The sequence below is a fragment of the Fringilla coelebs genome, assembly GCF_963513975.1.
Source record: "Fringilla coelebs genome assembly, chromosome: 2".
Classification (NCBI taxonomy): Eukaryota; Metazoa; Chordata; class Aves; order Passeriformes; family Fringillidae; genus Fringilla; species Fringilla coelebs.
In genome coordinates, this window is record NC_140029.1 from 35,540,182 (window position 1) to 35,611,466 (window position 71,285).

At 39.4% G+C, this 71,285-nt stretch overlaps 4 protein-coding genes across 9 annotated transcripts; 1 reads left to right on the plus strand and 3 right to left on the minus strand.

The window, feature by feature from the left end:
* Window positions 1–1,173: 1,173 nt before the first annotated feature.
* Window positions 1,174–16,210, minus strand: LOC311151084 (arylsulfatase D-like). Of its 3 annotated transcripts, none has more exons than XM_084201245.1 (12): window positions 16,109–16,210; window positions 15,664–16,038; window positions 13,759–13,808; window positions 13,250–13,399; window positions 11,236–11,357; window positions 9,674–9,796; window positions 6,193–6,616; window positions 5,329–5,465; window positions 3,974–4,108; window positions 3,430–3,592; window positions 3,017–3,138; window positions 1,174–2,299 (listed from the first exon to the last, which is right to left on the minus strand). In XM_084201245.1, exons 3-12 carry the CDS (start codon window positions 13,782–13,784, stop codon window positions 1,929–1,931), a joined length of 1,773 nt encoding a protein of 590 aa, XP_084057371.1. In that variant the 5' UTR covers window positions 13,785–13,808; window positions 15,664–16,038; window positions 16,109–16,210; the 3' UTR covers window positions 1,174–1,928. The 3 variants fall into 3 exon arrangements, with proteins under 3 accessions (XP_084057371.1, XP_084057372.1, XP_084057373.1); XM_084201246.1 differs by having other exon boundaries at window positions 13,759–13,856; XM_084201247.1 differs by lacking the exon at window positions 15,664–16,038 and having other exon boundaries at window positions 16,109–16,179.
* A 12,583-nt stretch (window positions 16,211–28,793) lies between these two features.
* TNFSF13B (TNF superfamily member 13b) lies at window positions 28,794–39,965 on the minus strand. Its single transcript, XM_084227123.1, has 6 exons — window positions 39,624–39,965; window positions 39,435–39,540; window positions 31,570–31,626; window positions 31,041–31,153; window positions 30,804–30,954; window positions 28,794–29,108 (listed from the first exon to the last, which is right to left on the minus strand). The coding sequence occupies exons 1-6, from the start codon at window positions 39,948–39,950 to the stop codon at window positions 28,996–28,998; spliced, it is 867 nt and encodes a 288-aa protein (XP_084083249.1). The 5' UTR covers window positions 39,951–39,965; the 3' UTR covers window positions 28,794–28,995.
* Window positions 39,966–49,808: 9,843 nt separating this feature from the next.
* On the minus strand, window positions 49,809–59,547 carry ABHD13 (abhydrolase domain containing 13). Of its 3 annotated transcripts, none has more exons than XM_084226706.1 (3): window positions 59,436–59,538; window positions 57,749–57,784; window positions 49,809–53,677 (listed from the first exon to the last, which is right to left on the minus strand). In XM_084226706.1, exon 3 carries the CDS (start codon window positions 53,640–53,642, stop codon window positions 52,629–52,631), a length of 1,014 nt encoding a protein of 337 aa, XP_084082832.1. In that variant the 5' UTR covers window positions 53,643–53,677; window positions 57,749–57,784; window positions 59,436–59,538; the 3' UTR covers window positions 49,809–52,628. The 3 variants fall into 3 exon arrangements, with proteins under 3 accessions (XP_084082832.1, XP_084082831.1, XP_084082830.1); XM_084226705.1 differs by having other exon boundaries at window positions 57,749–57,780; window positions 59,436–59,516; XM_084226704.1 differs by lacking the exon at window positions 57,749–57,784 and having other exon boundaries at window positions 59,436–59,547.
* A 140-nt stretch (window positions 59,548–59,687) lies between these two features.
* LIG4 (DNA ligase 4) lies at window positions 59,688–63,832 on the plus strand. 2 transcript variants are annotated; one of them, XM_084226164.1, is made up of 2 exons: window positions 59,688–59,716; window positions 60,276–63,832. In XM_084226164.1, the coding sequence occupies exon 2, from the start codon at window positions 60,288–60,290 to the stop codon at window positions 63,024–63,026; it is 2,739 nt and encodes a 912-aa protein (XP_084082290.1). In that variant the 5' UTR covers window positions 59,688–59,716; window positions 60,276–60,287; the 3' UTR covers window positions 63,027–63,832. The 2 variants fall into 2 exon arrangements, with proteins under 2 accessions (XP_084082290.1, XP_084082291.1); XM_084226165.1 differs by having other exon boundaries at window positions 59,694–59,732.
* The last annotated feature ends 7,453 nt before the right edge of the window (window positions 63,833–71,285 follow it).

Consider the following 71,285-nt stretch of genomic DNA (forward strand, 5'->3'; position numbering starts at 1 on the left):
TGCATATCCTACAGTGCTATGAATTATTTCAGCACAAGAAAAAATGGTTTGCTCGTATTCACAGATATTACACCTGTACATTCCTAAAGGTGTTGAAGAACTGAGAGGACATAAAATCCCACAAACTGAACTGGTTTGAGAATGGAAATGATATCTTGGGAAATGACTGAGAAAATTAAAAAATTCCAGTCTGATTACAGTAATTTCAGCTAAAGAAAACACTTCATTTTGAATATGAAAAGACTTTTAAATCTCTCCAAGAAAGAACCAGTTAAACAGAATACACACAAATGAGGAAAAACCCCAAACATTTCTAACAATAGAGGAAGTAGCAGCAATCAGAACATGTGAAAATGATTTAGTGATGGATTTAGTGAAATGGATTTGGTGAATGTCTTAAATTTTTCACAGTAAGACTAAGCACCTTACTCATCAATAGCACTGATGGAGCGTCTGGTTGAATTATAACATGTGAAATGCATGAGGTCACAGCATAAAATAAAATTTTTCTTTTAAGTTGCAGGGCTTTGTTTACCTGTAGATTTCCAGGTGACTGAATTGTGGGAAACAAGAGAGGAAATAAAACCAAAATAAACCAAATGTTTACCAAGTAAGATGAATAAGATAAATTGGTCCTAGCATAGAAGTTAAAGAATAATTAAAAACAGTGAGGTAAAACAAATGGGCAAATTATGTTCTCAGATGTGTAACTATTCTGATATACCAGTGTAAACATGTCTATGTGAACAGATGTATTTACAGCCCTACAAAGAAAAGCATTACCTGCAAGGCCACTGAATTAGGAATAGCTATTTTAGCACAAAGAAGGAAAGAACTTCAGCAAAAGAAAGCACAAAAGCAAAGAGAGAGACCTAAGTAATTCTAGCTCTTTGGAGGGAAAATGTAAGTTGTGAAGCAAAAAAATACCTTAATTCTCCATTTCTTTTTTTCCATAGCAAATTATTGCTTGTTTTCATAGTTACTGTTTGCCATCTTTCTCAACATACTACTTGTCAGCAGGAAACACTTATGACTGAGATCTGGGCAGCAGGGCAACTTGTGCAGTCCTGTGCCCAAATCACTGAACTGGTGGTTATCAGTGTGGCACTGCTGTGGCCATCAATGTCAAAAGGCCCTTGCCAGTGCTGTTTAGGGAGCTGGAGGCAAAAGCACCTTTGGAAAAGGACAATCCTTTCCTTTATTTCCTTTCCATGAAAAGAGGCTGACTCCAACCAGAGTCCCACCCTTCTCAGAGAACTCAGACAGCCACTGCCCAGGTCGTCACACTTCCAAGCTCTACACCTTGCCCAGGACAATCAGCTGTCATCATCACTGCTGCTGGAGTCACTAACTACAAGGGAAGAAAAAGCCTCTCCTAAGAAAGATTTTTTTTTTTTTGAGGAACTGCAGGCAAGACTATTTTCTAATGATTTTGGAAGCAGTAGTCTGCAAAAATTTATTATGGGGTCACCTTATGCATTGCCAGGATAACAAAAGGAGAGATACGGATAACAAAACGCACTGCCAGGATAACAAAAGGGAGATAAGGATAACAAAATTAAGGGAGACCTCAGTCCAGGAATCACTTATAAATTTAGTGCAAAAACCCAAAGGAAAGCTTCTGAATATACATCCAGAATCATTACTTGTACAGCTCTAATCTTGGCCTGCTTCAGTGCATTTGAACTATTCATTCACTTGTCAGCAGATGCTAGTTAAAACATGGTCTTCAGATCATCTGTCTTGATCCCTCTCTGAGAGTGTCCAGCTTAAAGCTACCTCTACTAAATACTATGCCATTCACTTGAACAATTATTTTATAAAGGCTTAATTTAGCCTTCATAAAACAAATGACCCGTGGGTCAGCACTCCCAAAGGAAACACTCTTAATGTAAATACATTTTTGAGAAAGGATATGGTTCTCTCCTTCATAGGTCAGCAAGTTTATTGTCACCTTCCTTATCACACCAACAGAATGGGAACGTCCCACAGCAGGGCTGCAGCCACGGCTTCCACACCACGTTGGACACAGAGAGCTGCTCTGGCACTGGGGTCAGGGTCCTGCGATGCTCCTCTATGGCTCTGCCAATCCTCCTTATGACAGTGTCAAAGAGGGGCTCCGTGTCAGCCGAGAGAGGTTTGGCTTCAGAAGGGTCTCGTGAGAGCTCAAACAGCAATGGAGGCTCGTGATGGCTCACTCCTTCCCCAAAGCATTGGCAAAATCCTCTGTCATAACAAGCCCCAGCTCCAGGAGGACTGAAAATGGGAGTCATGTAATGCGCCTTCCAAACAGCTCCAGCTGGCAGGAAAGAAAGAGTCACAGAAGGCTGGTTATAGCAATGCCAGTTATCACAAGGGAGAGTGAACATTTTTCTAGAGTTCATCCCTGGATGCACTTCAGCTCTACACTTATTAGCTAATGCATTAATTTCTCCTGGTGCTGTACAACACAGGCAATGCCAATAAGTTCTTTGCCACGTTACACCCAAAGTACTTGGGAAGACGGAATCCCAGAACAATAATGTGTTAGAACAATGTGCCCTCCTGTAGAGTAAACATAATTCTTTGGGAGGAGCCGTGTGGTGGTGTTGGCAGGGGTTCCAGGTCGAGGGAAGAGATGAGAATCTTGACTCCATGTTTCAGAAAGCTGATTTATAATTTTATGATATATATTATAGTAAAAGAAAATGATATATTAAAAGAATAGATGATATTAAATTAATAGAATGATATTAAAAGAATAGAAGAAAATATTTCATCAGAAGGCTAGCAAGGAAAGGAATGGAATGATAATAAAATCCTGTGACTGAGCAGAGTCTGAGACAGCTGCACTGAGATTGGCCATTAATTAGAAACAACCACATGAGACCAATCACAGATCCACCTGCTGCATTCCACAGCAGCAGATAGTTATTGTTTACATTTCGTTTCTGAGGCCTCTCAGCTTCTCAGGAGAAAAAGATCCTAGCAAAAGGATTTTTGACGAACTATGTCTGTGACAAAGCTGTGCACTCACTGTCCTTCTGGTGCCAGCGCACGGCGTGTAGGTGCGTGCCGCAGTAATGGAACAGGAACTCGTGCTCCGAGTGCGCCGCCGCTCCGCGCAGCAGAGGCAGCAGGTCCCGGCCGTCCATCACCCTGGCACGAGAAACACACCACAGGGCTGAGGGGAGCTGCACAGGACTCTGCTTCCTCTGCACACCTCTCGCTGGAATTGGCAGCTCTGGACAGGAAAGGGGATTGCAGAAGATAGCAGGTAGGGGCTGAATCTCTGGGGTAGAGAAGTGGTGACTGAACTCATAGACACTGATGTGTCTAAAAAAGCAACAGGACTGCAAAAGAAAACATCAAGCTCTTAGAATGTGTTTCCAAGCTAGATTTTCCATTGTTTTGGGAAAGAAGGAGGAATAAAGATGCTTTTGTTTGTACCTGTCCTGAGGCACTTCCCCTCCAGCCAAATGAACTACTGTAGGATAAATATCCATAAGGCTTGTAGGTTCATCGATAACTGTGCCTGCAGGTAACACTCCTGGCCATCTAAATATTCCTGGGACACGGATTCCTCCTTCCCAGCCTCCCATAGCTTTTCCACCTTTCATTAAATAAAAATAAAACATTTAAAAAAAAAGTTTGATTTAAAATGAAGAGAATTTTTGCACAATTCTGATTGTATTATCATGTTACCTTGATGAGCCTTCTTTAATCTCTTGTTTTTGCTGCTAAGCTCCGACTGAGCAGTAGTGAAAATGTGTTCAGTAGACTAGAACCCCACAATTGGAGAACTCATGCTTACAGAGGACACCTGTCCAGGTTAGAATTTACTACATTGTTACATGCCTAATTAGAATGAGACATATTTGCTTCTTGGTAATAAACCAGTGTTACTCCTTGAGAGTATAATCTTAAGCCTTAGGGGTGTCCTAAGTTCTTTGCTAGGTGTTGCTGGGTTTTCAGTGTCCCTAACAGCCCTTACCTTTGTATATTCCATTCCAGCCACCCAACTGCCTTTCACCTTCTTGTCTTTCCAGCCATCCACCATGATCAGAGGCAAAGTAAACGAGTGTAGTTTCTTTCAAGCCTTCCTTGTCAATAGCATCTAGAACCTGGCCTGTAAAAGCAAGAATATGTGGATATTTAAAAGCAAAATTATCCCTCATACTACATAAATTTAAACCTCTGACTTGTAAACACTTACCAGTGTAATTTCTTACCTACGTAAGGTTGCTCATTGTTTAATATTTTTAAGATTGATATTTGTTATGATTTGTTATGTTTTCATTCTCTCTAAAAGCACAGAAAATTTGTGATGTGTTGTAACCACTTGATTATTGGTATTTTAACAGGGAGTGCAAGAACCACAGTCACAGACAAAAAGCCTGTATTGTCAAGGGCAAAAAAAAATACCATTTACTGTAAAAATGTGGAAAGAAATTATGATGTAAAAGTTACTGTCTGCATCTGTGGTGGCCACCATGAAAAATATGTAAAAACAGAAAGTTACCCTTATTTTATATTGTCCAGACCACAGTTAGGATTTGCATTACATTACTGCATGGATATAATATGCATTAATATTGAAGTGCCTTTAAATCTAAAAGTAATTTTTGAGCTGTTTTTGACATCCTTAATTATATTTGCAGCGTGTAAATGTTTGACAGGTTTGAAACCAAATTCTTCCTGTATGTGTACCTGACTTTTCTATCTTTTGCAAATGTGGGTACTTTTTGTCCATCATGACTGAATGATGAATAATTCTCCTTCCCCTCCAGAAAAACAGCCTGAAAAATAGCATGAATCTTATTGTGGGGGGCATACTGGAGAACACTGATGAACATTTCTGGATTTATGATCATGGCCGAAAAATATCCAGTATTCTGCTTAGTGCAGCTGTCACAAATAAATAACTTTTTTCATCTTAAATTAATTTGCTGATTGATTTTATCACCTACTGACATGTTCCGCTTAGAAATAAGACCATAAGAGGCTGAAATGACCTGGTCCTTACTAATCATAGAAAACAAAATAATTATCACATATTTTGTAAGAAGAACAGGAGAGCTTCTTGGCAGGAGCTAAGGGAACATGGTTGAAAGTGGCAAACACTTGATCAAAAAAAAAACCAGTAAATAGTTGGCCCAAGACTGAAGAAGTAAAAAACCAACACTATAAATCATCAGTGCTCACACTAGATTGACAGATGTTCATTGGATGCTTATGTTTTTTTGTACACGCTTTTAATCATCTTCCTTGTTCTTTTAATAAAAATCTGTTTATTTAGACCTAGGTATTTGATTGCTGGAGACTTTGTTATATGCTTTGTTGACTTACCCACCATCCAGTCCATCTCCTCTACATTGTCTCCATATAAACCGTGTCTGCTCCTCCCAAGAAACTTCTCTGTGGTGAGGAGAGGGGTGTGGGAATGCAAAAAGGAAAGAAAGAGGAGGAATGGCTTGTGCTTATTTCTACAAAACAAAAGTCAACACTGTGTTATTAAGGAGGAAGGCTCTCAATGCAGATCAGTTGCAGTGAAAAATGGTATTTTTGTATAGATATTTCAACAGTCCCTTCAGAAACACCTTACTTTGTAAGATACTATAACCTAGTGATTAGGATCCCTTAGAATAATTTTGGGTCTATATAAAATATCCTTTTTCTACCCTGAATCACAGATAGAAAACTTCCAGATTGAAGATCCACTTTCTGCTATTGCAAAGCACCACTGTGCTACTGAGGGCAGCAGGTTCATCCCCTGCCAGCTGTTGCCCACTCATCAGTCCATATGATAAGGCTACATCACAGCCCTGCTTCTCCTTCCCTGGTCCACACACACATTTCTGACATCATCTGCTATTCCTTAATGCTGCTCTCATTGATAGGTATACATATTTCTTAAATATAGCCTAGAAATATTCAATATAACCCATGGAAGTTGGGAAGTATTATCAGACTTACTGAAACTAGGAATAAGGGGCATCCTTAAGCAGCAGCTAAAGCTTTTTTTTTCTTTTTAAATACATGATATACCTATTGATATTATTTAAAAATAATAAAAAAACCAGTACTTATCATCCTACATGATGCTGTAAAAATTATAAGAACTTATGAAGACATGGAAGAGGAAAGTGCTGTTTACAAGTTGCAAAATGTGCAAGAACCAGAAAATTTGTGGTCAAAGCAAGTCCACTTCACCTTTCAATAAATGAAATGGACTCCCTCAAGATAAGGGATGTAGTTCTGTCTGTCACCATTGGCTGCTCAGTGATCCCATGGTTCCTCATCATAATGCAGTTCCAGTACCGTACAAATCCATAGCTTGAGAACCAGGATATGAAGAACAGGAGACTGAACCCAGCAAGGCAGGTCAGTGTTCTCCAGCCGACTGAAATCAGCCCAGTCAGCCTCCCAAGGACAGCAGTGAGTGTAATGAGGCCAATCATTTGAGTGGAGAGCCAGAGCTTCCTTCTGAAGGCTCTGTCCATCTCTGGTGTTTCTGTTGGCTGACAGTCACTTATTAGGGTAAAAGGCATCCCATAGAAGTAGTCAAATCCATGTTTTAAAGGGTGATGGCAGTGGTCATTGCGGGATTCACAGTTAACACCTTGATGCCACTTCCCTGAAAATAGAGGTTATTAAAATATAAAGGGATAATATTTTAAAGGAATGGACTTTTCCTTACACAAAACATTTCTAAAAAAGTCGTTGGTTGTTTTCTCCTTGTGACAACTGCTTCATCCTACACAGAAATATACCAAGTATGTAGTTACATAATGGGATTGACTAAAGTCAACAATTTATAAATTTTCAACACATTTATTGGTGATCTGTATATATATGCATTTCCTGTAGCTTCGATCTAGCATTCAAAAAAACCAAACATATAAAGACAACTAGAAATTGAGAAAAATTTAAAACTGAGCAAAAATGTATGGCCTTTCTGGAGACCTATCAAGTGTCAAACACAAAGAAGCTGTCCTTTGTTAAGCATGGGGGAAAATAACCTTCTTTTTTTGTCCCTTTACCTTCAAAGTGCTATGCAGACTTGTTCCTGGGAGGTTTTGAAGTGCTTGGTGTCAGGGCTATGTCAAGACTCTGTGTCAGTGCCAGATTGATAAGGGGAGATACGGATAGAGTAGTTAAACCAGCAGCTCATCTAACTGTTTGCCAGACAAACCACTGGATCCAGAAAAACTTGAGCTCAGGAGATCAGGATTTCTCATGAAACTGTAAATTTGTAAGTAACTTTGATGATCATTATATCTCCACATACTGACTGAGAATAAAAGATTTTTTTTAATAAATATTTTTGCCATTTATTTGGATTTAATCAAATTTTAAAAAGTGAAAGCCTACTTCATTTATCAGAAGGAACATCTCTTGACCTTTGAGAACACAATTTGTTCTTCATTATGAACATACCAACTACTTTCATGAATGGCACATCCAAACCTTGCTTTTGCCTCCCCTCCAGCTTATTCAAACTGCCTGGTTAGGCACTTATGTGGTGACATAGTAAGTTGGCTTGTTTGATTCAAACGCTGAGGTTTGAGAATGTCTGAATTGAGTGAATAAAATCTACTGCTCATCAGAGGCTTAATGGCATTTTTTGCAGATCTTGGATGCCAGAGCATAATGGACGTTAAGAACTTTACTCGAAAACTAATTTGAAATTAATTCTTATTGTAGAGAGAGGAACTGTGCACATCTAGGATGATGTTATCTTCAAGAAATTGTCAGTATGTTATCAGTACATGTAATAGCAGCCAACCCTGAGTGGGTTTCAATAGAATTGCAGTGCATTACAATAGAGCAGAAAAACTGCCCCAGAGGAGAAATAATTGCTGTTTCTCAGCTGTAAATATAAAGGAAGAATGGAAGTTCTAGAGTAGGTGGATGAATTGCTTTCAGCTAAAATCTCTACTCAGTTTACCTCCTGACATATTTAGAGCCAGCTGTAGAATGAAACAGGTTTGTAATCAATACATAAATGCACTGATCATAAATACAGGTGCAGCTAAAGTATTCTTGGAATTCAGATGCACTCCAACATCTAAATCTCCAGCTGAGGTCAATAAAGGTTTCTGACATGCTAGAAAAGAATCAAATCTCCAGAAGCTAAACTATGTGTATAATTAAGATAAATTAATCTCTGAGGGCATTACTTATACAGCATTGGTTTTCTGACTGCAAAGAACCTTCAAAGCATTTCCCAACAAAAAGTCTCATTATCACCTCAGGCTGCAGGTTATTAATAGGATTTAACTTTGCAATTAAACTGGTTGTGCTCAGGGCAAAACAATCACAAACAATTCAGGTGAGACTACTTAGTGCCTATTCAGCTGTGGTGACATGAGTAGATGTTGTGTTAAGATTTTTTGCTTCATGACTTGAATGCAAAATTCTTGTGGTATTCTGTGTGTCACCTATCACTGGTGCTTCCCATCATCCCCCATGGTGCAATTAATCAGCTTCTGTCAATCTGGTTAATCTAAGCGATGCTTTTGGCACCTGAGGTGTGATTTCAGCTGAGATGCCCACAGGGAAAATGCCTCCCCGTTTTGGCTTCTGAGAGGCAAGCAGCATGACTCTGCTGCAGGGCAGTTCCCTGGGGAGAGTGGAAACAAATCTGGCTGTTTTGCTAGTGATAACATGCTGAAACCAAGATGAAGCATGCACAGTCTGTTTTACAAGCTGATTTAAACAACTAAAGTAATATTGCTACAAAACTGACGGGAAATGGAACTTCAGTAATGTAGAGTTTGAATTGCTCTGAAGGCTTCTTTTAGTTTTGTCCAGTGTGGTTTAGATTTATTCTGTTGAATGAATACAAATCTATTTCTGCAGGAAGTTTTATTAATCAATTCAGTTGGTTTATGCAGCTAATACTTTTATGTGCCAGATATAGATTTTGGATTTTGACATTTTACATGCTCCGTTGAGGTAGGGCAAATAGCTGAAAAATCAGCCAGGAATGTTTGTGCTTTGTCAGTCTGTGGAACTATGTGACACATCTCAGATAAATAATTATTTGGAACAAGATCATGACCAAAAGTTCCAACTGTACTAAAAAAAAAAGCACTATAAAATAGAAAGTAAAATGAAATTCACATTGATGCTGAAGGAGGCAGTGTTTTTGGGTTGTACTGAAATCTTGGTAAGCTACAGTGGCATGCTGTGACTGAAGAAAAAAAATAATTGCTCTGTTTTTGTTTCTGAAAGGCCCAATCTTGTGACACTATTAACTGTCTCTATTGTTTTAAGTAGCAGTTGTTCCCTTTTGTGTGAATCTGCTCTGAACTGTATAAAACATCATCATGCATATTTAAATGACACTCATACTTTTACTTTTTAAAAATGAAATAGTATTGGAATAAGTAGTTTATACCTGGCATAATAATATTCATGAATTAATAAAATTTTCTGTTGTGTTTTTTAACAACCACAGCTGTGCTTGAAAGTGGCTCAATGGTAAAATTGCCCTCTTCATCATATGCTTGTTCTTTTAAGAGAGGTATTTTTTGGTCAGAGTTTCTATTTACATATTATTCTTAATCAGAAAATAAAAATCCTACAACTGAAGTATGAGCAGTTTCTAACTAAAACAAAAGGTTTGAGTGAGATGTGCAGGTGAAACACATGCAAGAGCATCTTTAGGAGAGGAGTGCTCCCATACCTATCAGTCCTGTGCTGTAGCCTTGCTGCTGCAGTATTTTGGCAAAAGTGGTTTCGTTTGGAGGAAGCCCTCCTGAGCCAGCATTCCAGAATATAACACGGTAATCGTTTACAGCATCCATCCCTGAAAATGCAATAAACACCAGCCTGAGTCAGTATAAAGGGTTGAGTACTTTTATCTAACACATTTGTTTGTTTCCTGATTTCATTGAAATGGTAGTGTCAAACATTTGTCGTAATGCTGTTTGTTTGGAAAATGAACCTAACGCCCTGGACAACATTAAGAAAGAGCTAAGACCCACCCATAGTGCCTACTCTTTCATCTTTGTACCTCATATTGACCCTTTTTTTTTTAAAATTTAATTTCATTTTGAATTACATGGCTGTATAGGAGGTTTTATATGTCACAGTGTCATCTAGGCTGTATGAAATGCCCTTCCTAAGCGTGTGTGAGGGCAGGGAGGAGCACAAGGAGACTTCAGCCCCCTGTCAGTCTCAGACTCCAGCTCATTGAGGGCTGCCAGGAAGCTCAGGATTTCCTTGCACAGTGGCATGGCTGGTATCTGATCTCTGAGCCCCACAGGGTAGCTGTCTTCTCTTCACCTGCAGGTTTACACCCCACCTTTTAGTATTTTATCCTGGTGTAACCCCATCATACACGGCCATGCAAAGTTCAATCTGTCATTGTAGCACTGAACATCTCTGGCCCTGCTGTTTCAGTGGGAAAAGGTCTGTACAAGCCCTTTCAAACTACTAGTGTTTTCAAGCTACCAGTCTCTCAGTGGGAGCTCTCCTGATAAAAGTAGGATGACATATCAGCTTCAAAATGCCTCAGGAATGAAAGCTCCAAAGATAATTTGCAATAGAGCAAGCATTTGAGGGTTGCTGTTAGGAACATGTAGAGCTATTTGTTTATCATACCTCTTCATCTCAGGGATGCAGTTTGACAGGATAGTGTTTTTTCTTCAAAAACACAATTGGGAAAAATAATATTGCTGTCAAACTGTTATCTCCTAGGACAGATTAATTTTGACAGGTAGGTAAAGAAGCTTTCCCATGAATGACTCGTTCTGCACCTTGACTGGAGGGAATGGACACACATCTGCACAGGTCTACTCTTCTCCCTGCAGGGCTGGGCTGCTTCTGACATCTGATGAGGAGTCACCTCTGACAGAAAATAATTTAACTAGTGCTTTGTGAGTGCGTTGTTGCTATTCTTCCTCTTTTGCATAATGACTTTTTTGAATGTAACAGTTTGCTCTAACTCCATTCTGGCTGCAATCTGTACCACAGAGCACCAAAAGGTAGCCAAAATTGTGCTTTGGGGGAGACCAAGATGCTCTGCAGAGCTGGTTCTTCTCTGCTCTGCTTCCCCCTAGATGAGTTCACAGATACCCTACAAACAGAGAATCCTCCAAGCCTGTCTGACACCTCGTGTGTCTCAGTGAGGATGGAGCAAAACCCCTGTGTGCACACCCTCATTTCTCCTGTGCCCACTGCCTGACACTGTTCTCTCCAGCCAGAGAGCAATGTTTCAAGGGTGTGAGGCTTTGCAAGACAAACCTGATCGCAGGGGATATCTGCCAGTGAGGAAAGCTGCTCTGCTGGGCGTGCAGAGCGGGGCTGCAGCGATGTGCTGGGTCAGCTTCACTCCTTCCTTTGCCAGGCCATCAATGTTCGGGGTCCTAAAAAAGCAACCAACGCCACCAGGTATCATCCAGAGAGTCTTTCAGGGCAATAAGAAATTATATACTTAGCTTTATTTTCAGGAGGTTGTTCTATTTGAAGATAGCCAGGAAATATTTTTGTAATTTATTTGAATTTTCTCAAGTGATGGGGAAATATTTCTCTTTTTCTTTCTTCGTTAAAAATCAGTATCTGGATTAATTTTGAGAAAAAAACCTTTTTTTTTTTTTTTCCCTTGCCCTATGAAGAATCTTGCAGAAACCATAGCATTGGAGAATGGTTCGGGCTGGAAGGGACCTTAAAAATCACAAAATTCCAACCCCCCTGCCATGAGCAGGAGCACTTTCCACTAGATGAGGTTGCTCAGAGCCCCATCCAACCTGGCTTGGAACACTTCCGAGGATGGGGTATCCACAGCTTCTCTGGACAACATGTTCTAGTGCCTCACCACCCTCCCAGCAAAGAGCTTTCATTTCCCCAGAGCTGCCTTTCCTGCCCTAGATTCTCAAAGAGCTGTGTATCAGCCTCAGTGTATCAGTGTAATGGTAATTTAGTTTTCACAGAGTGACCGTGCTTGACTAGACAAGATGCTACATGACTTACAGTACCGATAAGGAAGCTAACAAGGTGCTTCTCATGACATTTGTAGTGAAGGGAAAAGGAGGAAAAGGGAAATAAATCCTGCATGTTTTCACACTGTAGCGGCAATCTCTAAGGCAACATGAATTTAGCCTCACATCAGTAAGTAGGTGAGAAGAGGGTATTTTGCAAACCACTCCAACCAACAAAAACAAGCTTGCCTAGCACACTAGTTACAGACAAGGCAATATCTCACATTTCAGAATACAATATCCCCCTCTTCCCATTCAAAGTGTGCCTACTTCTATTTTAGATTAGATTGAGCTTCAGTTTTACAATTTTGTTTTTGCAATTGTCAGCTGAATGGTGTTCGCAAGAAAGCAAAACCTTCAGTAGGATTTTGAAAGGTCCTGGACGTTTTGTTGCTGTCTACTGGTATTGTTATGGATTCCTCCCTCAAAAACACACTGCCAGGAAAAAACATCTGTAACATTTCCTATTTTCTACAGCCTTTTGCCAGAGGTGCAGTCCGGGGTAACTTGGCAAAGCAGTTGTAGTTCCCTTCAGCACAATTGCCATCTCAGTTAGCTGATGAACATTCCTCCTCAAAGGAGCACTAGGTGTCCCAAACTGCTGTTTCCAAATCCTGCCATTCTTTGCACTGCCAAGAAGCAGTTGCTAAGAGAGCCCAGATGCTTTCACCCTGCTAGTACGCCCTGGATGTAAAAAGCAAATCCCTGCCTTGGGGGTGATGCTGGGGAGGCCTGGCTTTGCAGAACCCTGTCAGCTACCTGTGATCATCAGGCTCTGTCAGGCTGACTGAAGCCTTTCAGGATGAGATTCCAAGAACTTTGCTGGATGAGGGGAGGGATCCTAGCAAATTTCATTTTGTACATGCATGCTACAAGCCAGCAGGCAGTACTGTGGCTCAATTTTCAAAGAGAAGGCAAATTCTATGTCCTTGAAGCTGAAAAGAGAAATATTTCCTGGTAACATTGCTCATTGCAGTCATTGAACTGTATTTTGAGGTGAGACTGGGAAAAAATGGTAACAGAATTAAAATGAGTTAATGAGGCATGTGTGTTGGTAGAGGGGACAGTGTTTCTACCTTTGGGAATAGCTGTTTCTAAAGTGTTAGGCAATTAAGGAATACACAAGAATGATTGTCATATTCCCACAGTAAGGCAGCACCACACAGCAGAGCTGGCCCTGGGAATGCCCTCCAGGCAGTGAGATAATGCTGGGCAGAGGGTTTCAGGTGCACATTAAATATCACACCAGCTCTGCTCAGCCTTGGGGTCAGTTTCCTTACCTGATAGTATCATTCCCGTAGCAACCTACATCCCCTATGCCGAGATCATCAGCCAGCAGCAGGACAAAGTTTGGCTGTGTGAGGGTGGAAGGCTGTGTGAACGGTGCTTGCAGAAGCAGACCAAAAATCAGGGGTGTAACCAGGGCTGACCTGAAACACAGAAGAGTAAAAATCTCCTTTCCTGATTGTTTCCGAGTTTCCTGTGAGCAGTCTCACATGGGAATTTACATGCAGCAGATGGAATACAAGTGATTTTGCTTCATGGCTTTGGATGTTTATAAAGGGCTGTTCTGGGAAGCTGACAATGGGATCAACATCCTCTGACATGGTTTTTGCCTGAACTGGGATCTTTGGGGTTGTGAAAAAGTTAATTACAAGAAAAACAAACAAAAATCATATTGTGAGATAAACAAAACTACTCTTTTATAACACGCTATTATGTCATTCTTAAGCTTCACTCACTTTAGATCTAAGTATGATACAACAGTAACTCATGATTTTTTTCTTACCAATGAGATGTTAGTTGCCAAATCATTTCTGCATTTGGAGTGTTCAAATCCTGCAAAACCAAGAGTACTCTGTCATAGTTACATCTTCCTAGTGGCAACTGCAATAAAAATAGATTAAAAGCTTACTCAAAGCCTGTTAACATTCTGTTTTATTTACCCCAGTGCACCTCAGATCAGACCCCAAATGAAGAACAGTAAAGGAATTAATGTTATTTTTATTGCTAGCCCTTCCCTTATTAGAGGGATTTTTCTTTTTGAGTAAAGAAGTTTATCTCAAAATAGTGAAATAATTCAATTTTCTTACATGAATCATCTATATAAAAAATACTTACTGTTCAGAAAGGAAAAATTGTGCTTTAAAATCCAGTCCTCAATATCATTTACATTTCTATAACCATAGACAGTAGCAGCATTGTGCTTTTTCACATAATGTGCTAAATTTCTTTTCAGGCTTGTAAGAGGAATTTTTAGTTGTAGAAATTCTAGTAATTTTTTTCCAACAATCATTATTTCTTGGAAGAATTCATGGCCTCTTGTTACTTAACTCTGAGAATGAAGAGATTTCTCTGGGGGTTTTCCTTTCACTGTCAGGACAGTGAGATAAACTATTTGAAGACTTTGAAGTAGGGGCTGAGTGAGCTTTATTCTAAAGCTTTGAAATAGACGTCTTTGAAATTTATCCCATGCCTGGCTCAACTGTCCCAAGCACCTCAATTTTATGAATTCTGTTTGTTTCATATTAATTTTTGTTTTCCATAATTGATGTATTAAGCAGTTTAGTTAATATTCATAGTTCTTGCATTTTATCCATCAATACTACAAGCTTCAGTGGGAAAAGTTAAATTTCTGTGCTTAGAAAACTGGCATCCAAACACTTGCTTACAGAGCTGAGACAGCCTTGCTACCTAGAGATACTCAGTTCTCTGCATGTGAGTTTGTGCCTTTGCTGCATCCTAAGCAGTTATAGGAAAAGTGCAAGAGAACCCCTGGGCTATCTCTAACATTTACATCCTACGAGCCTCCAAAACAGTTGAAGTAAAAGGGAGTTGGACATGATCAGATTTAATTGTGCAAGTTGGTTGCCACACAGAAGAGAGACACAGATTTAAAGCACAGCTGGAGCTCAAGGCTGAACCTCCCCAGAAGCTGCCTTCTGCAGGCAATATACAGAAAACAGCTATTGATTTATTGTGCTGACTGGCATTATCCCTGTCAAGCCATTTCCTCTGTGAAAGGTGATGGGAGCCTAGGCAGAGAAATCACAAGCAAACATTCCCCTCTGCTCTCTGAACTGGGTTTGGCTTATAGAAAAACTTCTTCCTCCCTCTCCATTGTTAATCCCTCCCCCAAAAGTAATTTAGTTTTTTGTCCCTTTCTTCATCTATTTTAATAATCCTGGGGGGAATAGCTTGCATATCTTTCACATTTTATCAATTGTTTTCCTGTGTTGATTCAAAGTTTATAATCAGTTTTACCCTTCTAACAAAACGCTTACAAGATACTAAAATCTCAGAAGAGGAAATATTCATTGTTTTAGACATACTCATATGCACTTTTCTTAAAAACAGTTCACATTTGTGGCATCAGTTTGTCAACACTCAGTGAAAAGTCACACAGTTAATGCCACTTAATTCAGTACTGTTCAGCCTGTGAAAAGTTCTTTTAAAAATTCCTATTTTGTAGACTTGATACAGATAAAAGCAAACCCAGACTTGTAAACACATAGCCTGCAGCTCTCACTTTGTACATAGCCTTGTATGAGAAGGATGTTGTTCTAAAGGGAAAAGTATTTTAAACACTCCCTTGAGATATTTTTATCTACAGAAGGGGAAACAAAAAAAATTCCAAATAGCCATTAACATTTTGCTGTGTATTTCCCAACATAGTAAGGGAGGAATACAGTACCTGGTCAAGTTGTGTTCAAAGCAGGCAGCCGATAGACTGGTGACTTAAAACGATTCCAAATTTTTCCAGCACGATGACTGCTGCTACAGCGTTTCTGAAGGCAGCCCCGAAATGTGCCCTGGCTGCACGTCCCACTGCTCACCACAGGAAAAGCACGCTGTGCCAGAGATTCCCAGCAGCTGCCTGCTCTGGCTTCTCATGGAGCCTCAAGCTGCACTTCCCCCTGCTGTTTGCACAGCTCTGACATCCACACGGGACGCGAGGGTCGGGCTGAGGAGTGCCACAGACTCTGCTGAAATGCTTTCTGCCTGACCACCAGTTTCTCAAGGGATGGGAATGATCTCCTTTAAGTCTGAGACACTCCTGTGAAAAGTACTATAAATAATAGTTCCCAATAAGCATTTCCTCACTTCCACCAAGGAAAAGAGAAAATCGCTGTACTCACGGAGCAGCGCTTCTTTGCTGTAGAAATAGAAATTGAGCTAATTTCTTCACTTCATGGCCCGCCTGAGTGTGTGCTGCAGTGAGGTGGTTGTCTCTGCACATGCTGGGACAAATAGTTCTAGGGTGGGGAGGAAACACTGGTAAGAGGCTTGAATTCTCTTTTCCAGAAAATGAGTCATTCAGCTTCACTCCTGAGTACTGCCTGTTTCCTAGCCAGTGCTCAAAGAGTCAAATTAAGGTTACAGGCTGGCTAGTGCTTACTTTCTTGGTTTTTCTTATGAGAGTCCTCTTGTACTGAGTGTATTGGGACAGCACGAGGCATTACCCAAGAGCAATCTTTCTTTACTAACAGTTTCCTGCAATTTTGTATCTTATAGAGAAGGAAGATGTGGTGGTGAGTTGGAGTGATAAATGGCAATGTGGTGGTGAGTTGGTGGTATAGATGGCAATGCTCGGGTTGGATTGCTAGTGGAGCACCTCTGAGGCAAGTTAGAGCACCTTTCCCTTTCCCTCCCACCACAGGTTTAACATGCTGGAGTGGTTGCAGCCAACGAGCACAGAAGGAGTGATGTGTCTGGTTAGACCTCTCTCAGTGTCTGCTTTCTGATCCCCACCTGCATTGCTGAATCCCAATCTGTACCTCCCTAGTTCCCATTCCCCTCTTTGGGCCTTTACCTGTTCAAGGATACATTAAGCTCTACAGGATTTCTTGTTGTCTGATGCCCTCTACTGCTGCATGATTTCTAAAAAAATACCTTCTGAGCTGTCTCTGTTTTTTCTGTCCAGGCTGCAATCAATCCCTGCAGGGCCCTGCTGACTGAGAGAGCTTCTTTTGCAGCTGGGGCCATCTCCACAGCTCTCATATCCTTCTTGTGTTTTTTCCAGGACTTCTTGCGAATTCTGTAGGGTTTGTAACAGAGAACCACAAGCTGTAACTGCTATGTGATTTACTAAATTTAGAATACAGCAGAAAACTGAAGGCATGCCTGCAGTTGCACAACAGGAACCTGCCTTTGCTGTCTTTTACATAGCCCTCTTCAAGCACAGAGAGAGCCAGAGCAGTTTGCTGCTCTAGTTGAAGCCTGGCTGCTGGGAATTGCCACTGGGCACACCTATGGTGTTATGAAATCAAAGGAAGGAGCGCTGTGCTTGCGGTCTAAGGATGTTCAGAGCGACAACTTGTGCCCATTTTGGTGTTTGATCTTTGAAGGAGGGAAAGGTGAATGCCCTCTCACTGGTGTTGCTTGAAGATGACATCTTTAAAAGGTCTAGGCAAAGCTAATTCTGTTCCCAATGCACTGAATTTGCACTTGCTAGTTATCTGTGGGGAAATCTTTAAAAATCCCGCATTTTTTCAGAAGGTGGAATGAATGTCGAATTTTGCAGAAGCCTTGCACACTCCTGTCTTTTTCCCTTGTTTTCTTTACTGAGCACTGGTGTAGGATATGATGATGTTTGGTGTAGGATATGATGATGTTTGGTGTAGGATATGATGATTTCGGGGCTCCCTCTAGCGACTCTACCTTCAGTTTGTTCCAGAGCACAGCGGATCCACACTCACCCTTCTAAAAGCCATCGCACAATGATGAAGTGATGTTATTTCTTGGAACTCTGATTTACACTGGGTCTTCAAGGCCTGGATTCCCAGGAGCAATTGCAGAGCCTTTCCTGTCGTCCTGGAGCACACAATATGGGATGCAACACTGGGAAGAAGGCTGGCTCATGTATTCCAGGACTGGTCTGACACGTCAGCCAAACTGCAGGAGGTGGGGTGAGTGGGACAGATGCTTCAAAATTGCTCTCCTGGTCTGGTGTAAAGCAGTAATTTAGATACCCCAATTCCTTTCCAAGGGCTTATCTCATAGCTGCTGAGTAATGCAACTAATATACTTAGAAGGCTGTACTGCAATTAATTCTCCACATGGTTTCCAATAGGAGACATAATCCAGTGCTGTTTCCTCCTGCACCACAGAGTGGGTTCAAACCACCTGGGTTTCACTACAAAAAATTGTTCACATCTAAGCCTGCCCTCCAGACTCTATGATCAATGGTGAAAGACAGTCACATTGAGGGCAGCCCAGCTGTCCTAGAATGCTCTTCTGGCATTAGATGAAACATCCTTTAAAGGTTCCAGTCTATCTTTAATACCTGTACAGAGGGAATTTGTATGGCTCTATATTCAAGCTAGGTTGGTTAAAGTGATACCAAACCATACTGTTAGTCATTCTAGTAAGATATCAAAGAAATGAATACTACCATACAAAAAAATTTATGAAAGCTATTTTTATTACAACATTTCCAATAATGTTCTGAAAGGTGAGTTTTTATTTTTTAAGTTTAAGGAGAACCATCTGATATGAATTAAACAAGCTTACTATTTGAACAAAAGAGATGCCTTTAATTTAATTTCTAAAACCTGTATACTTCTTATTCTCTAGGGATTGAATCTGTTAAAAGTGAAGTATTTAATTATATTTTGAACTGTAATGGAAAAAAGCATGACCTAAAATTCCAGAAGACTAGAAAGTTAATGTTTGGAGGAAGAGATACTCTGTATTGCATTCTTGGTGTGTATTTCTCAAAAACATCCAACTTCAAGGCATAAAAAGGCAGTGACACATCCATGTTAGCATACCTGAGATCAAGGAAGCCCCATGTGAGTGCTTTGAGAAACCTCACTGTTTTTTTTCTCGAGTCCTGTGTTCAGTTTTGGGCCCCTCATGACAAGAAAGAGATTGAGGTGTTGGACCATGACCAGAGGAGGGCAACAATGCTGGTGGTGGATCTGGAGCAAAGTCTGATGAGGAGCAGCTAAGGAGCTTGGGGTGTTTAGTCTGAAGAAAAGGAGGCTCAGGGAAGACCTCATTCTCTTCACAACTCCCTGACAGGGAGGCTGTAGCAAGGCAAGAGGACTTGGTCTTCTCCCAGGTATCAAGCTAAATCATCAGAGAAGATCTTGGAAATGCTTCAAGTTGTGCCAGGGGAGGTTTAAATTAAATATTAGGAAAAATGTCTTTGCAAGAGTTGTCAAGCATTGGAGCAGGCTGCCCAGGGAAATGGTTGAGTCACCACCCCTGGAGGCATTTAAAAGACATGTGGATGTGGCACTTGGGGACATGGTTTAGTGGTGGACTTGGCAGGCTGAGTTAATGGTTAGACTCAGATGATCTTAGAGGTCTTCTCAAGCCTAAACAATCATGTGATTCTCTGCCTGAGTGAAAATGTGTCAGTTCCAATATAAACAAAATAATGAAAATAGTTACAGTGAAAAGGGTTTCTGGAAGTTACGTGGGACAGATTTTGCTGGGAAACATTATTCCTCTGATGTTTTACTATCTAAAGACAGGGAGATCAGTTTTGGGAGAAACAAAGCCCATCACAAATGCAACCTACTTAAGAAATCATGATTCCCAATGATAAAAAAAAATGTCTCTACTACCAGATATGAGTTGTTTCTCATCTACATAGTGTAAACATTCTCTCTTAATTTCCTCTGTTGGCCACTGGTATCTGTACCAGTACAAGCATTTAGAGATTGAGAGACCTGTGAATTTCCTTGAAATAAACTTTTTTTTTGGATTTTACTTTGGAATAAATGGAAGGAAATAAATAATATGGAATAAATGGAAGGAAAATAAATAATGGATAAATGGAAGGAAATAAATGGAAGGAAAATTTTTATTATAATGTTTAAAGATTAAGCAACTCATACCGAAAGTATCTTAAGCCCTCACCATCTGCAGCTGAGAGAGGTTCAGAATCACCACAGCAAGGAGCTGGACAGACACAGCCAGGCAGAGCAGAGTGAGGCTCACAGCAGTGAGCAGTAAACATTCAGCTTTCTCATCGCCATGACCATAAATCTGGGAACTCTCAGACAGGATTTTGACACTTATCTGTATCATTGCTTTGGAGGCTCAAATAAGGCCAAGTTTCACCATTGCCACCTCTGTCCTCGCATGCACAGCTAAATCTTCCCTTCAGCTGTGAGGGACTGTGATGGGCTTGCTCTGCAGAGCTGGAGTGATGGGAGAGGAGAGCTGAGGCACACATTTGATCCCCTGCCAGGCTCAGGACAGCGCCCTACTTCTTCAGCCCTCGCGCTAACCACCAGGCTATTATCTGAAATCGGGTCAGGACACCACTTCCTCCTCTTGTGGGCCAGGTTTTGGAATGAAACTGTGTCATGCTCTGGGCTTTCATCAGTAGGGGTGACAAGTCTGTGAATGTCACAGAGGTTTCAGCTTGAGATGAGCACATATGAGGCCCCATATGCAGACCAGTTCCATCCCACAGTGATGGGTCAAGTCCAGCCTCTCACCCACCACCACTTCCAAGTCCTTTCCAGCCAGGCTGCTCTGGATCTGTTTAGCCCCTTAAATGCCAAGTTACAAAGCATGCCATGAAGACTATCCTCTTTCACTTGTTTTTATATGCCATCATCTGCTTATTCTCACTTTGGATAGCTACATTGTGTGAGGTGTTAACTTGTGTGTGTTTTAGTCACAGAGAAAAAAAAAAGTTAATTTTCAGTATGATTCACCTCAGCCATGAATCATTTACATAAGTAAAAGTCAAGCAGACACAGAAGTGCCTGTTTGTCCCCAAGGGCTAAGGTCAGATACCTCAAAACATGGGGGTCTCCTCATGGCACCTGCTGATGTCTTCATTAAGTCAGAAGTACCTTTTCCTGCGTGTTTAAAATAGTCAGTGTGATCTCCTATATTCATAACCATTAGGGTAAGAAAATTGAGCACTGAGGCACTGTTTAGCCACAATGGTGTGCAATGTTGCCATTCTGCCTGGCTCCTCTGCACAGACCAGAAGCTTGTGCATCCCAAGGGATCAGTTTTAGTACAATTCCTTTGTGAAGAGAACTAATGAATGTATATAAGCAATCACTATCTCCAAAGAAGCAAGTATTTGAGCAGACTAAAACAACATATAAGCTCTAAAATTGTGAATTAGAGAGTAGGATCAAAGGGATGGGGTTTGCACTATTCCCAGTTTAACAGAAAAGAGGTTTTCAGCTAAAATGAAAGGTGCATTAGAAACTAATAAAATGTGAAGATTGCTACAGGCACTCGAGTAATGCCTTCAAAGAGGTAAGATACTTATGGCAATACAAGGACTCCTTTTTCTTCTTGCCTCTATGATATTAAATCAAGGTGAGGAAATGGATTTCTAGAAAATTTCTCAAAGCACTGGCTTCTAAATTACAGAAAAATATTCTTCTTTCCACCCCTGTACCAAGAAAAAACAAAACAAAGCATTTGGCTGTTCAGAGGTTGGAGAAGGATCCATTCATGGTGAGAAATTATGGGTGAATAAATTATAATTTCTCATACCAGGCTGATCTTATATATATTTTGAGAGTGTGTAGACTCAGGTATGTGAATAGAGGGAAGGGAGAATTGATAACAAGGTGGGCCTAATCCAATTAGAATAGTGACTAAATTCCTAAAATGTTTTTGTGTGTTGGTGTGATTCTTGGGGCTGTCCTGAGCAGGACTAGGAGCTGGATTTTGATGATCCTTGTAAGTCCCTTTGAACTGAGGATATTCTATGATTTTTCAAAGAATTAACTCATAATTAATCATAGAATCTGGCAGAAAAGCTTACTTCACTGGCACTGGTGCTCCAGAAGCTTTTTGTTTATTTTTATTTTTTCCTTTATGCTTCTCTCGTTTTGTTTTTCTCGTTTCCCGTTCGCAGTGTCAGAAGTGACACACGGGGTTTGAAGGGATGTGTTTTCCCGGGCAGCCGGGACGGGAGCGGCGGCGGCGGCGGCGGCGGCGGCTCGGTGCGTGCGCGGCTGCCCTCCGGTGGGGACGGACCGGCCCTGCCGACCGACTGCGGGACGGACCGGCTCCCTCGGAGTGCTGCTGCTGCTGCTGACAGTGCCAGGTGATCCAACAAAAACTAACCATGGAGAGAGTGAAATTGTCGGCTTCCCCCCCCCTTTTTTTTGGCACGTTCTGAGTATAGTAGTGATGAATGCAAGAGAGTACAGAGATAAATAAAGCTGGACAAAGGGATTTTGGAAAGAACAAGTAAAGAAAGAAAAAAATAAGAGATGGAAAAAGTAGCAGACTACATGCTTCTCCTGTTTCCACTGCTCGTTGTATACACTGATGGTGGAAGATGTATTTCTGGCAGTCTAAGAGGTAGAGAAGTGTACCATCATCCTTTTACAGACAAAGAATGTCAGACTCAGCCTCATTTCTCATCAGCCTTCTCTGCTTGTTTGCATCAGCCCTGACTCACTTCCAGCATAGCAGCCCAACAGAGTGTCATCAGTATTACTTTGCAGGTTGAGCACTGGTAAATTTGGCTCGTATTTGCAGCTGATAATTGGATAGAGACATAAGTGTGACCCATCGTGAACTTCCTCTCAAAAAAATGATCAGTTGCCATGAAATGCCAGACTAACACAGGACTGAAATGTTGCACAGGGCAATGGAGTCACTGGGGGAAGGTAGGCAGCAGCATGACAGTTTTCTCACTGTTGTCTCATCTTCACTCACCCCTTCCACACAACTGCATCTCTGTTACCGCTCCCACTTACCATCTCATCAGATGTGTACATCACCCTATCCACTCACTTTGCTCTTATCGCCTTCTTGGGCTGATGGGGAGATGGAAAATCTACTCTGTGAATGAAAGAAAAAAATTCAACAGTGTCTATTGCAAAATAGACTCATTTAGCTTTTCAAATCCCTGCCATCCTTGTGACTTTCCTGTTCCGAAGACAAAGCTAGGTGAGGAATCCTGAGACAGCAGTTTGCCACCAGAGAGTGCTTATCTGCTGTCCTCCGGCAGAAGTCTCCCCCTTACTCTTCTCCCTTTAAAAATGCTAGGTCTGCTCTCCAGTGGTGCCAGGAATTATGAAGTGGCTGTTTTCAAATTCCCTTAATGTCAAGACAAACACTTTCTAAGCACAGGTAGAGCTGTCACTAACCCTTCCACAGCTACATGAAGTAGTTTCTATTAGGTTTGTGGGGAGTGGAGCTTCCCTTTTTAGTGGAGTAAATAGAAACAGACCCTTGGATATTCTGTCTCCAACCTCCACCAAATGTTCCAATGCAAAGGTAAATGCTCATAGAGAAGGGACAAAGTTTTGTCAGTAGCAGAAGTTACTTTATATGCTCTCACATCGCCCTTCCCATTAAGAACCCCATCACGTTCAAAGCACACGATGTCCAGTACCCAAGCAATAATTTAAGAACTTTTCCTCACACTTTTTCCAAAACATGCCTCTTGGCTGACTGCACACTTCTAACTATGTTTGTCTCCAGATCAGAATTTATTTCCCCTGGGGCTTTTTCAGAATATTGGTTGCTCCAGTATTTCCACAGGAGGATTCTAGCAGAAATATACAGCCCTCCAGTATTCAAAGCATGCTCCTGCTAATTTCAGTTGCAGCTGTGTGTTTCAACACTTCTGCAAATGAGACCACAAGGGCATCAGTCAGTCAGACAGAGAATGAGGAACAGTCACTCAGTGACCACCTGTGAAAAATCTTGTTTAAGGAACTCTACAGCAAAGGCTAGGGCAGTCTGGAAATTTTTTGACCAAATAGAGCTTTGTCAAAACCACAGTTTGAGGAGACCAGCATGTTCTCCTTCAAATATTTCAGACTGAACAAACTGTTATGAAACTGAAAATTATGCCGGGGGGAACTGAGCTTAGACTTCCAAAAGGGCTGCTGGCTTCTGAGCCAGGGAAATTGAAAGTGGAACTCTCTAGATTCAAAGGAGCTCATCGAGACTCCTCCCTAGGCTGAGAAGCTTTGGGAAGCAAGTAGCCTAAGCACAGTCTGGAGAATTCACATACATGTTTTGGTACAGGACTTCCCACAGCCATTGGAATAACTGACATTCATCAGGACTAGATACAGGATCTGTAGACTGGCCAAAAAAAGATTTAGTAGAAGTGGTTTTAAGTAAAAACTGAAACAACTCTAGCCATAAAAGAAGAAAAGAAAAATCAACATCTGTGGAAAGTAAATATGACTTTTCAGCCAGCTCTCACTGACAGAAAGGCAATGCAATTCTGATTCAAACAGGACACTCTAATGTCTCTTCTTGCATGTTCTCCCTCATTTACTACTTCCTTTCAACATTTCTGAGATATATTTCTGGCCTTCAGCTTAAAACACTTTCCATCAATATCCTATTTTCCACAGGATGAAGTATCTTCCTTCTATCCACTTAGGGAACTGAGGAGGCAGGCAGGAAAAAAGTCAAAGGAAACTTGCAGGAGAGTGAATGAAGATTATTACTTGGCCACATGGTTTGATTCAATTTACACTCTTAGGCTTGAGGTCATGCAGTACCTGATGACTACTAGCAGCTTGCTGTGCTTAACTGGAACCTGCCCTGCTCAGCACATAAATGTTTGCTGATCCTGTTGAAGCACACACTGAGGACCCTGTGTTTCATTAGCACTCGGGAAATGAACACCCTTCCTTCCCCAGCAGGACATTTTCTGACCCACCAGTTTCAGTCCTTTCTCTGCCTCTCACATCTCCTGCTTTCTTATCAGAGAATCAGGCAGGGGAAAGGGATCATTTAGGAGACCTGTACTTCATCCTGCTCAAAGAAGGATCAACACTGAATTCAGACTATGTTGCTCAGAGATTTATCCAAAAAAGTGCTGGAAATCTGTGCACAACCTGTGTCAGTGGCTGACTGCACTCCCCATGGTGTGGCTCTTCCCTCACTTCCTGCTCAGATTTTGGCTAACACATGGCTCAAGCTCTGTGTTATTCCCTGATGTATGCTGGGCTCACTGCTGTTTGGCCAAGCAAAGGCAACATGTGTGCCTGACACAGTGGCCAGAAAGGACTAAAGGTGCTTATGCACCTTTATGTCACCTGCAGCCTGCTGTCTGGCTCCTGCAGCCATCATCTCTGCCTGTTGCTTGTCTGGCAAAACCTGCTGACTCCTGGTGATGGTGCAGACCAAATGTCCAAGCTGGAAGGTGTCAGCTTGCCCAAACAATTTTTGAAGTGGCTGCAGCAGCAGCTGGATTGGTGAGGCTTTCATGCCTCACAGTGTGACACCTGTGCCATGGCAGAGAAGGAAGAACCAGAGCTCTTCCCAGCAGCTGTGTTTTGCTTATAAGTACATGGATTCTGAGTTGTGAGCTACAAATAAGAGATCTTGTGAATTAGAAATCAATCAATTAAATCCTAGCTAAGGTCTCTCCTGTTCCTGCCATCCAGCTCCAAGTTTAATTTGTTTTCCCCATCACTGCTGGGATCTGTGTAACCTGCAAACTACATGAGAGTCTTTTTACATCAAATATCTAGCTTCCCTCTTCCCTGTATTTGCATCAGCTTCCTTCTCACTGCTGTTTGGACTGACCTTGAAAAACAAGCTTAGACCTTACTGATGTAATCCAGACACAAAACTGCTAGGAATATTTTCCTCTTCTTTTTGAAAGTTCCATAGAGGTAGAATATGCTTAACATGAGAAAGCATAAAACATTGTTCAAAAGCATATACCCTGTGAGAGTCCAGAAGAAAGAGAGGAAGGTAGAAAGAAAACTCTTTTTAAAACAAAGGAAAACTCACATTATACACATTTCTTCTTTCAAAGCAAAACCTCTAGTCCTTTCCAAAGAAAAGGCAGCCAAAATTTTAAAATAAATTCCAAAGAACGCATTTTTCCTAACCTCATCTTTAGAAGAGTAGAACTTTGAGGGCTAAAGACAACCCAAGATAATTCAACCTGAGACACAAACCAGAGATACAGAAACTGTCAGCTCCAGCACTATAAGCTTGGCAAAACTATGGGACCTCTGAAATGAGTCTTAAATTGGCAAATGCTGAGCAATGAGGAACAGTAAGATACAGGAGCATCACTTAATGAATATACTCTGTATGTTGGCAGGGTGTGTGACTGTTCATCATATAAAAGAGATGAGATGCACATTACATTAAATACATTACATTCAAAGCAGCTATATGCCTGTCAACTGAACATTATTAAAAAGGAAAGAATGATACAACTTCACACTTTCTGTTAAAATGTACTGGAAAGAAAAAGTCCCTCGTGGTGCTACTTAACACCACGTGAAAAGGAACCAGAATATGCACAAAGTTTGTTGCATTTGCAGAAACCTCTCTTAAATGCTAGACATCCTTGATAAAAATGTAGAATATTGTATGAACCAACTAGATACTAATTATTGCCTATCACACTTATTTAAATATCTCCCAAATGCAGAATGCTTCACTAACTCCCACTCACTGAAGCATATGCGTGATGGTGGTCTGGATGCACTTTGCTGCCTTCTGTATCACCAGCTTGTTAGCAGAATGATTGGGGATGAACTATTCTCCTTTTGATTCTTTATGCTTTGATCAGAAAATGCTGATCTGTTAAAACTCAACTTTGTGCACAAGCAGGTTAATTTTGAAAAGACAAGTTTTCTCATGAAGCCAGTAAAAAGCTAATCTGACAGCAACAAAATTGCTGGATTTGTCAGTAGAAATATCTGAAGAGTCTGTCAGCTTGCACTCTGCACTCGTGGGAGTTCTCATGGTTCACAGAAACACGCTTCATGCTTTTTGTGAAGAAATTGAAGTTCAGTTTCAACCTTCTAAGGAAGGGAATACCTTTGAAAATGTTTACTTTCAGAAGACAGAAGTTTACCTCCAAGCCAAATCATGCACCAGACCCTTTCCAAATGTCTACACTTTGCACATTTGTCAGCAGCAGAAGGAAGAAATACAGCCTGGGAAATGGCTAAAGCTAAGCACACACAAGCCCACCAAAACCACTGGGGAAGCTTACACAATAAAAGTTAGATTTGCAAGTTTAGCTACCAAGTCTCTGGGAAAGTAACAGTAACAACATCGTTTCTCCTATAATCAGACAATGCTAAAATCAACAAACTTTTGATGAGAGATTCTGGGCATAATTAATGAACTTCAGTAATAACAGACAACTCGCTGCATGCTAACAGTTGTTTTACCTATATGCAGCATTATACAGCCTTGGTTAAATGGATGGCTCCTGTATAGGATTTAAAATGCCTTCTTGGCAAATTCAGCACATCAAAGTTCAATCATAATAATAATAAAGACCAAAAAAAAAAAAAAGAAAAAGAAAAAGCTGCAGCTTCAGCCCCACAACATATAAAGACATTTTAAAAAAGGAGTACTTGCAGATATTTTGAAGCTGTCATTAAACCTCACAAATATCTCAGTGTAGCAATCCAAAACACATATGCTTATTGCTGAAATGGCTTCCTGAAGCCCAGAGAAGATGAAATAATTGTTTCACTAGTTTACCATGCTTTATAATTATGAGTTTCATTAGTTTACCATGCTTTATAATTATGAGTTCCAAATCTCTTTTATTTATTATCTATCACCATGAGAAATCAATCAGATCCCAATTCATAAAAACAGACAAGGAAACTGCAATATGCAGAGCATCTTTTCTTTACTAAGTGAGCTTATATAACACAATTCTCAGGTCCTAAAAAATATTTTTCAAATAAAGTACAATTCATTACTTGGGTTTTAGTTTTTATCTATTCCTATAGCACCTCAATGCTTCTTTAAGATTAGGGGAAAAAGTATAATAGCTCCTTTGACCATAAAATATTTGGGATAAAAAAAGGCATAAATACTACCTGCTGAACAAAGCAGCCAGACAAAAGAAAAGGAAAAAGGACATCTGTTTATTCTTTCTACAGATCTGAATATTTTTGTAAAACAAAGTTAAGCATTACATTCAAAACCGCAGAAAAAGCCTCTGAGATACAAATGGATTTCCTTGGTTTAATGGCTGGTCCCAGATCTATTGGATTTTTCTTCTTACTGTATTCCATAGAATGGATCATGGCAAGAAGCGAGGGGAATATAAAAAATATGTATGAAGCAGTATTTCCATTGGATAAACCGCTCAAAAGAAGATAAAATTCTACTCCTAAATGCTCAAGACCAATGTGTGCATACATACTCTCAAATATATACAGATATGTCTACATACTGTATATATATACACATATCTGTATATGACTGCAGAAATTATGGAGCCAGAAATACAATTCGAACCATGGCATTGTGTCTAATCTCACTGTGCTTCTTCCTGTGCCAGCCTTGCTTACATAGAAGTGTTCCTTGACAAGTAGCAATGCTTTGAAGATTGAGCTGTTGAAGTGTTTTACACGTCCTTTTTCCAGTAAAATTAATTCTAATTAGTAAATGCTAATAGATTGTAATAATGTATTTGCTTTTTGTTCACAGGGAAGAAGCAAGACAGTGGCTACAATTCTGTATACTTGTTTTAATTATCTCAGACATTTAGAATTTTTCCTTCCCCAGTATCTCTGGGGAAAGAAAAAAACCCCAAAACTCAGAACATGACAACTAGCAATTTCATTTTGGGGTGAGGAATCTACTGTTTGATGTTTTTACTCCACACTTTATATATTAAATACTTTACTGATGAAATAATGCAAATCTAGGATACAATTTATTTTTTAGATTTCCTTTTCAATTGATAACAATTTCACAGCCTGTGGTCCTGGTCATGCTGTTATTTTTGGTCAACTCCTCCTTTGGTTTGCCATATGGGTAACAAATTGTTTCAAAGCCAAAACCTCAGTTTTATAGTTGTTATCTAGAGTGTCCCATTGTCTAAAATAAATTGGCTTTCTGGTAATCACATGGTGGTTATGTCACAAGTATGTCTGGTATGTTTCCTGTTTTGGGTTTGCATATTAAAGGGAACAAAATTCTTAGAAGCCTGTGGTGAATTGGGAGAGGCTGAATTGGTAGCTTTATTACAATTCAATATTTTTTCTGACAAAGGCATAGGTAGAGAAGAAAATGGCATTAAGCATAAAAACAGAAATGAAGGGCTTCAGAGGAGTCTTACTGCACCAAAAAAAGTACCATCTCCATCCAAGGATATTTTAGCCCTTCTTCGTGGTATTGTAAGTTGAAGTTCATCCCCTTCTTCTAATTTTGCAATGCCTGGCAAAAGATTTGGGATATTTTTAAGTTAATATCTCAAACACACTACTTTATAAATGGTACTCAAAAGTCATTATGTGTCATCTTCCAAATGTAAGCACGGCTTGTTACTTGTGATGAGTGTTTTATCTTTAGGTACAATCTTAGAGTTTACAGCCTATCCAAAGCTGACACTTAACATCCTCTGTGAAGATGGACCTAATTTCCACACTGCACTTCAGCAAACACAGCAAAATTTCTAACAGTGGTGTACCCAGGTTCCTCATGTTATGGTGATGAGACGGTCAAAATCAGCATTGAGTACTACTGGCCCCAGACTACTCTGTTCCCACACTTCTGGAGGAGGTCTTATGAGCTTTACCAACATAATGAAGTTACCACACATCAGCTGATCCACTGCAACTGCAGAGCACAAAAGTTTGCCTCCTACCAGACACACATCAGCTGATATGATAACCAAGAACACGTTGCTTTTGAGGTGCAGCTGCTGAGCTGAGAACACATCTAATATCTGCTGTGACACAGCCCAACAGCATGAGAGAGAGCAGTCAGAACTTTTATTTCCAGGTGAAAACAGAACAGTGGGAATTTGGGAGGCAGGAATTGTGAAGTGGCAAGACAGAGATCCTAGTTAGGAAAGGGGAGCAGTAACACAAAGGTAAAATCAGAATATAGATGAAATTGGAGATGAAATTGAAGAATATAGATGAATTGAATTCTGGTTATGTTGCCAGAATGAGTGACTGAAGGGGCAAAAAATCAAAGGAAATGTTTGGACAGCCTCAATTGCCAGGACAATGTATCTAGTCAGTTAGTTTGCTAGCTAGCTAGCTAGTCGGAATTTTTTTTATTGGGAAAAAAATAGCTGCCTGCCACATCCCATTTGTTTAACGTCATTACTTGCTGACGGTCAACTCAATCCCTCAGTGTCACCCACTTTTTCATAAGGCATTGGAAAAAAAATCTTGCTGGAAAATAACCAAAGAGAAAACCCTCAAATCCACCATTTAGGTGGAAAGACAGACAGATAAGAGATGATGTATGGGGTTTTATAGGCCTCGACACTAATTCCTTAAATGCTACTGCAGGAATATACACATATATTGACCATGGAGCCTGCTGGACTTGCATTAAATATTTTAATTTATCTTTCTTGTGTTGTTTCTAATTTTTGCAGTCATAAAGACCACCTTATAGGAATTAACTGTTTTTCATCAACCAAAGACTAAAAATCCAGTAGCCTTTATAAGGAGTAGAAATACCACAGTAAGGTATGCAACTATCGGATGGCTAAAATCCACACATGACATCTGAAAGGAGAATATAGCACTTTAATAGTTTCTTGGGATGACTAAATGTGGAATTCAACTCCTAAGTTAAACTGAGTTCTTCAGTGAGGACAGTAGGTATTCCTCTTGCCCACTTCAGGGATCTACCTGAAAGCACCAAAATATCTAACCATATTACAGAGGCAATGGAGAGAGCAAAATTGTTCAGATCACCAAGCAGTCTCCAATTGCGGATACTTCATATAAAACTGTACTTTCTGAAAGTAATCTGTAATTTTTCAGTTAGCCAGATCCATGAATGCAGACCCTGTTCTTTATGACTGGTACAATACAATTGCCCAGCACTAAAGATTCTATTTGATACAGCTTATTTGCAAACAAAGAAAAGGAAAATGCAGATATTTACCAGCAGTATAGCAAGAATTATTTGGATAAGACTGTGGCATATTTTGGATGCAGCGAAACAATGTCACCAAGCTGAGATCATCACCAAACACATGAGCCTTCTTCCTCTGTATTAGGTGCCCCATAGCAAATGTTGTGTCTGTATATAAAACCTACAGAAAGAAGAGGTGAAAACTTTAAACTTATTGTTAAAAAATCCCTACAAAAGTCAGGTGCTGAATGAATTGAGCTTTCTCACCTGGCCATATATGAAAAAATAACCTGTTTCTTTGATCACTATTTTATTTCCTTGTTCTTCCAGAGCTGTTCCACGTTTAAAGCTCAGGAGCCAAGGGACAATGCTTGAGTCATCTAAAAGACAAAATAATTTTGGGTGATTGGAAATGTTTTTTTCTTCATTTTCACCTGCCAAAAAATAATAAAGACTGACTTCTAGATAGAACTTCCAGTCTCCCTAGATGGATTTCCCCATTGGAAAGATGATATTTGCAAGAGCCATCCAGATACAGGGACCTCTCAGATGCAGGGATCTCCTTGGGTGATTTTTTGTTTTTGTTTTTTTTTTTGGTTTGTTTGTTTTTTGTGGGTTTTTTGTTTTGTTTTTTGTTTGTTTGCTTGTTTGTTGTTGGGTTTTTAAAAAATGTATTTACTCATTTTATTTTCAAATTTACTGTGAAAACTCCGTTACTGCTTTGAACTTAAGTAGAATTTGTTGAAACAATTATCCCATGGAATAGCTAACTATAAATCATGGCACATATTCTTACCTTTCTGTTGGATATCACTTTTGCTGTCAGCAATCAATTGCAAGCAGGCCTGCAGCACTGCAAAGTGAAAGCATTTTGAAACCAAAGTCAGTAATAGAATAAATTTATGAAACAGCTTTAAGGAAAAAAAAAGTCATGGAAGAAATCTCTCAGTCTCGCCACTTAATTTAAACCAGAACATATTAGTTTTAACACAGATTTTACTCATATGTACAAAATGAAAATTCCTGTCACAGCATATACTAGATGACTTTCAGAGAGTCAAGTGAGAGGCCTCAGGTAGCAGCACAAGTAACACTTGCTTGTTTTCATATCTGGCCCTTATACAATTATGTAGCAGTAAGTCAAATGAGCTAGAAATCATTAGGTCAATTAGGCTTATTAATTTTCTAAGCAAAAGCTTGAAAAAAGCCCCAATCCCACCAATAGACAGCAGATTTTCTAAATATGTTTGACATATTATTTAGAGAAATTACTTTTTATTTACAGTTGCTGTAAAATATTAGTCACACATACTTTCATAATAAATTCTCAAAGGCCATATACATGTATTTTCAATATGTTTTCAGATACCTACACTAGATCAACCTATACTAAGAGGGAAAATAGAGAGAGTTAGCAAATTAATCCAGACTTAGCAAATTAATGCACACATAACAAATAACTTGGTATCTGTCAAAATGTGTTGCTAAGATCTGTAAAGATTGGTGACACTAATGAGAAATTAGGTATTTGCTCAGAAAAAAACCTGCAGAATGTTAAAACCTAAATTTGCAAGTGAAACAAAGATCTTGCAAAAAAACCCTGCTAAGCATAAGTGTCAGGCAACAGGATAAAAGGAAAAAAAAATAGCTGCATTTGCTCAGAGCAGAGTTTAATAGAAACATCTGGTTCTCATGCCACTTTGAAGGATGGCAAACCAAGTAGTAATATTTACTGCACATGACAGAAATTAATAAAATGAATTTATTAAGAGTCCAGAGAAGAAAATTCTGCCCTGGATTGCTCCATTTTGTTTACCACTTTTCACAAAAGAAGGCTGTGGATTAGATTTGGCCACACAGATTTTGCTATAACGGGGAATGCCATGGATATGTGAGATTATGTTTCTGCATCTGTCAGTGGTACCCACATGGGCAACCAAGCGTCCAGTGACACAAATCTCTTTCTGCACAGCAGGTAGCCAGAGGATTTGGGTGGAAAGAAGTCTCTTTATGCTTCTAAGTCTCCTTTTTCAGGGGTCCTTCTTGAAAACAGCAGAAGAGGGCTGGATGCTCACCAGCACCCAGCAGTGCCAACTGCTGAGAAGGCAATCCACAGAAGGATTCAAGTGCACATCTGGGAGTGCACCAATTCCAGGATGATCACACAACCTGCAAGCCCTCATGGTAATAGGAATTCTATAATCCAAACTCCTGTCTCCCACACTGAAATGTGTCCTTGAGTCTTATCAATACACATCAATAATGTGCTACAATTTACAGATTTTTCAAACCAAGAATTTAAAGGAATCTGAATTATCTACCTTCTGGTAAGAAATAAAAAACCTCAAGCCCACATAAAATTAATAAAGGTATTATACTTCATACATTTTTCTATCACACTTTTGAGCAAAATAATATTCTGGAAAATAAACTTCTAAATAAAATGAAAATGAGATTTTATGGAGACACACAACACAGCACATCAGGCAATAAATTTCACAAGTTATTAATTCATTTTGGAACAAAATGCCTTCCTAGTGAAGGGAATTTGGTGGTCACCTAGTATTTCAGTAAGCTAAAACAAAATTTTAATTCTTGCTTTTGGAAGAACTCATTAATGTGGGCACAAGATTTTTCACTAACCAAACGAGAGGATTTGTGATGATTCCCACTAACCAACTGCTATCCAGCTGTGTGCCCGTGAGCAGTGTCTACAAGCAGTGAAAGCTGTGGCTGCTTTAGCTACTCTTGTGGCTAAACTTGCTCTGCAAACTCGGTGGGCATTCTTCAAACTATCCTAATTCTCAGCTTTCAGGTGTGGATTTCTGTTTCAGCTGGTTGCAGCCCTGGAATTCTAGTCAGCATTGCTGAGAACTGTTCACAGTAATCAAAATCTGCGAGGTCAGGACAGTTTGAGATCATCTCCATCTTTTTTAAAAAAACATACCAACTCTACTTCACTCTACAGACATCAGATATGCACTTATCTCTAAAAAAAGATCTGTCTCTTTTCTTTTAATATATGCAGATAGGAGCAAGACTCCACAGAAAATAGTAAGCTTGTTTTTGCAGAAAATACATGCAATTGTGTCCTTCAAGACAATAGAAACTAGCACAGTGGCCATTTTGCCTAAAGCTACAAAAGACAATATCTAAAAAAGTGCTTGAAGGATTGAACAACAATATGCTTCAAAGTATGTTCAGAAGCCAAAGTTGGCACCAACCTGTTTCCAGTATATACAAGTACTTTGACTTCAGTGGAACTATTTACATGCCTAAAATTAAGTAATTAAGTAAGTAATTAATACTACTAAGAAGGAGAAGTTATGGATATACAAAGTAAATTTTCTGGGTAAATTAACAAGAATTTTCAGTAAAAAGTAAATGTTGTTAAAAACCACCAGCAATTCTATTCCAAGAAGTACCCTCATCTTAAGTACAATATGAAGAATACATGTATTACAAAATACACATTGAATACTTGCTATTTAATGTATTTTAGCCCCGTTAAGTCCAACCTGAGCAACATCTTTGTAGTCTAAAAAACTTTTGATTAATAATGAAAGGAAAATACAGGATTAATACAATACATCTTGAAAATGTGTAAAAATACCTAGACTGAGTGTCACCATGAGATCTATCTGTTTAAAAGTGTCTCTAGAATGACAAAGCATGCCTCATCCTCTTGCAACTTTATATAATAGCTTTTCTTTGATGAACATCCTTTTTCTCAGCTGATTTTAATTGCTCTGCTGGCTCTGGGTTGGCAGAAGTTCATTTTGAAGTCTGCCTTATTCCATGAACAGAAGACCCAATTCTGAAGATGTTAGTCAGTCCAGACTTTATAAACCACAGCCAGCACATGAAATGATGTGTTCTCTACTGGCTGAGCAATGCAGTCACAATTAAAAAAAAAACCCTACTCTCTTTTGCTGAAGGACAGCAATCTAGATTTCTGCATATCTCCATGATTTAAGATATTACATTGGTAAAATAAAATTTTCCCTCACTTGCAAACTTGGTTATTTTTTAAATTGCATCATAATTTTAGTATTTTGCAATCTCACTTAATGATCCATCCAAACAAAATGTCAAATTTAATATTTGTGAGGTCATGTACAAAATTTAAAGTTTTGATATCTGAGGTCTGAGACATCTGTGCCCATTTTTGCTGAAATAAAACCTAGGAAAAACCCTAACCTTGAAAAAACAAAAACCAAAACCAAACCCAGACCTCCTTATCCAGGTTCCTTTTTTGTCTAGATCTGTTCTCTGTAGGCTTCCCAAAGCACATTTAAACACCAGACAATTTAATTTATAAACGACAAACATTTTCTGGAAACATTTGCAGTTTTTCTTCCCTTAACTTCTTGATTTCTCATCATAAGAGATCTCCTAGTTTTTGCTTGTGCAGTTTTAAAAACTGGTTTTCATGAACTCTATCATAGTAGAAACCAGGACAACAGGTTAATCTGGTGCTTTTTAATAGAGGTGTCTTTATATGGCATTAATTATGGATTCAGTCTGTCCCTGCATTAAAATGCCTTGATCATAGTTGCATGTATGACTAAGATCTAACAAACATTTTCAAAGAATTAGTAGCATTATTTCAGCCTTCACAGAATTGCCAATAACCTGTTACATTTACAAAAAACAAGGGAATTGTTTATGAGGAATTAGAACTTCTATCATACAGTATATAGCAGAATGTTAGGTTCAAAATTAAGAGCCTATTTGGTGTATTTTTGACTGTGCAGTGTTATACACAATACACAGCACTGTTTTATTCACTCATTCATTCAGAGAAATTCTTCATGTAAAATTGCAGGAATTGCATCAAGTACTTTTCTATCCTTTTTCACAGAAGGGTCTATTTCCTTCTGAGTTAGACTGTTGTCAGCAGAAACAAATAAGGATAACATATATTTTCAAGAAGTAGGCCTTTCTTTTTCCTTTTTAATTTGATTTTATGGTTTTTTTTCATATTTGACCTCTTCAAACAATAAAATATGAAGTACTGTGAATATTTGGTAAGTGAATTTTATATGTGACATTTGTTTAAGCTAGTTAAAAAATTCAAAGTTCATTAAAGTCAAGTACCACTTGTAAAACCTCTTGCCATCCCTCTGTCACAGGTACCTAAAGTAACAACATACACAGGCAAAACACTTCCAACCAACAAATGTACTAATTTTCCACTGCAGCAATTTTATTGAGAGCAAAGGCAAAATTCTAACACCATGCTTGGAAGGTAATAGTTACTTCCCATGGACACAACTGCTATTGGAGTAGAACCTGAAAATTGCTAGTAAAAAAACAAATTGCCAAATCACACGCCAGGTTACCCTGCCTCATTGATTTGTGGAATGACACAGAATTGCTCTTCAGCTCTTTCATACATGCAAGGAGTTGGGCAACCCCAGTACACCAAATTAAATGTAGTCCATGGGGACTCCAGTATGATCCCAGCATTTGTGCTTACAGAAGGCCTGATTCTCACCTCCCTAGGTCATGGGAACCAGATACCCACAATAATTATCAGAATGAGGCACTGAAAGAGTGTGAAAATGAGACTTGATGTTCAGACTTTGGCTTAGCCAATGGGACCTGAATTTTGTTCCTATGCTCAAGTGCACATGCAGCTTAGGAAGAAACACACAGGCAACGCAATCAATAACTGTGAATAGAATATAGAATTCGGGAGAGGTCTTTTGTTATGCACCAATTTTCCTCCACAGATGAAATTTGTAAAGAGAAAGACAAAAAGAAAAAGTACATCTGTTGTAACGTGTCCCAACGTGACATTTGCCTGAAGCGTGCGTTTCAAAATCACCCATTACCTCCCACTCATTGCATCAAGAACTCTGGTTCTGACTGCTGACTGTGCAGCTTTATTTGGAATTGATGCTTGAAACACTTCTCTTCAACCTACCCAAGCTGGAAATTTTTGCAAGACACAAAATGTGCAACTACTGATGACTAATAGTTTTATGCATCAGCGCAGACAAATGTAAACCCCATAAAAAAAGAAACAGCATTGTGTTAAATCCGCTTTCGTTCAATTGTCCTTTTAACTAAAATGCTTATTTGTGCCCACTTGTATGCATTAAAATGAAAATTCAGTATGCTTAAGAAAGGCTGTAGTGGGTCTAAAAAAAGAATGATGGGGCGTCCATTCCTAAAATTTGATTATTAAAGTCTAAAAACCCCAGAGCTAAACAATAACTGTATTTATAAACAAGATATTAGTTCTGTATTTTGCTCCTGCTCTCTGTTGAAGCATGAGAGAAGCAATTGGATACCAGTGACATTTCCATATATTAACTTTCTGAGGACTTGATCCATCCTTAGAAAGGAAACATCCTTAGAAAGAAACAGAAAGATCTGTTTCCAGATCTTAACTTTCTAAGGAATTCATACACATAAAAGTAAAATGATGGGTCAACAGTTAATTATGAAATCAAACTCTACTTTGAGACCTTGCTGAAGCAAACAGAAGAAAAGCAAGAACAGGCACCTCACTCAATACCCTGATTTATTTGTCATCAGAACAGAATGAGTGCCACACATCTGCAGGACAATTTGGAGACTGATGGGATTCTGGAAACCAGATATGAATGTCAAAAGATCAAAATGAAGGGCCTGTAATTCTATGTACATGACCACATAGTAGACTGGATTCAGCACCATGAACAACACCATGTTCTTCTATTTAACTCACTCTGCTAAAACAAAATTTAGCATTGATTAATAGGTTCGTGGTCATCAGTGAAATCTGATCTAAGAAAATATAATATGTTACTGAACTCTGAAAAGCTAAATTGTTTGTAACTAGAGCAAGGTAGAAAGCTAATTCTAACAGACAACCTTTAATATAAATGCAAGATTTGCAATTGACTTTTTTGCTTTTTTATATACAAAAATATGAGGTTCATGTTAGAAAACATTTTTGTTAAAGGTCAACTTATGTAGCTTTTCCCTTTAAAATGAATGTTCATATTCTGTGTTTTCTTTCATCCATACTAAACAACTTTAAAGCCAGCTGTTCCTTAAAAAAAATTTACAGAAATAAGTAGCTTAATTGAAATTTTATGTGGTAAATTACAGGTAAACAGGTATAATCAGAGGTGGCTACATAATGAGAAGAATCAAAAGTCTACTCAGAAGCAAAGCTGATGAGCCCCAGACCCCGCTCACCTCAAATGGCAATAAGACTAAAGATGAAAGCTATTGTGAAGGAAACCAGATCACTTGCCGAGTATTGATGCTCATTGATTTAAAATAGACATCTCCTTATTTTTTATGATATTTGTACTTCAGATCACTTGTTTTTATTTGGGAGTTCCTAGGGTGGAGAGGGCAGGGGAGCTCTGTGGTTCCTGTGGTAGGAAACAGGCTACAAGAAATACAATTTAAGCAATCATGACCTCAGTCCTGTTTGCGAAATCTTTCTTAGCCAAGATCTTGAATCAAAGACTGAAATAGAAATAGAATAAATCTCATATAAACCTATGGATTTTAAGTGATGTCCTAAATTAATGGGGTTTTTTTGAATATTGGAAGCAAGTGGAGCGATTATACTCTAGAATTTTAATTTCATTTAGATTACTAAAGCTCAAGTGAAATACATTTCATGTTAGTTGCTCACTGAGAAACACATTTTATGCAAAGCTGCATTTACTCTTTACCTATAATTTACTCCATTTCAACTTTTCTAAATAGTTTAAGACATCAGTTAAAATAATATAAAAGTATACATAAGAAGAGTGAACTGATTTAGCAACTTAGGAACATTTTAGTTACTCAGTGCAATTGGAGGATGTGTGCAAACTGGTATAATAAAATTCTGCATTTCATCTTATCAGGCCTCATTGTGTTTGGAAAAAGAAAGAAATGTAGGCATTTTATCCCCAAAGGAAAAAAATATATCCCATTAATATGTCAACTCTATAATCCACCTCAGAGGCCTTTTATGGAGCACGGTCTTCCGTGTTCTTTGCAGAACCTTTTAAAAAGGAGAACCATGACCAAAATAATCTTACTGGATAGGCATCCCTTTATTAATTTTACTATTTATAGGTTGTTTTAATGTAGAAATGATGCTAAACTTCTGAATTGCCTCTTTTGTCAGGTACAAGCCAGCCTTTCTTCTTAAAAGCTCCTATTTCCCTAAAGTTCTCATTACTTCTCTCTTTTTGGGTGAGCATGTTTCCCAGAAAAGTGAATTGGCATTTTTAATAATAGATTTCCCTCCCTACTTTGATCAGAGAGAATTGAACAGTTAAAAATCTGAATGATTTGAAGTTGCCTTTCTCAACTCTAACACATCATGCAGATTTGGGATCTAACATTCAAAGTTTAACCTGCAGATAGCATAAATATCTGGTACCTTAAACAGCATGTCCCTACTCATGGCAGGGTGGTTGGACTACATGGCCTTTAAAGAGCCCTTCAAAACCAAAATATTCTGTGATTTAATATTCTGTCCTTTAAGAGAAATGCCTATGGTTAACACCATTCATACACCAATAATTTTGAAAACCAGAATGGGCTCCGGGAGCACGGATCAACTGACAGGAGAAAGAAAGCACAAATCGGACACTCCAGCTCTTCTCTAGACAGCATCCAACAGCAGCACCCACTTCATCAGCTGGTATTTACCTTTTTCTTCTGTGTTGTCAACAGACCGCCTGCCCCTGTTTCTACTCCCGTTCCAGATTTCCTTCTGGGAGCTCTCAGCTGTGCCAGTACCAGCAAGCCTGCTCTCCTAACGAGGAGAAGCAACAGTGAGTGAGAGCAGCCCCACATTGGTCCATGCCCTGCAAGCCAAAACCCACCCCTCCAGCTTACCTGCCTGGAGCCAGCTGCAGACACTTGCAGGAAGGAGGAAACAGGGCTACCTGCTTTGTTTTCATCAGGGGACACGAGCGGTTGGTCTAGCGCAGACCTTGCCTGGATGCTGTAGATCAGCTCACTGCGCAGGGCTTCGAGTTCTGTTTTCAGGATGATAACATGGTAAAGAGACACTGCTGCAAGACAAGAGGACAGGAGCATTGCAAGCCACAGGAATGTGACAGGAAAAAGTCCCGTGGCGCCTGAAACAGCACCAGGGGGGGCAGAGGGAGAGGAGGCGGTATCCTTCTGTTGGATGACGTGCACACAGTCCACGGATTTCATCGCTGCTCTTTCCTTACTAAAGCCAGAGGGAGAGTTCAGCTGTCCCCTTCCGAGGTGCAATCCATGTTACCAGTTGCTCTCTGAAACTAAGGGCATCCAGAATAAGTGAACAAAACGCCCAGATCATTTCCTGTCATATGAAGCTGTTGATAGCACCATTAGACTTAATGTACAGAGTGAACATCTAAGATTCTGTCTTCCCTTTGTTTCCACCTCTCTGTGCTGCATTTTGGAAACGAATGCTTTCTCACAAGCTACCTTCCTCCTTTCACTTTCCACTGGTTATTTATGTGGCAGTTTGCTATAGCCATTTCCCATAATCTTTAAATTCAGGCACAGCCAATACCACCGGTGACTTTGAGCCTTATCTAGAAGTGCAGAAACCATGTGAAGTTTCCTGGCAGAAACCATGTAAAGTTTCCTGGCAGAATTTCATCCAGTGGTACTTAAAAGACATGTATGACAGGCATGTACCTCTGTGTGCGTAGGCATATAGATGTACTCTGTGTATACATTATATCATTTATGTTACCATGTTTATATTCATATCTAAAGTGCCAATATGCCTACAGAGGAGACAAATTATTAAAAATATTTTTTTTGTCCTTTTCTAAAAACAATAATGAAAAACATTCCCAGGTATGAGTCACAAATTACAGGTTTCTCAGTTGTATGAAGATGCTAATTCTGCAGTTCAGTTCATCAAACTAACTTGAAAAGGGACGGCATTTTATTAAACTTTTCTAATAAATACAGTCTCTCTGAAGAACTCAGGAACCTGAATTAATGCAAAAGGGAACATGAAGAAGCGCGGAGAGGAAATTTGGTGGGGTGGAACTAGAAGTGGTGAAAACTAGGGGATGGAAAAGAATGAGAGAGGGGGAAATAAGAATAGGGTAAAAGGGCAAATATTTATTTATAGAATTTAAAATTAAACACAACCCAAAACTTTAAACATGCAGGCTGACAACACTCAGGTGAATCCTGAGTTTATAAGTCTTTTCATCTTAAAACTCTATATTAGGAATTTCTTTCTTCTCTGTAACAGCAAGGATACCTAGACATCCAACACATATTCATGTGATATTTTTACTATCTCCTCACGCAAAAATTCAACTTTTACCCCTTTGTTAAAAGTTCCTGTGGTCTGGGGCAGAAGAAAAATGATAAACAGTATCACAATTATGGCTAACATCAATGGGTCAACCCCTCTTACCATGTAAATAAACTTTATCTTTGCAAAAGAGAAAACTTTACAGGTCAGTCCAAACACTGTGTAATAATACATCCTTATGACAACACCTACCAGAGTAGCTCAGATCAAGTTAATTCTGTTGGGAAGGAGAAGGAATAAGGAACAACAATAGAGTGACAGTTTCCATAGCCTCTCCCTCTTTGTTTCCTAAGGCCACAAGAAATTTAGTGTGATTATAAGCTTTATCATCTTCCGCTGTGATGCAAGGCACTCTTTTCTTTATTTTGCCACCTCTAGCAACCACACACATCCTGCACAGATAAGTAAATCTGTCCCTAAATGCAAAGGAAAAAATATATATCCTGTATCTTGCACCTAGAAGCCACATACATACTGTGAGAAATTATATAGAAATCAGTGTGGGGTGGAAAAAATAGAATACCATACCATTTCTGTTCCTATTTTAAAGATTAAGTTAAGCTGTATATGGGGCTGCATTTTGAATAAATTTAATATGAACTAATGTAGGGTTTTTTAACAGAATAAGCAATTATTGGTACTAAGCAGACATGCCTTCAAGTATCCCTAGACATCAGAACATTACCAGCCTAGTACTGACTGTTCCAAAAATAAAAAATGATGTGACAGTTGGAAAAGAAGTGCTATTTTAGAAAATGAAACCGAGTGAGAACACGAAAGTTATAACTAGCTATCCAGGAATACCAAGAAACTATTGGCCAGTGAGGTCTCTGCAGTCATTAATGTATCAGAAAATATCAGACCGGTATATAAATAGCAGTGCTCTAGCCGCTTCTAGAGAAAATAGGCTGTTCCCAGCCTCCACAGCCTCTTTAAATGGGGTCATTATTTGGGCTGACAAAGTACTTGTGGTGACATAGAGGACTTCTGTAAGACATCTGGCTCCATCTTGCTTATAATTCTGATCAATGACAATTTCAAACGGGAGATGAGGAAAATCTCAACAGCCCACACATGGGAAATTGGTAATTCAATAGGTATTTGTAGCTAAGCATCAAAGGGATTTCTCTCATGGCAACCTTCTGTTGTTCTGTAGATTTATAAGCAGTTATGTGGTTTGAAGGAAACTCTAAGTTCAGACAACTTTGGTGATGACAGGAACAATAGCTAATGGAATAATAGCTAGTGGAACAATAGCTAATGACAATAAGAGGTCAATCATGAAAATTGCATGAATTACCTAGACATATACTTAGTTGAACAACTTCTAATACAGCCAACAACTTCTAATATAATCAAATGGAGCTTTAGTTAATTGCAGATTGCTAATTGCATCAACGTGAATCAAAAAAATTACTTCCAAAAAAACCCCCCAAAAATCACCCAACCCAAAAAAGCCCCCAAACCAAACAACAACCCCATGCTGGCTGCAGAGCCTAGAACCTGGAGTCAGTGTCTCAATGCTTGCCACTATGTCTTGTCATAACATACTCTCCTTATGATTCCTCTCGTTGGCAGATCTGCAAAGCAAAGTCAGTAAGATTCTCACATGCTGCTTCTGCTTTGTTTTAAACTAGGGTGTGACTGAAGAGGACTAAGGGGTGCTGAGATCAGCCTCCCATCAGCAGACATGGGAAGGGGATGATTTCAGCTGAGCACAAGCTGTCAGTGGAATATTCTTGTAGAAATAGAGGTATACTATTTGGATATATATGCTGCAGAGAAATAGCATCCTGCTTTTGTATTGGCAAAACCTATTTGCATATAGCTAAGACTGACAAAACTGAACTGTGAAAAAGGTCAAAAAATCCAGAATTAGTATAATAGACATAAAGAACTAATCTCAGAAATGGTGTTCAGGTTTTGGCTAGCAGCTTGCTTCTATTAGGCAGCTTTCCTTAAAATCCTTTTGCAAACTTTTGTACCTCATCAACAATTTTGGTCAGCAAACCTTAGGGGCTGCCTCAAGACCAGTTCAAAGCACCATTTTCCAAACTACTGCTACAAAAGAAAATGTCATTAGATTAAACTGCAGAAACCTAGCCCTGGCCATCTAACTCTGCAAACAAATAAGAATAAACCCTTATAATAAAGGTATTCTGAAAATATGGTCGTAATCTGCATACACAGTACATGATCTGTGCATACACCAGTATCTCCTTAACCCAAAGTATGAGCTGTGTTGAACACTCAGATTAACTGACTAAAAAGCCTCTTCAGTTTAGCCAAGGAAAACTATTAAGAAATGCCTTGGCTAGTCTAAGAATGCTAGTTAACCAAGTCCTTTACTTTCAGGAAGCAGATTAAAAATTTAGGTAAAATTCAAAATAATAAATAAATGAAAACCAAACCCCAATACATTACCACTGAAGATGCTGAAAGGTGAGAATGTTTCACTACAAGACAGGAAAATGGGTTTCTGAACCCATTATTAAGGGTTCCTGAACCCAAAATTAAGGCTGTTTAAAACTTCCAAGATGTTACAGCAGAAACAAGCCCTGTAATTTTATGCAGGTAATTAATTTTTTTCCATTATGCAGAAGATCAGATTAAATTATAAAGATGGGTCCTGCTAATCTGAAAATTTATAAAAGATCAACATTACATCTGGTGGGGAACCAAGGCAGAGATAGCAACCAATCATACAGGAAATTTGTGGTTTAACCAGAAACTGAATTCTTGATTTCCTGAAATCCAGTTATGTACTTCAACCACAAAAGCATCTTCTTTGCGGGAGAGGAAAAACCCATAACGAAGTTCAGCGTACAAAAGAGAAGCAGTTGATATGACTGTGAGGGCTTGCGTAAAAACCCAATTTACTGAAGGAACATCAAAGTTTACTTCAAAACAAATGTTCTGTTTTTAAAAAGGAGGTTATGCAGATGCTGCAAGCCAGAGATCCAGGCAAGCATGTCGAAGGCTGCACTAAAAGTACGCCTCCAGTGGCAAGGGTCCAGCTCCACATACTTCTGAAGCAGCCGCAAAATGGTCCCTGCGGTTATTCCAAGAAAGAGACCACGATATCTCGCCTTACCACACAAGACAGTGCAGAGCACAGAAAAGGCTAAGGCTTCATTCTGAAATTTTACATTTAATTTCGAGCCCTATCTGAAGATGGACAAAACAGGAGGACTATTTTGGGGGAGATCAGAATCAATCCCGTATTGTAGTTTTCTGCTAATAAAGAGATCTGTATTAAGAGCATTAAGAGAGATACCCCTCTCTGAAAGAGTACACATTCCCTTCAAGAACACTTCATCAGTTCTTTCAGCCATTAACTACAACTTACACAGCAGCAAGTCCAGGCAAGTTCTTCCTCAAAAATGGATCCCAAAAGTACTCTATTTCTGGATACTCCACTCCTCTGGCTGTATATCTTACATCTTATTATTTTAACTTCTAGGAAGCTGTTGAATACCTTGCAAGTAAAGGATGTGTTATACAAACAGCTTAAGCCTTATTTGATAAATTATCTTGTTAAAAGGAAAACAAAAAATTATATGAAATTTTTCTGAGGCAAAAGGGTAATATTTTCTCTTTTCCTCAACATTTCAAAGTTGCTGAGGATGACACAAATGTGTCTGCATATTTTAGGTATGCCATCTTTGTTTCATTCCTTGCAATATATTACTTCTCTAGATATCTAGGCAATTTGGGTCCAAATGCATACTACACAAAGTAAACCTACATCTGACTTGCAGCCACTGTCACTTTTTACATGGTTATTACAGTGCTTTCAAAGAGAAGACGAACTGACACAGAAAAGAAAAACAGTTATTATAGGTGTCTTTCAAAGTATGTGGCAGAACCAGCTGGAAAGTAATTTTAAAAACATATAAAATATTAAAAGACAACCCAGGATTTATGTACTACAGCAGCTTAATGCCAGCCTCCTCCCCTTCCCCTTCTCCCCCCCTGCCCCCCCCCATGATGTTACAGCAATTGCTTCTTACTGCCCAGGGAAAAAGGAGCTCTGTCATACAGCTGAAGCCCACTCCTCTTACAGTCTCACCGGCTTTGCTATCCAGCAACATGGAGAACTGCATTTCTCCACCTCTTTGACACTATGCAACTTAACAGATTTTGCACAGATGGGCTGAAAATACTTTTGTATGATAACAAGATAAACACGGAGCTATGGCCCTTCATGTGGGAGTGGCCGCTCTGCTGCTGCTACGGTCTGGAGACCTCCAATAGAGGGGACAGGACAAGGATTCAAGTATGCTCAAAATTTCCTTGTAGCTGTGTTTGCTACCCTGTCCCTGAGTCCTAGAGGACAGACAGGAAAGGGTCCTCTGCCTGACCTTTCCCTTTGAATTTTTGTAAATAGTTAGCCCACACTAGACGTAAGTGTAATTCAAACCAGCTGTAGAACTTCCTTTCTTTCTGTCTTCAAGCAGCACAATCAGTTCCTTAGTTACTTGTCAAATAGCAGCAACATCTCTCTGAACTTGGTATGTGAACATACATTTCTGCCAGCCACCTTGCAGATTTGCATTATTCAGCTCATTTCTTCACATTATTAAATATGCATCTCCAGCTGGGAGTGAAACCACGTTCTTTAATACAGTAAAACCACGTCTGCTCTCTAGCTGCATTGCCTTTCAGAGAAAGAAAAATTGCTGTTTTTCCTGATTTCCAAGAATTATTCTGCCCCCATCCAAGCTGAAGCATAACAAATTAATCACATCAATGTTTTCCAAACAAATCCAGAAAATAATCAGCGTATCTTCCTATCTACTTACGGAGACAGAACTCAGTACAAAATCTAAAATGAAGACCTTGAACAGAGTCCAAGAGATATAAAGGCCAGTTATGTTCAATATCTTTGGAGCAAATAATTTTTGCTAATTTCAGCTTTTTCTCAAAACCTTATCTGTCTATACTTGACCTTTTAGCAGACAGCAAGCTTTTGGTCTAGATTTCATTTCAGAGATTCATAGAATGGCCTGGGTTGGAAGGGACTTTAAAGATTGTCTTGTTCCAACAACTCTGTCATGGCCAGGGACAGCCTCCACTAGATCAAGTTGCTGAGACCTTCATCCAGCCTGGCCTGGAATACTTCCAGGGATGGGGCATCCACAACTTCTCCAGACAACTTGTTACAATGCCTCACCACCTTCATAGCAAAGAACTCCCTTCAAAATATCTAATGTATACCTACTCTCAATCTTAAGCCTTTCCCTCTTGTCCTGTCACTACATGACCTTGCAAAAAGCCTCTCCATCTGTCTTGTAGCCTCCCTAAGGTACTGTAAAGCAGCAATTAGGTCACTCCAAAACCGTTTCTTTTCCAGGCTGGACAAGCCCAATTCTCTTAGCTTTTTCTTATAGAAGAGGTGCTCCATCCCTTTGATCAGATTAGTGGCCCTCCTCTAGACTCCCTCCAACAGCTCCATGTCCTTCTTGTGCTGAAGAATCAAGAGCTGGGTGCAGCACTGCAGTGGGGTCTCACCAGAGGGCAGGGGCAGAATCCCCTCCCTGTCCCTGCTGCCCACACTGCTCTGGATGCAGCCCAGGACACGTTTGGCTCTCTGGGCTGTGAGTGCCCATGGCTGGGTCATGTCCAGCCTCTCACCCACCAGCACCCCCGAGTCCTTCTCATCAGGGCAGCTCCAATTTTAGTTCAGATGTTCATATGCCCTCATGAATGTTTACTATGGTTTAAAAAGTACTCGCAGATTCAGAGGAAAATTAAAATATGGTGTTTTGCCTGATATAAAGACCTATACCCACCTACAAAACAAATGAATATAAGATCATGAGACATTCCAAGATACAGTTTGTGTTGCACTTGGTAGCCCAGATGCTTATCAATTTTCAAGAGAAAGCAAATGCAAGACTTGTGTTCCCCAGAACACTACTGCACAAGCAAGTTTTAGTAACATAGTTCACAAGACAGCAACCTGCTTCTCGTTCAGGGTAATATTCACATGAAGTACTCAAATCTGGAGTTGTTCCTGTACTGCCATTTCTTCCTTTACAAAAATTAGATTTTTTTTTTCATTCCAAATTATACGTATCTTGAACGGAGTGTCCAAATGTACCACACCTACACCCCCCACCCACAGCCCTGTTTCCTAGGTACTGGGTTAAAAATGAACTATAAGCCTTGCAGTAATTCAGGAGAGGACATAAATTTTGCAGCTTCATAAAAGACAGCAGTAAGCCCTTATTGTCTGGGTATTTCATATTAACCATGCTGAAAGGGAGCAGAGGTGATATAAGCTTAGTAATGCATTTCTCTGTAAGAAAGTAGAAATTGCTTCAGACTGAGTATCCCACTCCAACTGTATGAATTAATTATAAATATGAGTGGCATTAGAGAATTTAAAATTGACATTTAAAATATTGCCAGCATAGGTGGTAAAACTAGTCAGAAACACTTCAAAATACTTTCTAATGGACATAATACTTAGACCATCTCTCAGACCCCCAGACAGAGAAATTTTGAAATGCAAAATGTGTTAAAAAGTGATGGAGAGCCACCACATACCAGTTTTACTTACTAACACTTCCTGAAAGTGAGGATACATGACAAAGCTTAGAAACATATTAATATGCTTTTTCCCCAATGTAATAGCTTTCCACAAAGTCCACATCTCACAATGCAGATGTCTAGTCCACGTGCTCTGGCTTTAGTTAAGTGACTGAAAATGATACCTTGGGGTTGATCTGTTACCATGCAAACACACTGAAGACAGGCCACAAACTAGAATAAGACAGTACCAGCACTTTTAATGTATCAATTTATTGCATATGTCAGTACATAAAAATAGAAAAGTGTTTTTTGTAAAATTAACTTTATTGTAAAAACCAACAAGAATGATAATGTAAAACTTTGCCACAATTAGCACATATACAATAACATTTATGCCTTGTCTACAAAACTTAAGAATACTTCATAAGACAGTTTTGGCTTACCTATATATTAAAGAAAAATCAAATAAAAAGCTTGCATCTCATAATCAGTGACTGTTTCTGAATTCCAAACATAAGTGTTATTTAGAACTTCAATATGCTATCTCTATTTACACTTCTGTGGGGTTCTACTCTAAATTATACAAGCAGGATGGCATTGCAAATTATACCTAATGAGATACATTAGGCTGATCCCACTACATGCAAGAGGCACTGATTTTATATTTGGCAGAAGTGCCCCTAGCAAAATTGCCTGTCATTAACAAAAATAAAAATGCATTTTTCAAGAATTGATGAAATACAAATGGAGGTACGTCTGCATCTTTTTGCTAAGAGAAAAGACCATACCTTGGACTCTCAATTCTGCCTTGCATTCTTCACTGTGAACATCCAACATGACCCAATTATTAGCTGAGAGATGCTGATATGCATATTCTGTATAAATAGTTAATCCTTCTGCCCTTCAGCTGACAGATTGTCCATAGCCTACCAAATGCATTTGTGCTCTATTTCTAATTTTACCTGAGAAATGGACACGAGGGCAGCTAAACCAGTTAATGTTTCTCCAGAAGAAAGCACAGCTTAACTCTGCATTTCACAGTTCAGAAACAGATTCTGGGAATGTAAACTTGGGTTAGTAGGAAGCCTCAAGTATTTCCACTCATTAAAACCACAATGTGTGCACACACAAGATTTTATGCTTTCTTACAAGGAACTCTACTGCTACAGCTGTTCAGCTCCTGACCCCTCCCTGGGAACGTTGTTTTTACTTTTTTTTTAAAACTTAAATTTCTTCTTATAAAACAGAAAATTCCTTTAATGAACATATTTAAACTAAAACTTTCTTACAAACCTGTGAAAACAATTTCTTCCCAAACTAGACATTTATATCTACAGGACAAATATTTGTGAAACATCTATACACAAATGGATAACTGTTATGGGAAAACATATAATGGTATTAAATAAAATAAATGCAACAGTATCACAACACACCATTTGGCAATTTAAAGTTATTATTACTATGTTGCTTGCAGTTCAGTTTTTAGCAGCAGATAACTGTGGTTTCCATCACACAGTCCATGAAATAAAAACAAGTCTTTACTTGTCAGAACAAATTTCCTCCCCCTTCTTTCTCCCTCCCTCCCTTAAAGAATTGTATGCAGAGCAGTGAAATACTTCCATGGAAACATCACTTCCCTCCTATTTTCCTTCAGTGGACTTTATAACCAATACAGTGAAAAATAGCATAATAACATTCATTCACAAATGTATGTGGCAACCCATTAAGTGAGAAACAAAACTGTGCATATGTGGAAGGTGGAAGAAACCACACAAGTGTAAAGAATGCATATATGACAATTGTGTCAACTCACACACAATACCTGCAAAATTAAAGTTTCATATTTATGTCCTGCAGACAATACAGTGAAACACATATGGCTTGATAATAAAAGTAATATTTAGATACAGCCCACTTTGAAGAGTTTCAGATTGCCATAATCTAACACTACCCATTTGACTTTGTCTTAGCAATTGTGTGCTCAAAAAGGAATTCTTCATTTGCATACAAGTACCACATAATACTAGGGGTATTCTGGGGTTGAGAGTTTTGTTTTGATTGGTGGCAAGTGGGGTTAAATGCCATGTTACTTTAGAAATTTATGCTTTTTGAAGACCCTCCCCTCCCCCACCCCCCTACTGCACCCAATGGCATTTAATGTCAAGATATGACAACTTCTGAAACAATTACTTTCTCCTCATTCTGTCTCCAACAATTAATCTACTCTTTTGGCTTCATCAACTGAATTTTAGAAAAGCAGTATTTGCTAGTTTTCCTTCTCTTCCTCCACCTCTATTCTAAAGCAATGTGAAGTAAACTAAACAATCTATGCAAGCAGCTTTCATCTCACTGTAGAATACATCAGGGCAAGGCAATGTGACATCTATCAACTCCTTTCTGCTATACAAACACAGCCTCATCTCCCAGCCCCCAGTCAAACTTCTCCAATATACCGTGCCCAAGTACCCCTCTCCCCAAAAGAAAAAAACAAAACAAAACAAAAACCACCACTGTAAGGCTGAAAAGATAGTTTTGGTTTCACTCAGATTGAAAAGTATGCTCTATGTTTTTATGTCTATCGATCCACAAAGATGTATAGCTTTTTTCAATCAACTCTACAAAAACCTTAATAATAGTATCACAAAAGATACTTACCAGAGAAAGCAGCAACTTCTGGTATGTGAATGGTTATTAAAAAAAAAAAAAATCACATTTATGAAAAGACGTATCATCCTGTCTACAAACTGCTGACAACTTCTATCCACGTGTACGTAAGAACTATAATTCCATTAGGAGGCATAACCATTAAGGCACCAGTTCAGGAAAGCAGCTTTATTCAACCAGAGGGCTTGAGCACAAGCTTAAAATATGACTGTCCCTCAGGAAACAGATTTTAAGTGTGTGCTGAGATGCTTTTCTGAATCAGGACAACATGGCAGAACAGTTTACTTAAAAATTTGAATCCAAAGGGCAACTTTAAAGATTGTGTGGAAGATTTTCCAATTTGTTCTTTCTAGTAAAAAAACTATTTTGAAGAGGCAAACTCAGCTGCAGCAGATGAGTAATTAATCCTGCAGAAGAGATCTAAACACTTCCCAACTCCATTAGAGACTAAGCTAACAGCATGTCTTTGATCACAGAATCATCAAGGTTGGAAGAGACCTTCAAGGTCATCTAGTACTATCATCAACCTAACACAGCCATAATCACCCCTAAACCATATCCCCAAATGCCACATTCAGATGACTTGAATGATTCCAGAGCTGGTGATTCCACTACCTGCCTGGGCAACTTAGTCCAATGGCTAACCACTCTTTCAGTAAAGTTTGTTTTATAAATCTAATTTGAACCTTTGATGCAAGGCCATTTCCTCTCATCCTTGTACTTGAAATGTGGCAGAAGAGTCCAGCCCTCCCTTTCCTACAGCCTCCTTTCAAGTGGTTGTAGAGCAACGAGGTTTCCCCTGAGCCACCTTTTCTTTTCAGCTACACACAGCCCAGAGCTGCTCCTCACACAACTTGTGCTCCAGACCCTTCCCAGCTCTGTTACCCACCTCTGGACTTGCTCCAGCCCCTCAATGTCTTTCCTGTAGTGAAGGGCCCAGAACTGAGCACAGGACTTGAGGTGTGGCCTCACCAGCGCCAAGTAAAGGGATCACTGCCCTGATCCTTCTGGTCACACTATTTTTGATACAGGCCAAGATGCCACTGGCCTTCTTGACCACTTGGACACACTGCAGGCTTACATCCAGGCAGCTGTTGACCAGCATCTCCAAGTCTCTTTTCTGCTGAGCAGCTCTCAAGCCACTCTTTCACCAGCCTGTAGTGCTGCACGGGGCTGTGACTCAAGCGCAGGACCCGGCCTTTCATCTTGCTGAACCTCGTGCCCTTGGCCTTGGCTCGTTGCTCCAGTCAATCAGTGTCTGAAGAACCCGCCTTCTCCCAATGACAGGACCATCTGCTCATTTTCATTATCCTTACTGTAGCAACTGTACACATGTATCTCTAATCCTGTGATCACTGGTAATTATTTAAATTTGTTTCTTTAGGAGCTATAAATAAAGGGCACAAACATTTAACTACACCAGCATAGAAATCTGAACACAAAAACTTACTTTTACCTTGTATGACCACCCATTTTGCCTTAAGAATTATCACCTCAAATGCACAAGCAGACTAGTACTACCAAATAGTTTGCCTGGGCATTAGTGAGGAGAGCTTGAGGCAGAAAGGAGCTTAGATTGCACTGATCTCTTTCAGAAAAAGTTACTTCTATTTCCCATACAGAAATTGCCTGGGTAAAATCCTGAAGTGACGATGTCAGGCACATACAACCTTCTGTGCACTATTATAATACACAACCTTCTGTGAACTATTATAATACAAACAGCAAATGAAAATAAGGAAAGTATCTTTTCATCTTCGACTGCAGTTTGACATATATAAGTTTGCATAACCATAGAAACCAGTAATAACCCAGGATAGTATACCTGCAAGTATACTCTACCATTTATATTATTTTATATTATTTAGCGCATTAAAATCTTCCCACTTTGCATAATATAAAATTTCAAGAAATAAAACACTAATCTCATGCATGGCACACTTTAAATAAACTCTAAGAGAAGCAAGTAATTATTGTGCTAACCATGGCTGTCCAAAAAGCTCACACATACAGCAGTGAATACCAAAGAGCCTCCTGTTGTTCTAAATACATTCTGTACTACTTTTGTAGCAAGTTTCTTTAATAGCATCTGTTGTACATATCAAACAAGTGGAATATATGGACAGAGATACCAAAAAAGTATGAGAAAGACATAAAATGGTTCATTTACAATGCTGCAAATGTAAAAGTTATCTGGAACACCTTAATAAAATATCAGACCTTTCCAAGTTTAATTTCACTCTTTAGGCAAGTACAGACATGAAATACATTTAAAAACAGACATTCTTTTACCACTTATCACAAATCAAGGTACAGTGCAGGTACTTGCCCCACTCCACCCCAAAGGAGAATATCAATTATATTATTGTTACGTTAGATGATGCTTTTGCCATTTCTTCAGGGGAGTGACTCTTTATTACTTCTTTGATGAACTGTTCAAGTGCAGTGAAATAACCCTGGCACTGCCAAGTGTCATTGTGAGTTCCATCAGGAAATATCGCCAATCTCTTAGTCCGAGCTGGGGATAATTCGTAAAGTTGCTTCATCATAACTGGTGGAATTAACTGGTCAGACAACCCAGAGATGAAGAGAGAAGGCATTCTGCACTGAGAGATTTTTCTGTAGGATAGAAATTTATTTTTGTAGCACCACAGCGGAAGATACCTCATCGGAAAGAAAGAGAACAAAGTGCTGGCCATGTACGGGATGCTAAGAAAGGTGTTCTCCACCACAATGGCAGAAATCCTATGAGAATTTTCAGAAGCTAAGTGAATAGCTACTGCTCCCCCCAAGGAACGGCCAAAAAGAAAAATTTTTGTTTTATCAAGATCAGACCGAGTCATCACATAGTCTAAGACAGCCTCAGAATCTAAGTACAAGCCTTCTTCGCTCGCTTCTCCTTCGCTTTTGCCATACCCTCTATAATCGACCAGAATTAAGTTCACTTTCAAGTTTACCAGCATCAACAAAGCATTTGGCAACCTGTGGCCAATGTTGCCTGCGTTCCCGTGAAAGTAAATGATGGTTGGAGAATACGCTGCATTGTCCCCTGTGTATCTCAGCAGAATAAGATTGAGAAGAACTCCATCTTTGGTTTTGATGAAGATGTTTTCATGTGGTATACCAGTAGGCATAGGAACATAAAGGCGTGATGAAGAGGGCTGTTCAGGAAAGTAAAGCAGAACATCCTGGAATTTATATAATATACCCGCTATTGATACAAATATTAATATAAGGAGTATAATGCCTCCATACAAGTGAAAAGTCACTATCAAGGGCAAAAGACAAATACGGCAGAGACTCCAAGACCAGGAAGCCAAAGCTAGTAGCCATCTTTTGACAAAGGTCCAAAGCATCCATGATTTTTCCATTGTAGAAGTCAGTGATCTTTTACTCCAAGTAAATCCTGCAAAAGAACATATATATACATATAAACATATGTATACATATATTAATATAAGAAAAATAAAAAGGTAGCAATTTAAGCATTTGTACTTGCAGAAGATTAATGGCAAGTCAATGTATTGGAGCATTAACATAAAATTTGGTGGCAAACTCCCTTTGAACTTTTGGAAACCATCTAACTGTAAAACAAACAGAAATGCAATCGTAAGGAAAGGCTTTAGAACTCTTCAAAATCCCATTTGCAGTATTTCTGCAGCCAGTCCATTAACAGCACTAGAAGACTGGTTGAGTGAGATCACAGTAACTTTTGCTTTCCCTCAGACTTTCCTACTAAGCAAGGGAACAACCATACAGACTATCACCAGTTTGTCAAAGCTGCTCATGTAAGTAACTCTAGAATTCAGAGAACACAAACAAAAATAGCCTTTATTTCTAAGTTGCTAAGTAGCATGCAGTAAGTCTGTGCACGTCACTCTGCAGCCAGCAGAGGCTCATCACACATCTCAGCACTGCTATGGGCTAGTGGCTGTTTTTCAGCATCTCAATCAACTATGGTTACAAAACAACACCTGAACTGCTCAGAAGAGACTCCTCTATACTAAGATACCACATTGTAGTTACATTTATGACAGCTTTTTTCTTTTGCTATATTTTGATTGCTTCTGATTTATAACAATCATTATTCTCTGGTCAATGAAAAGCACTGCTGAAAATACCAAACATGAAAACAGACTCATGATAAAAGCACATACACAGCATAAAATGTTAACGACAATGGATTAAACCTTCTTTCCAACCAAAAGTTATGTCTCCCAGCATCCATACAAGATCTTGCAGTATTCACTCCTAGTTCATATGGAAACATATGTCATACCTATACAAAAACTACAGTAACCATTTAGTCACCACTGAACTGAATAATCACACTACCTGGAAGGGACAACACAAACTCACTTGTTTGAGAACACTAAGATTAGTGCTCTTAGTGTGAGCACTAAGAGCATTATATGCTCTAAACTATAGAGCATATAATAGGTACACTTTTGACACAAAGTTATAATCTCCTAAAATGATACAGCACAACAATAAGCTGAATTCAAACTCCAAAGGAGTTTGACATGCAGAGATGCATCCAAGCATTTTATACCAGCCATCTTGTTAGGCTTGAGTGATAAAAGGTGACCTCTGCAGCTACAGCCTTTGCATTCCACAGATATAAGCACCCAATCTGACCAGGAAAACCTGCCATCTCTATTTTATGCAAAAATTAAAAATAAATCAGAAATAAAAATAAATATGTCACATCTTAAAATTCATATATTAACCAAACCCAACATGATATTAAGCTTTTATATAGTGTAACTACTCCAAATACATAAAACTGGTGAAATATAAAGTAGTATAAAAGAGCAGTTATGTCAACTTTGTTCTCTTATATTATTTATAAATTCATGTTTATTATCCATATCCAAGTAAGCACAAACTGCCTATAGGAAAATTTAATTCTTGTGATCCATTTTCCTTGAAAAAAACTCACAATTATTAGAAGACATATAAAGTAGTTACTTCAATTTCTAAGATAACTTCCTAAAGAAGTTAACAAAGATTTCCTGCGTTACATTTCAGGAGTATAAGAACATTGATAATGAGACAGTAAAACCATTCTCCTTACCTACGCTATTCAACATTTTGCTGACTTTCTTGCAAAATGAAAGAAACTCCAAAAATGTTTTCTCAACAAGATATTCACAAGAGTAAGAGACCCACTGTTAAAAAAAACTACTAAGAGACAAAGAAATAATAAAAGTGATGGAGTTTTGCAATGGTTATCCCACACACACTAAGGATTATTATTTGGAGACTGATACTCACAGCTGATTTTATAAGCTATGTTAGTTTCATGAGAAGGGCACCACTTCTAGTTTTATTTCAGCAGGATAATATTATCAAAATATTATACTACTGAGATAGTGCTGCTGTGTGATTAATTCTGAGATATATATATATATGTATAGGTGTGTGTGTGTATATATATATATATATATGTATGTATGTAGGTATACACAAATATTTAGCTACTGGAATTGCAAAGCTAGTACATCCTACAACTGAAGCTTAACATGCAGTAAGTAGTTAACAGGAAGAGCAAACTACACAGCCACAAACGTTTCATGCTCACTACAAATTTAAATAAAGGTGACCACTCTGCCTTATTGAACAATTACATTACTACTAAAATGTTTTTCCCATCTGTGTGGAACTTCATTGATTTCATTCATTTCCAGGCCCATCTTGCATCTTGTTGCAAGATTTGTTAGTTAGGAAACTAAGATAAAATTTTTTCCTAGGTTCCTCCCCACCTTTCAATACCAATTAAAAGATCACTAGAGTAGAAAAGGATGGTTTCTCAAACAAGCCTAGAAGACTTATCAATATTATTTCATTTTCAATAAAGCTACAACCCACACTTTCTACAGAGCTCAAAGCAACAGACCTTCCAAACACTATCTTGGAAAGCAGAAGATGAAACAAATAGAAAAAAAATTCCATTTCAAAGACAGAAATAAAAAGGGCAAGCTGATATAGTAATATTTAGTGAGCAGTAAGGTCAGCACTTTTTGAAGTGCTGAGATTTGAGACTGTTCAACATACTGCAAGACAACACACACACACACACAAAATTCTCTTCTTGGTCTTTATTTCCCAGTCCTGGTGTGCTGGATGGGAAGTTATAAACCTTCCTAGCAGTTTACAATGTAACATCTTATGATGCAAATAGTCTGTCGTGAATTGCAAAGAGCATGTGTTGCATTTCTCTCGCATCTCTAATTTTTTATGGCTAACAGGGAGCCAGAATAATCTGGAAAAGGTGTGAGAGTGGGAGAACAGTGTATTAGACTGATGTAAGCGTATTGATGTCTGATGTGGTCAACTTGAGAAACAGAGTAGACCCACCAACCCACCCAACCTGGACAAACCTGATCCTCTCTCTAGACAAGACTACTTCTGTTCCTAGACTACAACGAGTCATGGATTTGCCCCATAACTTCCTGATGTCCCAGTTACATCAAGAAGCATTCACCCCTTTAAGCTCTTGGAGGGGACTCTTGCTTCACTAAAAAAAAAAAATATTGTTTTTGGAAGAAATATTGTATTACAGCATTGTATTTCACGTAATTGCTGTAACTTTGAAAACAAGATTTTCCTATAACAAGGAGTCACATCCCGTTTTACACCATTCACAGTTTAAATAATCCATGATTATGAAATACTAAGTAAAATGCTAGGTAAATAAGTATAATGTCATTTAAAATAAATTTTTCCTCTTGTCCCTCTGATAAGGTGCATTAGAAAGGTGAGCCTTTGGGAATCTTGATACTTCCTACAACTATTTGGCAACGCTTGTAAGCTTAAAAGACAAGCAGAAGACAGTACTGAAATATAAAGCTTTACTGAGGAAACCATGGCCAGATAGGAACAGCAATGCAGCCCAACTCAAGGTTAAGACCTGATGAAAGTAAGACTTGGCCAGACTGCTGCTGTACCTTTGGCTTAAACTGCCATGGAACTGTATTGTCTCTCAAAACAGAAAGGAAATTTGGAAGTGGTGAACTTCAGCTTTGAGTTGGGATATACACACATGTTGATACACACACACATGCCCTGTGTCTGTATATCTCCACAGCTGAATCCACAGCATAGGAACTACTGCAGACCTCTGTGTTCTATCAGATGAGCTACAAGTCCCAGAATTAGGTAGCCACTGAAAATACAAATCACTCACAATAAAAATTTTGAGGGAAAAAACCTCTTTATGAGCAAGGCATTTTAACAATATTCTATTTTGCCCTAATGCTATTTTTAAATGGTTAACACCATTATCAACTGAAAAAAAAAATCACAAAAATTCAAGTGTATATTTTAACTACTAGTGAACAATTTTTCTTTCATTTTGAATGGCAGCTAAAATTACTCTTGTCTCTTCCACAGGTTCTGTTGTTTTGCTTTTGTCTGTATTTTTAATATTAAACAGTATTATTTTCATACACTAATCATATCATAAAACATTTACCTTTAGATGTGATGATTTCCCAGGCTTCATCTCTGCCTGAAAGACAATTCCATTTATGAATTTTGAGTAAAATTGTTTTGAATTACACATGTAATTTACTGTTTATTTTGTTACTTGAAAGAAGATTAGGAAGTGATAAGAGCCAAACAGCCTAAAAATTACAACTGCGTCACTAATGAAACTGTTTGTCTCATGCTCCTCCTATCAAGCTTGTTTGAAACATTTGATGAACTTGAAATCATCTTATAATGAAGTTCAAGAATCACAATGAAATATCCTGAACTATATACACAAAACACAGTATATCACAATACTGTAATATTATAATAATATACATATATAACAATAACATAGCATCTATACATAGTTCTTAAAAACAAACATTACATTCTCTCCTTAAAACTGACTTTTATAAGTAGCTTTAAAGTTAGTGCTAAGAAGCACAATCAGGTGTGTTTAATGGCTGCTTCCTCACTGAAGAGCTTTAAAAAAAAAAGTCTTAACACTCACGGCAAACTTTTGGATTTCAACACAAACAAACAAAATCAAATATATTTTTAAAGAAATAGTTAATGACATCTGTTTGTCTCCACTTCCTTTTCCTAGACTCTACCTCCTCCAGATGCAGACAAGATTTGCACAAGCATTACATTTACTCATATTTATTCAGAAGACCTCCGGAAGTAGAAATGTCCTCAACTATAAGAAGTTAGTTTCAGAGGGGGGAGAACTGATCCGGAAGAAAACCTACAAGCTTAGTAAGGACCAAAACGTACACTTTCTTAGTATTAAATTCCTATAGAAACACTCATTAAAAAATAAAGAAAAAAAAGAGGAAAACAACAGCAAAGTAGTGACTCCTAACAAAGGAAGCAGTACAATAACAATAATTTAAGCATCACACATTTCATGGCTCTGGCTTTAAAATCAACGAGTCACTTGTCCTGCTTATTTCAAACAGCCAACATCCACAGCTCTGTTGTACATAGTTGTACGTATTGATAACTGAAAATGTTTTCCCCATAACTGGCGTGATACTTCTCCTCCCAACTGACAAATGGTACAAAGTGTCTCGAATTACGATGGTACTGCGTAAAAAAAACCAAAAAACAAAAACCCAAACAGCAATAAACGAAGATTGGCTATACCTTAACTTAGAACCTTAACTTTCTAGGGACTTAGGCTGCTAAAACATAGCAATTTCTAAGCTTGCTAAATTGCTTCCTTTTTGACTGACGAGAAACACCCAATTCAACCTTTTCAAAACGATCACTTGGTCCATTTAGAACACTACAGCTACCATCAGCCCCGCCTCGGCAGGCACCCATTTGCAGGAATTGCTCCATCTGGCAGTGGAAACAAACCAAACAGTGGAGCGAGACCTTGCTGCCAAGAACCTTAAGGTCTCCGGGGCTTCGCAGGGAGGCACCTGCAGGAACTTTTATCGGCACTGTCACGGGAGCGGCACCTCGGCAACCACGTCCCGCCGTGCGGGCACAAGAGCCGCACACCGCCCGGGGCAATGTCCCGCCTGCCGCCGCCCCAGGGAAGAGCCGCGTTTAGCCCCGGTAAAAACCCAAACCGGACCTCAAACCCGCCGGCCGCCGCCCCCGGCCCGGCGCGGCCTCAGGGGCCGGGGCCGCCCCCGTCCCGCGGCCGCGGTGGGCCCGAGGCCCGCCAGACCCACCCGCCGCATCCTCCCGGGCGGCCGCCGCCGGTGCCTCGGGCCAGCGCAGACCCCGACGCGCAACTTCAACCACCGCTCCTTCCCCCCGAGGCAGGAAGTCACCCCCGCCGCGGTTCCGCTTCCAGGGCACAGCACAGCCGTTCTCCCTCGTCTCCCCGCCTTTCCCCGCCCCGGGCTCCGCCGCCGTTCCCCGCCCCGGCCCGGGGGAGGAGCGCGGCGTCACCGGGCTGGCCCTCCTCTTCCGGGGCGGTGGGAAGCCGGTTGTCAGCCCGGCTCCGCAGGTAGCCGCGGTTCCCCGTGAGTCTGCCCGGGGTGGCCGTTCCTCCGTGCCCCCGGCTGTGTGGTCCCGTGCGGAGCGGGAGGTGCCCGCTCCGCCCGCGCTGCGGCCATGGCAGCGCCGTGCTGGGCGACGTGCGGTGCGGCCCCTCTCCGGCCCCTCTCCGGCTCCGCCGCACACCGCTCCCTCCGCCGGCACGGAGCGGCCGGGGGCAGAGCCCGAGGCGGGTGGTGTCGGGGGCTGGCTGCGTTCTCGGGGAAGGCGAAGGAGGAAATCGGTCGCTGAGCACTGAAAACTCCCGCCTGGGCAGCAGCGGGAGGGGAGTGCGGTGCCTTCTCCCGCCGTGCAGACCCATGTCTGGGTGATGCCGGTATCTCAGTGTCGCAGCCTCGCTGCTCCATTTGGCCCTTGAATGAGGAATCAGCTGGCGACCTTTAAGACAGTGGTTAGATCTTAGGTAGGAAAATTAGAAAAACATAAATCCTAATTAGATATGGGTTTTTTTTAGACTGAATAACCTGCTGGTGTTTCGTTATAAATATATAACTTTGTTTTGTTCCCAGAAAAACAGACTGATGGCTTCTGCACCTGTTTCACAGCCTCCTCCTAAAAAAACGGTGGCCTCTCACGTGCCTTTTGCAGATCTCTGTTCTACTCTGGAGCGAATACAGAAGTCCAAAACTCGTCCAGAGAAAACCAAGTATTTCAAGGATTTTCTGGATTCCTGGAGGAAATTTCACGATGCGCTTCATCAAAAAGAGAAAGATGTCACAGATTCCTTTTACCCAGCTATGCGGCTTATTCTTCCACAGTTGGAAAGAGAAAGGATGGCATATGGAATTAAAGAAACTATGCTTGCAAAGCTCTATATTGAACTGCTTAGTTTACCAAAAGATGGAAAAGATGCTGCAAAGCTTTTAAATTACAGAACGCCTACGGGCTCACGTGGAGATGCTGGAGATTTTGCAATGATCGCATACTTTGTGCTAAAACCTAGGAGCCCAAAACAAGGCAGACTGACAGTAGAACAGGTCAATGAACATTTAGATGCGATTGCTAATAATAATGCTGCTAAAAACAAGGGTCAGTTAAAGAAAAGTCTTCTTCAGTTAATTACCCAGAGTACAGCACTAGAACAAAAATGGCTTATCCGAATGATTATAAAGGATCTAAAGCTTGGTGTTAGTCAACAAACTATATTTTCAATTTTTCATCCTGATGCTGCTGAATTGCACAATGTTACTACTGATTTGGAAAAAGTTTGCAGACAACTGCATGATCCTTCTGTCTCACTTAGTGATGTTTCTATCATGTTGTTTTCTGCTTTTAAACCAATGCTTGCTGCTATTGCAGATGTCCAGCAAATTGAGAAGCAAATGAGTAACCAGACATTCTACATAGAAACTAAGCTGGATGGTGAACGTATGCAGATGCACAAAGATGGGGATGTGTACAAGTATTTTTCCCGAAATGGGTTTGACTATACTCAGCAGTTCGGTGCTTCACCCCTTGAAGGTTCATTAACGCCATTTATTCATAATGTATTTAAGAGCAATATACAAAATTGCATTCTTGATGGTGAAATGATGGCTTACAATCCTGAGGCACAAACTTTTATGCAAAAAGGAAACAAATTTGACATAAAAAGAATGGTGGAGGACTCTGATCTGCAGACCTGCTTCTGTGTATTTGATGTATTGATGGTTAATGATCAGAAGCTGGGGCATGAAGTACTAAGCAAAAGATACGAAATCTTAAGTAGTGTATTTACCCCAGTGAAGGGCAGAATACATGTTGTCCATAAGAGAAGTGCCAGAACAAGAAAAGAAGTAATTGATGCATTAAACGAAGCCATAGATAACAGAGAGGAAGGAATTATGGTGAAAGATCCCATGTCCACCTACAAGCCTGACAAACGTGGGGAAGGCTGGCTAAAAATCAAGCCAGAATATGTCAACGGACTGATGGATGAGCTGGACCTTTTAATTGTTGGTGGTTACTGGGGGAAGGGCTCTCGTGGTGGAATGATGTCTCATTTTCTATGTGCTGTTGCAGAGACGCCCCCTCCGAATGAAAAACCGACCGTTTTCCACTCCATTTGTCGTGTTGGCTCTGGCTATACTATGAAAGAGTTGTATGATCTAGGCTTGAAACTGGCTAAACACTGGAAGCCCTACCATAGGAAGGATCCTCCTTGTAACATTTTGTGTGGAGCTGAAAAACCTGAAATGTACATTGAACCTTGCAACTCTGTCATAGTTCAGATCAAGGCAGCTGAGATTGTTGACAGTGATATGTATAAAACTGACTGTACTTTGAGGTTCCCCCGAATTGAGAAGATAAGGGAAGACAAAGAATGGTATGAGTGCATGACCTCAGACATGCTAGAAGACCTCAGAAGCAAAGCACAAGGAAAGCTGGCATCTAAGCATCTTCATATAGACGAGTATGATGAGCCACATGAGAAAAAAAGGAAAACTGTTTCAAAGGTGAGGAAGGTAATTGGAATAGCTGAGCAATTTAAAGCTCCTGATCTTTCTAGTGTAAGCAAGGTTTCAAATGTATTTGAAGATGTTGAGTTTTGTGTTATGACAGGAAAGGGAAAATATTCAAAATCTGAGCTGGAAAGCAGAATAGCCCAATGTGGTGGCAGTGTGGTACAGAACCCGGGGCCGGAGACATACTGTGTCATTGTAGGAGCTGAGAATGTCAGAGTGAAAAACATCATCGCTTCCAACAAATACGATGTGGTGAAGGCAGAGTGGCTCCTTCAGTGTTTTCAAACCAAAATGCTGGTGCCTTGGCAACCAGCCTTTATGATTCACATGTCTCCTGACACAAAAGAACATTTTGCTCGTGAGTATGATTGTTATGGAGACAGCTACACAGCAAACACAGATGTTGAGCAGCTCAAGGAAGTGTTCTCAAGAATGAAAGACAATAAAGCAATGCCTCTGGACTTGATTGCAGAGCTAGAAGAACGTTACTGGTGTAGCAGCTGTCAGCTCGGTATATTCAGAGGAAGCACTATTTATGTGGACTGTTATGCTGTTGTTAATGAGCCCCAAAGCAAAATCCCTGGAACAACACTTTCAATTAGAGCTTTGGAGCTCCGTTTTTATGGTGCAAAAGTAGTTTCTCACCTTGAAGAGGGCGTCTCCCATGTTGTTGTGGGAGAAGATTGTTCACGGGTAGAAGAGATCAAAGCAATCAGGAGAACTTTTGGGAAAAAATTTAAAATTGTATCCGAGCTGTGGGTCACCCACTCAGTGGAGGAAGGAGTCGCAAAGAATGAAAATCACTACTTAGTTTAAAGCAGTTTTTAAGATCGGAGCAAAGGCACGATTGGACTTGGATTTTGTGAGGTTGTCCTAAATTTTTTGTGTGTTTTCACACAAACTGGCTTTGGCTAAACAATAACACTGAATTGCTGAAATCAGGGGAAGGCTTTTAATTTGACTGTTGCGGAAGGAGGAGGATACTAAGCTATGTTGGAAGGAAAAAACCCACCACAAGATAAATAATTTAAGCCTTTTAATCCACAAAAAGGTCTCAGGAGAGATCTAAAATTTTACATAAATAAAATATGTTTGAAACTGCCTAGTTTGTTTTAGCTTTAATAATGCTTGCCTCCATTGTTCAAAGTGGAGACAATAATTTATAATTATTATTTTATGGAGATTCTGCTGTTTATTATTAAGCTATCGATTTGCAATCACATTCATGTTTTTCTGGACTTGTTTTGTATGTATTCCATATGCTAGAGAATTCAGTAATTTATAAACTTCATCTGTACTGTTTTAATTTTCTTACATTGGTTTTAGCATTAAGCACCACACAGCCTCAGAAGCACTTTGATTTTAGGATATTGTATAGATTCCATGTTACTTTGTGTAAATAGCTTTTGTACAAAAGAACCAAAGCTTTTCATTGAGGTGAGAATGGATTAATAATGAACTATCTATGCATGAATTGCAAATCAATTACTTAAGAATTGTAATAACCTCCTGTGCTCATTACAGTTTAACTGTGAATTGTGACAGGACTAGGCTTTTACAATTAACCATCAGTTTATCTTTTAAAAATGCTTCTTAAGTTATTATAGGATTAATTTCCAAATATCCACTTCTATGTATATTTTTCCAATTACTAAATAAAATCTATTTTTAAAGTCTGCCTGGTATTTATTTTTAGTAAGCAGTCACTTTTGAAAAACATAAAACTTAATTTCTTGTTTTATTTTTAGATAATTCATGCATCAACTTTGAGGGGAGAAAGGTTGAGGCCTTGTTTCTTGTTATGTCAACATTGGTATCAAACAGAAATTAAGTTAGGCAGACCACATGGAGTCAGTTTTTAGCTGACCTCTTTCTTCTATGCTTTCCATGATCATGTTCATGCAAAAGTTCTTGTAAAAATAATTGGGAATTGTTATATAAAAGGTTTAATGGAAGTATTGAAATTTTGGTTAATTAGAATTGTATTGATATCTCTTAGTGTATTAGCAGCTCCCTTATTATCTGAAATACACTCCATAGGTAAAATGTATTAGTCGCTGTCCACAAATTTCCCATCACCAGGCCTGCTTTGCTCTTTTTCTTGAGTGGGGCTGGGATGGTGGGACATGCTTTTGGTTGTGAGGATCCTGCCTTGTGCCTGCCTTGCTGTTCCCTTAGCACTCTTTCCCTCGTGGTTGCACCCCTTGCCCCAACAGGGATTTGAATGAATGAATGAATGAATGAAAGCCTGGCCTCTCTCTGTTACAGAAATCCTCACCTTTCTTTTGTTCCCCTGTGTTCATCTGGGTCTGAAGTTTGGATGTGAACTCCTATTCAGAAGGAAATTTAAAAATTGTGGAAAGCTTGTCACCTTTTTACTGTAGTACATCTGTTTGGTAAAACACTTAAAACTGTGTGGTTCCTGTTGCTCAATTTCCAGTTACTCATTTCTGAAAGAGTACATCTCTATGTTTTAAGAGTCTGTATTAATATCCTTGAAAAGCAGAAGATCCACTTATACAGGTGAAATCAATCAAAATCTCTCAGCTATAGTAAATAATATGTAAGATGTACTGTTCTGTTTATGGCATCTCAATGATCTGGTGAGAGATTTTTAAAAGCTCTGTAGCTTGCTGGTGGGGTTTTTGCAATACTTTGTGTCACTCTTTCTGCTAAAATACAATCAAAGGCCATTTAATCTTTTCAGTCTATATATACTTGCAGCTTGAATTCTTTCAAAAGAGGGACTTAGAGTTATAAAATGTCATGAAGAGATTAAAAAAGATTTGTTTGAAGGTGACTAGGGAAATGCCTTTTAACATAGTTCAACTGAGCATAAACCATCTCCAGCTGGTAACAGCTGTTGCACCACAAAACAGTAGATGAGCCTGTAAAATTTTATGGAACTATTTTTTGCTGTGAGGGGATAGGAATGAGAGAACTGTATGTTTGACTTATACAAACCTAACAGTGAAGGAGCTTGCAGGTGTAATGTTTCTCCATATTCCTTTCTAGAGGCAAGGAAATTAAAAGGCATCAACGTCAAAATTATTTTCTTCTAGGAAAAACACTTTTACCACTGTATTTGGATGTTTTTAACAGTTGTAGCTTTTCTTTCTTTGTCATTTTGGGGAAGATTATCTTGGGAGAACATAAAAGGGAGTTGAATATAAATTCTAACTGCAAGCATTCATGTTCACAGCATATGTGATTGTATTTGAAAACTGATGTAATAAGAATGTTTCAACATGTATAATTGTCACTAGATTAGTGGCAAAATATATTTAGATTTATTATTCTGTTAATATTACAGGTAGAAGAACTATGTAAAGCTATGAAACCACAGTTCATTTTTCTCCCTGTTGTACGTAAAGTAAAATACATTTTTCAAGACCAAAGTTGCCAGAAATAAGATATCGGGGGAAAAAAAAAAGATTGTTACACACATGAGTGGGTATGGTGTGAGGGGTTATGTATTCCATTCTTTTATTCTCAGTCTTTCCCAGAAAAAATGAATTCACATAGTCTGCTTCTGTGGTTCTGTACAGAGTTGTGCTAGTTAGAATAACTTAACTATGGTATTTCTAAAGCTTTTATGAAGTTCAAATTAGCCTTTTGAAATAGATTCAGGTAGAAGGTTGTTTTGTTTCATTTTTTATAGAAGTCCTTGTGGTTCTAATTTAATTTTTATAGTTTCTCCAGTGTTTTCTGTTTTGTTATAGCACAAGATCAGCTTGATGGAGAAAAGTAGAGCTCTAGATGTTTTTCTCAGCCTTTGGAATCCTGACACTTTCCTGTAATATTTTCATAGCTATTAAGGGCTAGATGAATGAACAGGGAAGTGGACTGAAAGCTGGTTGAAATGCTTGAAGAGTTGTCAGCAGCAGCCAAGGTACAAGATGAGAGTCAATGGGGACAAAATGGAACAGGAACTTTTGTTTAAAACTAGGAAAATTTGTAAGGGTGGTGAAATACAGGAACAGGTTACTCGGAGGGGTTGTGGAATTTCCATCCTTGGTGGCATTCAATGTGCAATCAGCTACAACTTGCTCTACCCGACCCTTCAACTGGACAATGTTTGACTAGATGATCTCAAGAGGTGCCATCCAGCCTTAATTGTTCTGTGAACCAAGTCTGAACTAAATTTTCCATTCTGATTTTAGGTGTCTTGTGGATGGTCAAAGTGTCAAGTGGTGACATATATGTTGCAAATTTAATGGATTTTTTAAAATTTGCAGGACCACAGATAATAGTATTGCTTACTCTCTTTATCAGCATGACTTTTAAGGCTACACATTAAACTGGAGGAAAAAACAAAGCAAACCAAGAAAACCCAAAGCATAAACCAAATTGAGTTACAATGAACATCAAGATTGTTCAGTCTCCTGAGCAGTGGAAAGAACTCTCTAAGTGCTGTGTATAAATGTTTAAATACTAGCCATATCTTAAAGAACAGAAAAGCTGGTTTTCAATTTGAGGTGATATATAACTGTACCAATTGTGAAAGTGAAAACAGGCTCCTGTAATTTAACCACTTTCATCTGATTGCTTAGTCTTGATTTGGGGGTGCTAAAGTAACAGCTACTTTCTTGTGATGGTAGACTTTACAAACATAAACATTACAGGTCCAAGGAGGAGGTAGGATTTCTCCACCTTCTTGCAGATGGAAGCTTCCTCCTGCAGCTAATCTGCTACAGCCTCAGCAGACTTTGCTTTGGCAGCAACAGCAGCAAGCAGAGGCAACATGTTCTTAGAAATCTATGTTTTTAGCCTGCACATCTTACACCTGCAGCTTATGCAATAACTGTCTGGTCAAAGGCAGTTGGATAGGAGTTCCTGTTGGTGCATTCAAGTAAAAGACAGCAAATAGATGTGTAACACAGCTCGTCTCAGCTAAGTTTTTGTGGTTGCTTTTTTCATTCTTGGTCTCCCAGAGTTTATCTTTTGGGTTTGCCTCTTTTGCCTAGTGTATTATAGATTTTATATGTCAGACCTGTGTGCTGCCAAAGTGGAATGAATTTATACATACAGTTTAAAGACAGTTCTCATACCTCTCTGATGCACTTCAGTCTGCCCTGTAAACATATTCACATATAATTGTACCAAACATACATCTCGGATTTGGTTTTTTGTTGGGTTGTTTTTTGTTTGTTTGGGTTTTTGTTTTGTTTTGTTGTTGTTTTTTGTTTGTTTGTTGGCTTTTAGGGTTTTCTTTGTTTTAGGGTTTTAAAAAAAATTATTTTACTTAAAATCTCTGAGTGCTGTTAGAGTAAAAAAAAATTATTCAAGGCAAAAGTAAATATGAGAATGACAGGTATCACACTGTTCAGGTGTCTGAACATGGTTGTATGAAGAAAAGAGAAATAAACAGGATAGCCAGTTTTGCTGATTACATCTCTCTGTAACTGAAACACAGCAGGTGCTGGGAGAGACTGCATGACACACTGCTATAGCAGCAACCAGGGCAGAGCAGTAGGGTCACATGCATTAACAACATTAAAAAATTTAATGAATAAAAGACAGTAAAACCCCCAGAATTTTACTCTTTTTCCCCCTCTGAATTATGTGGTAACTTGAGAATAATTTTTTTCTATATCAATTATTTAAATTCTTATGCTTGGTGATGAAGAGCTATGTGTACAGAGCAATTGCTGCATACAGATCTCATACAGATTCCTGGCAGACACTCAGTAAAAGCATCTAAGGTAGAGCACAGATAATATTTAATTTTTTAAGACTGAAATATTTAACTTTTTTTAGTGACTGGGAGATATAAAGAAACATTTTACCACTAGGAAGAGACCTGGGTCTTAATATGTAATGGTACAGGAGAAATATTCTGCTGTGTTTGTTTTGGATAACCTGCCTTCCTGACCTGTGTTTTTGGAAGACATGACTGATTCAACCTTTCCAAAATCCTTGCCAATTTGCTCTCAGGGCAAAATGCTTTTAGAATTACATGCTTTGTCCTGGGTTGTCTTTGTTTATGAATTCTGGTCAGACTTACACAATTCTGTGGTTTATTCAGGGTGCTTCACCCTTGGCCCATGTTTTGGCTGCTGCCCAGGTATAGACTGTGGCTCAGTCATGACCCTGCTCTGGATTTCTGCAACTGCATGATTGTCTGTCCAACATGTGAGTGAGCTCCAGGAGTTGCATGGAGGGAAGGGGGATTTCTAAACCAGAGGAGCCAAAACTTGCTAGAACATGTGTAAATGTGCACACACATATATACACGCTATATACCCGCAATTTTTATTATTCCTTCATCTTTAGCAACGCTGAAGAATATTTTTAGAGATTCCAGAAGTGGATGGGAAGGCTAGACAACAAGAATTTGTGATGGTGTTGCAGAATTCATACCTACAGACTGCCCGAGGCTAACACACCTACACACAGTCCATTGGCATGACTGTTCCTTATACAGAGACCTCTTCCTTCCCATCCAGAAAATGGACTGTGGAAGTTTTACTTGGTCAGTAGAAACAAGAAATTCCCAGGATCCAGCACAGACCATTTCTTGCATTCTGCTGCCTACACTAAACAGAAATGGTCCCCAGTTCCAGTTCTTCAAAGATATTGTCAACCACCAGCAGCTATTTCTCATTCATGCACCAAAATTCTCATTTCTTAAAATAGTCTGGCCATAAAAAGCTGTGCCCTTAGCACTGGTCAGACCATCCTATCTGGTGCTTCATCACTGTTTTGGAGAATATTATTTGGTCCAGACCAAGCTGGATAACATTATGGACAGGGTAGTGGCAGGTCTGTGCTGGTGATCTGTCTAGTCAGGATGAGGAATTGAGCCTGAGTTAAGCAACTGACATGAAGAGACCATGAAAAATACATGCTATGCTCTGGATTATGTTCAGGAGCAGACAAGAAACATGGGGAGGTGGCTGGGTTTTGTGGTCCCTGAGCACGAGCACAGCTCTGCTGTGGGAATTGGAGCTTGTGGGAAGACAAGTAAGTGTTCATGATTGGCCATGCAGTTGTAGGTAACATCAAACCAGAATGAGTGCACAGAGGCCAAGAGAACAGACCACAGCTGCCTCTTACACAGGCTGAGGAGAGATAAAGAATGCAATGTTGATGTAACCAAAGTGTTCTGTCTCCTGCAAGGGCAGTGGCAAGACTTTGCTGCTGTTTACTTAAGCCTTCACCCACAGTTATCTGCTCTTTGGCTATATTCCAGAATTTCCATAGGGAATTTCAATATTCATTTATTATTGCGCAAAGGTTTTAGCAATCAGACAACACAAAAATCACATATTATCTTTTACAATTATTTTAAAAGCTTACAGGAATTAAAATAAAGATTAAAATCATTTAGCAGCATTCACACAATAACAGGTCCCCAAAGATCAGCACAGGCAATCAAACATTGGCAGGAAATAAATAGTTAGGCAGGTGGCCAGCATAGATAACTTGGCTCATCAGTATTCAAGTAGGAACAGCCTTTGCATTATTAGTCAGCCTAATTTCCCCCTCCACACCACAACCACCTCCAACCCTTGCCTCTCTTGTATACTTCACTTACTCCTTTTTTGTGGGGTTGCACCCTACAGAGTCCTGTGCTAGTTCTTGTTTTAAATGCTGTTGAAAGAGGGAGAAAAGCTATTCCAATTAATATGCTTATCAGGATTACTTGGAACTTAGTTAAATGCAAATAAAGAAGTTTATGCACCAGCATTAAGCAGTATGTGCTGTGCTGAAAATGGTGTGAAATAATTTCTGTGTACAAGACAAATAGATTTGACTGGGTGTTTTACATACAGGAATATACTGTGAGCAAGATGATCGCAAGGAAGAAAAAAGTTTTGCCAATATATCCTTCTAATTTAAATGTTGATCCATCAACATATCTAGCTTCAAAGCAGAACTACTAGAATTTGCTAAGCAGCCTCTGGAGATCTGCAGAGAGAAATCAGGTCTGCCTCTCTCCACTTAATTGCACAAAAACTTCCATCACTTCCAAGGTATCATGCAGATCAATGATCTGGGTGTCCAGCCTGTTCACTGCAGCTGTAAGCTTAGTACCCTGTGGAGACTTTCTAAGATAAAGTGGGTCCCTTTCCCAGGAGTTCTTCTTTGTAAAATGGTCAGCATATACCCCAGAAATTCAAAGGTAGAAACCCTGTCTTAACAGACATGTATAAAAGTGAAATCTGATTCCCTTTGAGTCTTCATACCTCTCTCTCCCCTTGACATTACTAATCACGCATGATCCATGTTTTGGGAGAACAGTTAAAAGAGCTTTCACCCACTTTATTTACAGTCTGTGATTTGAGTGTTTCCCAGAAGTGGGAGGACCATGCTACTGCTGTATTGTACAGAAACATCTGGCTGCCTGATTCTCTGACTAGTGGACTATTATACAAAGGGACCTCTAGAAGCCCCACAAACTGGGTGAAAAGGTGTGTGAGAGCCTGGATTGGTTAATGACTGAAACAGCTGACCTCTTAACTGCCCAGGTGCAGAGGGCAGTGCACAGTCATCACAGGAGGGCTTGAACAGGATAAAGAGAAGGCTGCTGAGAGGCAAATCCCATGAGGCAGGATAGTGCTTTGTATCATGCCAGGGTCCTCCCTTACATAAGGACTGGTGTGAAAACTCCCCTCCGGGAAGTACCTGGACATTCACAAGTAGCCTGAAGGTATTCACCCCTTCTGATGGTTTATTGTTGACTCAGTGATGCTGACCTGAGAGGCAGCTGTAAGGTCAAAATCACCAAAAACTCCTGAAGTGAGCTGTGATCCACAGCATCATACCCTTCAGTGGGAAACTGCAGTAATCCTACCTTCATTCCCCAGGGAAGGTACCTGGGCATTCCCACCCTAAGGGAGCACATTTAAACCCAGTGGATGCTATTTTGTGGATTTCCCCCACCCCTAATGGATCAAGACAGCGACCATACCATCCCTTTGACAGACAGACTTTGAAGTTGCAACAATCACGGCAGGACCCAACAGGGTGTGACTACAGACCTTTCTACTTCTATTCTTTCTCTTTTCTATTTCTTTCTATCTATTTGTCTATCTATCTCTGTACCTCACATTACTGTTAAATAAAAAT

What these genes read in the sequence shown, in the direction of transcription:
- ABHD13 (XM_084226704.1), bottom strand. Translation starts at nt 53,642, where the DNA reads ATGGAAAAATCATGGATGCTTTGGACCTTTGTCAAAAGATGGCTACTA.
- LIG4 (XM_084226164.1), top strand. Translation starts at nt 60,288, where the DNA reads ATGGCTTCTGCACCTGTTTCACAGCCTCCTCCTAAAAAAACGGTGGCC.
- TNFSF13B (XM_084227123.1), bottom strand. Translation starts at nt 39,950, where the DNA reads ATGAAATCCGTGGACTGTGTGCACGTCATCCAACAGAAGGATACCGCC. An exon ending in CTGCAGCTGGCTCCAGGCAG is followed by an intron (nt 39,541 to 39,623) that starts GTAAGCTGGAGG and finishes TCTCCTCGTTAG; the next exon opens with GAGAGCAGGCTTGCTGGTAC. An exon ending in AAGTGATATCCAACAGAAAG is followed by an intron (nt 31,154 to 31,569) that starts GTAAGAATATGT and finishes TTTGTCTTTTAG; the next exon opens with ATGACTCAAGCATTGTCCCT.
- LOC311151084 (XM_084201245.1), bottom strand. Translation starts at nt 13,784, where the DNA reads ATGATTTGGCAACTAACATCTCATTG. An exon ending in CTGGAATGGAATATACAAAG is followed by an intron (nt 3,593 to 3,973) that starts GTAAGGGCTGTT and finishes ATTTAATGAAAG; the next exon opens with GTGGAAAAGCTATGGGAGGC. An exon ending in GGGGAAGTGCCTCAGGACAG is followed by an intron (nt 3,139 to 3,429) that starts GTACAAACAAAA and finishes TTCTCGTGCCAG; the next exon opens with GGTGATGGACGGCCGGGACC.